This window comes from Saccoglossus kowalevskii, chromosome 1, assembly GCF_978046115.1.
Source record: "Saccoglossus kowalevskii chromosome 1, keSacKowa6.1, whole genome shotgun sequence".
Taxonomy (NCBI): Eukaryota; Metazoa; Hemichordata; class Enteropneusta; family Harrimaniidae; genus Saccoglossus; species Saccoglossus kowalevskii.
Genome location: NC_140641.1, coordinates 14,989,596 through 15,051,277, shown reverse-complemented (window position 1 = coordinate 15,051,277; position 61,682 = coordinate 14,989,596). Strand labels below are relative to the sequence as shown.

Here is a 61,682-nt window from a genome sequence, read left to right as displayed (position 1 = left end):
GTTTACAGTGCAATTGCCTGGACCTCACTACATTTAACTGCCATTGCCATATTGTTCCGAACACCAAAACATCAATATTGCATAGATTAGAACAGTTTAGTTCAAATGACTTTTAGGAGGGTGTGCCATTCGACTAAATGCATTCATTTACACGCATCAGACACCATCGACTGTGTCCTGACATTTCATACTATGTCAGTACATACATTTTGTTTGCCATTTATTATATAGAAATGTATATGACTGAATGAAATAAACTAAAATGGCATTGTAATCTTTTATTTATATTCAACGTGTCAAAGTCCCCCACTATTAGTTTGATCCAACTTGTTCTAATCAGGTAACGATCTCAAAGCACTTAGCAAACCTGTCAGCAACTTAGCTGGAAATCTTGTCGTTTTGGTGTTAGGAACAATGACGGTGATAATAACAGCCGTTATTTTTTTAATATTCGCTATATGATAATTATTCTTTTCAGCTTTAGATTTGTAAGTACATCAACCTGAAATGATGTTTGTGTAAAAAGTCGTTACAAATTTACACTTTTTTTTCTTAGAAATATATAACACTAAAACTGGCATAATAATATTTGCTTTGATAATGTGACAGGTTTTATAAGATATTTAATACGAAATAATATTCACAACATCAAATAACTATTAAATGACGTCACTAAGCATCATGTGATTAATTATACATATGCTGTGGTGTAGAAATAATTTAGCATTGAATTTGGTTCATGCAATAAATTACTTCTAATTCAGAAAGAAACCACTGAAAAGCCACAGTGAGGTAACACAGTTGCGATTGTTAATAATGTCTGTATTGCCAATACACTTAGTGATGTTGTTGTGAAGGTTCATTTACATGTAGGTAATATCCAGAAAATGCAAAAATAAATAAAAATAAATAATAAAAAACATACAACTGAAGACATGAATGGATTATTAGATTCCCAATGCTCAATCATTTGATTCAGACTTCACTGCATTAGTCAGCACAGAAAAGATGTCTGCATGAAAACCATAATGTCCTTGTCAGCTTCTCTAGTAACAAAGCAATATACATGTATACTGTAAAATACTTTATTTTTGCTGGAATTATTTTTCGCTGAAAAGACTTTTTTGGGCGTTTTGTATGGAATTTATTTTCACTGATTTTTGATGAGCTGAATGGAAAATATAGGGAAAAAGGTATATTCGCTGGGTTTTATTTTTACTGAATCATTCTTTTCAGCAAAAATAGCGAAAATAAAGTATTTTACAGTATAGGAAAAAAAGTATATTCCCTAGGTTTTATTTCGCTGAATCGTTCCTTCAGCGAAAATTAATTCCAAGCGAAAATACAGTATTACAATTCAATTCAACATACAGGTGAATACTTTTGTATAATAATACACAGGTGACTGAAATTCAATGTGGAAAAGTGCTCTAAGAATTTGTTGATGTACCGGTACTAGTCAATCACATTTCCTTAATGCCATTGTGTTGGAATAAAAACCCCTGATCGAATCATAGTTTTGACATTGTTAAATGTATTCATAAATGTATGGAACTGTCGGCTTGCATACTGGATTCATTTTTCAATCACTTTTTGAAGTCTTCTCGACAAGTTTTACATGAAACCGGTGGTTTTGCAGATTTGAGTATGAAAGAAATCATTCAAATAAAATGAACGCACTGTACTATTTAAATCGGTGTTTGAAATGCATTTCAACACAGTCCCTCCACACAGTCCCCACAAGAGGAGAATGGACCGATTTCAAATCCATCTAAATGAACTTGATAATTTTGACAAAGCCACTATTATCAAAGTGTGGTTCTGATGTATTGGAATGATATTTCTAACCTATTTTTCTCAGTAGATGGTTAATAGGTGGCATTTAAGGTAGCAAGAAGGGTTTGATGACGTTTTTGAATAAAGCATTCCCTGTCTGTTGTTTCATTCAGAAGCGTAATTTAGTGTATATGATTCAAAAGCCTAAGTAGGGAGGGACAAATTCGCACAAATTGGACAGTCATTGTTTACATAATTATCATGTGACAACCAAATTGGTAAATAATGAACACTGATAAAAGTATTTGAAATATGTTTAAAACACATTTAAGAAAGATTAAGGGTGTTTTTGGGGGGGGGTAATTTGGTATGGGGAGCAATTGACCACATTTTTGGGACTTTCTTTTTGAACACACAATTTTGGTTCTTTAATACTCTAACAGAATTTAAAAAAAAAATTATACTGGGTATAAATTTCCCTGCATTTGAAAAAAATGATGTTTTGCCACTTTTCACTCCCATAGTGAAAATAGATACTATTAACCACTTAATTTCACGGACAACAGATTTTGAATCAGAGAAATTGCAAAACTTTGTAGCAGTAAAAATTTCTCTTAGGTTCAACGACACCAGTCAGTGACTTTCACACAATTTTGTCTTCACTAATGTCAAAAAATCATCTAATTATAAAAATTCCCAGCAACAAAAATTGAACGGCCCACAATCGTGGGCTAGTCAAAGTATTACAATTATCAATGTTTTACTTTTAACAATACTGTAAAATACTTTAATTTCGCTTGGAATTTATTTTTGTTATTTTTGCAGTGAAAATAAAATCCAGCGAATATACTGTTTTTCCTATATTTCACATGCAACTTATCAAAAATCAATGAAAATAAATTCCATACAAAACACCCAAACGACATTTTCAGCAAAAATAAATTCCAGCTAAAATAAAGTATTTTACAGTATTCAAAGACCTGTACAATTTTCTGTTTGTCTGGAAAGTTGATGGGGACATTGCGGTTCTCATGCATTGTTTATTTTGCTGCTAAAATTCAATAGTTACATCTCTAATTATCAAAGGTTTTCAGCGGCATATGCCAGGAAGTCTTCCATGGCTACTTTACTCACATGAAAACCAGGAATTTCATGTAGATTGAAGCATCCATGAAAGCCATGCTCGTAATATCGCAGATCTACAGGTACACCTGCATTTTCAAGCCTCTGTGCATACAATACCCCTTCGTCTCGGAGTACGTCAAATTTCACCGTCATGATGTATGCATTAGGTAAGCCTTTCAAGTCGTGCTTCAATAGCGGGGAAAACGTACTATTTAACATAACGTCTTTAACCTCATTCCACAAAGTCTGGTTAACTGTAACAGGTTGGTGACGCTTATAGTCATCTGGTTTGAACTTGTCTGGCAGTGAATCTGGATCGACGTAGCTTAAATAAATTTCAGTTTCCTCGTCATGTGGCACCAGTCCGCCAACCTCAATAGCTTCCATTAAATGTTCGTCTGCGTAGCCTTTCAGGTAGAAACTGACAAACAGCGCCATTACAATTTTGGCAGCGGGCATGGCAGCTGTGTTGAGTTCATAAGACGGTAAACTCAGATCAATTGCTTGTAAATTAGGGTACATTAATGCCTGAAACTTCAAATGAGGAACAAATTTCTCATCTGTTAATATCTGACTTATTGCGGCAGCCATGTTGCCACCAGCACTGTCTCCCATGACAGCCACTCTGCTGGTGTCTATACCAGCGAGGGCGCCTTTCTGAAGAACCCATTTTGTAACAGTAAGACAGTCTACTAATGGTGCTGGAAATATATTCTCAGGAGCAAGCCGATACCTGATAAAGAAAAAAATGTTTTGATAAGTTGAAGAAATTTTTTTTTCACTATTTCTGTCATCTGGATTTAGCATTATTGGGAAGGGGGGCTTATTGTATATTTGACAACTCGAACAGTTTATGCAATTTGAGGTAATTCTTCACATACATCATTGGTTACAGGTCTTAGATCAGTGTTCAAATACTGTAAAATACTTTATTTTAGCTGGAATTAATTTTTGCTGTTTTGTATGGAATTTAAATCTCACTGATTTTTGACAAATTGAATGTAAAATATATAAAAAATGTATATTCGCTGGATTTTTATTTTCCCTGAATCATTCCTTCAGCAAAAATAGTGAAAATTAATTCCAAGTGAAAATAAAGTATTCCACAGTACATTTAAATAGCTACTAAAAAGATAAGCAAACAGTCAATCCTAGTAGGTTGGGGGGATCTGGAAACAATTGGGGTTTAACCCACTCAAACTAGACACATTAATAGTATTGCTACTGTTATAAGTATATGTTGATGTTGTAGCAGATACTTACTCTACAGAAATTACAATAATTCCCAATCTAGACGACACAGTCTTTGTTATATCATGGTGCATTTCTGTGGAGAAAACAAAACAGCAATGTATTATACCATGTTCACATGTGTGCCACAGAACTGGCTTGACTAACTTCATAAACGCAGTGGTTTTAACTGGTCCTGTGTTCATACATTCATAAAGACTAAACTAGCTCGGCATTGTTATCCGTTGTCATGTTTCTTTAAAATATTTAGTAAGATACAGAGTAAAGCTGACATTGGGGGCATGATTTTAAGGTGGTATTATTGCACACATGTGCTAAGACGGTTTCTGTAAGTACGGGGTGCTGGTTGAGACTCGCCATTTTAGGACATCTGAAACTAAATCGGCATGGCGCCGACTTATCTTGTTCATAAGTGTTTCAATGCCGGCTTAACAATAAAGCTATAGTTGCCAAATCGGCTTTTTGGTACATGTATGAACACAGTATTAGAGATATAAATTAATGTTGTGTCTGCACAGTGCAAACAAAATCAAAACTGAATTGAAGATATCATCACGAAATGAACAAATCTAAGAGAGGCAATCAGACTACCGTATTTCCAATTTTGATCAAAATGTTAGCGTCAATATAGAGAAAAAAGTATGAGGATTTATTTTGTGAAAGATGACAAAAATTTACTTTGAAGGGTTGAATATTTTAATGGCAAGATACAATTTTGGACGAAAATTTTTTGCATTGTTTTTGTTTATGTGGGAATTGCACGTACATACAGAGAATTTTGCTATAGAAACCATGACACATGATGTGTACGGCAAAGCTGTGCACATGTCGACCATCAACGGAAAGCGACATACGGGTAACCATTTTCCAATCATATACATGTACCAAGGACAGTCAAACAAAGCACTGCTGACCCATTACCAAATGTTCCACTAAAATTTCATTTCATGAATAAACAGACATATTCTTATTAGTTTAAATAAGTACACACACTGCATATAGGGTCTAAAAAAAATATTTTTTTATGAAAGTGTGGGTTGATCATTTTATTTCAACACTGCACAACACCCTCTGTTGATAAATTGATTAAACTTAAAAATTAAATAAAATATGTGTCTGGTCACTAAACATTTTAACCACAAACTAATGAAAAATGAAAGAAAAAGGTTTAACATTCACTCCACTATTTATCTAGACTACTAATAATTGTAGTTACTCACTGACTCCACCGATGGTCCATCCTCCCCCGTGAAGAAAGACAATAGCAGGCAGAGGTTCTGTTCCCATGGCAATAGGAGCATAAATTCGGATGGGTACATCACTGACACTGGTGTCCTTCATAGTAATATTTGAATCGCTTGGTAAATAATCCAACATAACGATATCAAATAAACGTCTGGCTAGTTTAACAGAGTCTCCCATACCAAGTGATTCCCCTAGCACCGCCTGTATGTGTTGAAAATAAAATTAGCAATTAATTTTCTCATTCATAGGAATACATAAAACATTCAGTTTGGAGTTGAAATATAGACAACAACAACAACATACTCTAGCCTAAAATTCATTTTCAATATTTGTTCGCCCAAATTTGTCACACAACATGTACAGGCAATCCTGTGTTAGTGACCACTTATATACCTACATGTATAAAGACCACCTGCCTATAGTGACCACTTTTAGGCAAAATGAATCCCAAGGAATAACCTATGAGCAATCTGTGTTTAAAGATCATGCAATAATAATTCTGTTTTTTTTTTCAATTTACTCATGTCAAACATATTTGATTTCGAGAAATTCAAATAAATGTGTTTTGTAGCAACAGTACTATCGTATTATTTTCTGGACATATACCGTAATATGTCAAATGTATGAGTTGGCAATCCATGAAAAACTTCTTTCCCCTTCCCTTCTGGCCTAAATATTTAGGTTCATTTTCAATCCAACTATACTAATACATAATTGGTATTCAATTGGTATTCAGCATGGGGTATGTAAACTTGCATACGAATACATTAGAAGATTCAGACAATGGGCTTTCACTAGATTGAAAAGGAAAGCAAAAAAAGTGAACATTTTTCATCTTTAAATATTTAGTAATTTATCTTCAGAATTTTAGTGAACTTTGGGAAAAAAACAACATCTAAAATCACTACATTTACTCACAGTTACTAGTAACCGTGGTTTACTAGTGACAAACACAGCCTCCCCCCCCCCACTCCCTATATTTAGGGAGGGCCTATGCTTGTTCCCTATTTTTTTTACCCCCCCCCCCTATCTAGGGAAAATAAGAAAATTTAACCACCCCCCCTTTCACGGGCTTTTCCTATGAATTTCACCCCCTATCTAGGGAACTTTTCAGTCTAGAACTCCTTTTAAACCCCCCTTTTTTGTATATCTCGGGAAGTGTTTTGAAATACACCCCCTATTTTGAGAATCTCGGGAAAACAAGCAAAAAATACCCCCTTTTCTACGATTTTCTCGGGAAAATGTTCCCGAGACAGGTCGTCAAAAAGTACCCTCTTTCCCGAGAAAATGGGAACGCGCATGCGGCCCCTATGGATCCTGAGTGGGGGGGGGGGGCACAGCCTATAACATATCTAGCTAAAAAGCTCCATTGTTAAACATCCATGATAAACGAAGCATTGCGTAAAACGTTAATTGGAATCACACTCACCAAATGTCTGATGGTTCTCCCTGTGGTTTCCACGAGTCGCAGTTTCCACGGTTCCTCAAACTCTTCGGGTACCGGCACGTAGACATACCAGGCCGTAAGAATGCTGGTGATAAGCAGAATAAAGGTTGTGTACCGACGTCGGGTCTCTGAGAACATAGTATAGACCATTTCGAAAAGCCAAAAATATATATTTTGAATGAAATATTACTACAATGTCATCTTATTGGGGTTACTGTCCAGTTGATTACAGAACTAAACGCTGGCAACGATAGCGAGTAATATCACGCACTGATCACTCTTACTGCGACCCGACACCGACTAACCAACAAGTCTCGATAATTATTCCGTTCGATTGTTTTCCGCTAGTCCATGTCACCATAGAAACGCCACAAGAAGATGCTCGTACATGTACTAGTATACAGCCAAGAACAAAGGCATCCTGCTATTGATCAGACCATGTTTGGAGCTAAAACAAGAGCCCCATGGACCATCGAGGTTGCATTTTGCTGAAAAGTCGCGGCTCATTCAGCATAGCTGGTCAAAATTGAAATACGTGGCGCGTTACAATGTAATCAATGCCTCGCAATTGACCCGATATCCTTTTGAATATCAAACTCGGTGAATACCGCACGAGTTGATGTTTACTAGTGGCCAAAGCCTAACCATGAGTACTGTGAACTGTCAAGTCACTGTGTATTAAAATCAGCTGATCGACGCCTGCCTTTTGTCACGTGATCGACGATTCCCATGGTGCACCGCGATTGACCGCAACACTATATACCACGCATTCTTGAAACCACCAATAAGATTTCCATACAAACAACAATATAAGTGTCATGGCATATTTCTAAAAAAAAGGGTGGGTTCAAACATAAATAAACTCAAAATTTCTGAACCACATGTGTTTAATCAAAAAATACACACACAGAATTACACATGTTGTTCAACTCAATCCAAATTAAAGGCAGGCAGTCGTCGCGCCGCGTCCCGATCGATATGGGACTCATAGCGACGTATACAACGTGTGTAAAATACATTGTTTATTTACATGAAATTTGAACACGCGCTGCGCGACGACCACCGCGCTTTAATATCATGGTACCACAAAATGTTACCAGATTAGTCACCGTTACGTAAAGCGACTTTATCCCTCATGGGAAGGTTGCTCAAACTCCCAATAAATATAAACTAAAAAGATACTGATTTCTACCGTTCACTACAATAAACGACTTCAATTTAAAGCGGACAAACGTTAAATAAATAAAATACAAACACCGAGTGAAAAAATACTTTTTCCGAACCGTATTGACACTCCATAATATTTTTTAATTTGTAAGTAAGTTAGTAAAGTAAGTAAATAACTTTATTGATTTTGTATCCTTATTGGGATATTGAAAATAATACAATAAAGAATGTTGTTTAAATAAACAACAGCTAGCTAACCCCGTCAAATACCCATCAAAAGTCGATCAATTCTGCACGCTGCAGTATCTCTCATATTTTACGTTATTGAAGAATACAACCAAATTATCGGTATAGAGGCCTGGCTTGTACTCGTTACTCTGAAACAGAGTTCACTCACCGTGCAGTAAAGCCGGGTAAGTGTTTCTCTACTTTCTGAATTCTCGGCATCCACGTTCAACATCACTCGTAGTCGTTTGTAACAACAACAAAAACAAGACTTTTATCAAGTTAAGGCACTACTGTTGGTTCCAAATGTACACAAGGCTAGCTGGTAGACACTAAATTACAGAAATGCGTGTTTATTTGGATTTTTTGCATACAAAACGCAATGTATTTAATTCCACAACGACCAGTAGTGCAATTGACACATGGTGACAATTAACTGTCTTCTAAAAATAAATATGTTTTACAATTTAAAGCGGGGAGGTCGTCACCGGCGCACACGCGGGAATTGAGTCCCAAGCGATGATAACAACACACGCTAAAAACGCAAAGGCTAGACGCTTGTTTGTAAACAACGACACTCTAAGGCCATCTGACGCATGCGCAGGTGACGACTCCCCCCCCCCCGCCCGCTTTAAACGTTCGGTACCAAAAGTGGTGTGCTGATCATGCTATATATGACATTTGAAATCCATACACCGTAAAGTCTTCTGCTGCTCAGAAAGTAATTTATAACTACTCCCAGTCTTCCGTAGTAAATGTTTTTTTTAAACGTGCACGGGTTTCTGAAATACAGTGTAATTGCCTGAATTTAATCACCAACTGACCAACGGTCTTACCGATATTGTCGTTACATACGACTATGGCGGCATAGTAAGCCCTCAAACATAACTCCGCATTGATTTCGCATTCCCTCGAAAACCGTTAATATTTATTTTTACTTCTGGGTCCCATGCAATCTATGTAAATATATCTTTTGTACACACGAACATCAATTTTCCCAAATGAAAGCAAAAACAGTACAACATAAAAAAAAAGACAAAAAATGTAAAATAATATCATGTATATATTGCATGTACAAGATTAATTTTAAAATGGCTCAATTTACACATAATGAATTAACTGCAATGTACATTCTTTATTAATTGTTAAGTTTATCATTTGTTATAACAATTACATATAGTATGAAATGTACAAAAAACTGCCACACGCTCAGTGTCCAATTTGATTAATTTAGAAAAATACACATACACATAAAACAAATATACTCAGATTATTAATACTCTCTAAGTTCAATAAAAAGATGCGTATATTAATTTTGAGGCAGGTACCCATAGTCTAATATTAAAATATATTATATAATAATTTATTGCCCACGAAGTTACATTTATGTTGCTTTTAAGTTTGTTATTAATTATTATCATGCTAATACATATTACAATTTTACCCTGTTTTGTCACCGATACGTTTACTGACACAAATATTGTCATTGCTACAATATAAGCATGTGATCAAATTCGCGAGTAACATTCTATCTTAAACTGACATTCCTAAGATTTAATTACTATATTATAATAATTTACAAAACAATGAATTTCCTGGTCCCAGTTAATTGAAAAATATCAACATTCTATTATATTATTTGGTAAGCTGGCCATGATTGGTTTAAATTTACATACACATTCGTTAATGAACTTAATTTAAATATAATGAGTAATATCTCAGGCTTTGTGCAACAATTACATTTGTGCTGAATGTGTATAATTTCTATTCAATAACTGCTTATTTTTTGAAAACGATGAGACCCTTAATTGCAACTATTTGCTTGTCGTCTGAATACCAGCTATGTCCACTTTTATCTCACAATCATTGGTAGTCTAGTGACTTCTCTCCCATCCCTTCATGCTCAGAAGAACTGGACGCTCAACACTTTTTTCATAAAAAAAAAAACATTGTTAGATTACTGTTAGTATAACATATTACGATTCAAATTCATCTTCCAAAAGACCGTTTTTTTCCAAAGTTAGTTCAACGTCATTCCCTCTAGTTGTGTACGTGTTGTTTCCATGGCGACATTTATAATACATCGACATAGCCGCATACACGACGTTGATGAAGACAATAATTAAAGCAACGTGCCAAGTAAAAATCATAGTTATGAAAGTAGAATTCAACATATTGTCTTCGTCCCATGGTTCTGCGCCTGGTCGCGGATCGAACAAAACAAACGATATCTGATAAAACCATGTTCCTTGTAACAATGTGAATGCAACGCGAAAAAATGACAGAAACGTCTCCCCGGGGAACCACATTTCGATGAATGTTGACACCGCTGCTCCGAATATAGCGAGGACCAATAAAAAATGTAGCATGACATCGAGGGGATGTCTACCGTGCCCATGCAGATAAAATAGGAATCCCTCAACGGCGAATGCCAAGGATAGATACAGCTTGTTTCTACCGGGCACCGTTTTCACGCAGGTTTCGCTCAAAATATCGACCACTCCGCTCAATGCAAAGAATATGTACATCGTAACATGGTGCCAGTCGTTCTGTCCATGTAGTTCGCCGTGTTCGTCCCGTAGCTTCCACTCTGCCGAGGTTCCTTCTACAACTACACCGATGGCACAGGCCAGTACCTTTATTGTTCCTTCTAATAACAACGCTTTTCGGCAAAACACCATATTGGCACAGCGACCACACCTTGACGATGAACGACGATCATTGTCATGTTTATCCCGCTTCAATATGTGTGATCTACAGGCGTGGAACAACCACCATAGTGAATAAATGATGAAAAATGTACCAGGTAGTACATGACCTCCGAATGTGCCTGTAGTCGCCATTTTTGTAGATAAATGTCGTTAATCTTTAATCAATTTCAGTTATTAATTGTGTACAGCTTTAGTGGGATATCTAGTGAACATCGTATTGTAACACCGATTTTAAAAAAAAAAGTTTGAAAAGTGAGACAACCATGTGTAAGAATGTACAACCTGAGAATTGGTAGTTTTATGTATAAATGTAAAAATATTTGTTTCTCTACTGTATTCAATGGTATATTTATATTCCCATACATTCCTAGTATCACAGACAAACTCAACAAAACTATATCCCAAAATAGCATATAATTTTCTGTCCCAAAACTATGGAACGGAATCAGTCAACCAATCAAAATAAATCAAACAAAGTGTCTATGGTCACAACGCCTTCTTGTTGAATAAGTGCATTTTTTTTATGTTTGTTTATATTCTGTTGTTTTCAACTTTTTCTTTGGGAAGATCAATGTGGACACTCTACAGTTGTATGAAATGGAACAATCTAAACACATGCGACTTGATATCATTGTTTTAATATAAGAGTAAAAATAAATTTGAATTGCAGAGCAACATACTGCCCACGGGCGAATAAAGCAAAGTCATTTGGGGGAGAAATATTGTTTTAATACGAGTCCCATTTTCAAAGTATATATGAAAATGATACATTAAATAGATACCTAATGCGAAATGAAATGCACATCGTGAGTCGCATTATTAGTAACAGGCCGAGATATATCTATAGCTATAAGTGTTTTATTGGTCATGTACGCGCAGTGTTAAATATCGTATCACTGCAAAATGAACAATGCTTGCATGGTACAATCCCGTGCTTAACATTTCAGTCTTTCAAAGGTTTTAAAATGAGATTACCCATGTGTAAGATCTGGTTCCAGAGATTTCAAATTGCCCGATTGTAGTGTATTAAAAAACATAGTGGTGTTTGGAGCGATCTTTCATTGAATGACAAACTGACTGTATGTTTATATTTCTAATGCCATGGTACTCATGCAGGTACGAAGGTTATTATGTACGGAAGTGCATTCTTCACAAGAAAGAAAATCACCAAAACGTTAAAAAATTAACCTTGCATGTTCAATCGTCATACAAAATATGTGGACAATTATTCATTGCAAGTTAATACAAGTGACCGTGGTCATTATCTTACGCTAGGGAGTAAGAGCACACGCAGTTTATATCAACAGAATCAGCTCAGGCAAAAGCAATATCCCGTGCACATTATAACAATTATCCTTATTTCATTATCATCGTGTCTCAACAAATTCAACAAAGTACTTTATTAGTGTTCAATTACAGTATTTAATCATACATGTTTCAGATATTGCTAAAAGTGTTTACGAATATAGATTTTAGTTAATTTGCAAACTCTTTCAAGATTACCTGTAATTGGATGAATAACCCCTTATTCTGGATATGCAAGAAACAAAATGGCCTCCAGTCTATCACGATGTGCATCGGTAACGGCCGCCAGTCGGTCATTTTGACTAACAGAACGTGCATCACCAACTCGGCATATTGAGAGCTGTAGCACAACATCCAACGAGGGCAAGCAGTTCCAACGTGTAGATAGACCCCAGAAAAAAAAAACATTCCAGTGTATTGTTGAGGTACGATTGGCGATTGAATTTCTGATAGAAAAACTGGAAACATCTGTTTTTTATGAATATTTTTATGTTGGTTCATAATAAACGTATCTTCGCCACGCTCGTCTACTAGATTTCAGTGTCATCCGGGTTTAATGGCACCACTACATGTGAATGTCAATAGTTAGCCTCGATATAATTTTGTCCCGTGGATTTCAAGTATATATTTCTGAGTTTGTCATTTAGGGTTTGTCTATTATTATTAAAAAAATATCTTGCTCTATTATTTTCTTCACCAGTCTGTATCTTCACCGCTGCCATCTATGTAATGTTTTAACCCTGCTAATGTTGTTATGTATCGTGTCTTTCTTGTAACCGGGTAGGGATTGTTTGAGTGAATATAACTAAGCATAGTTTCCGCACATGTCATGTGATACTCGTTGCATGCTAACATGAATGACGCCCCCCCCCCCCCCGCTTTAATTTGTGGTCAGTTTACTGCGTTTCAAGTCGTAGATTGCATGTCTTTTGGAAGGCTGATTTTGTTTTGTAATTACCGACACGACATCGATTTGCGTAGTAATCAACGGCATATATTTGCGTAGTAGCTGAGATGATAAACATATTATTTGGTAGCAACAAGAAGTGGGTCAATATTCCTGAAGTCACCGTGACGGACATAAAATACCTAACACTCTATTACTGATTTCACACTGTTATATTTCGTAAGACCCATCAATTTAGTTGATTGTCATCTTCAGGTGTTGAATTCATGTCTATACAGTCGTCAAACAACAACTTGTTTACAAAAATGAGTGTTGCACGCGAATCATATCATTTGGGGTAAATTCAGCCAATATGATGAATAATGGTAAACTGAGTAATAGAGTCACGTGGTTTACACTATGAACTTAAACACAAAGTATATTAGTCGACGTATTGTGTATGTACAAAATATAAACCTAGTCAGATATGAAATATTACGCGTGACCAAAGATAGTTCATGCACGGCACATGTGTATTAATGCCGCCCTCAACGGCAAGTGTTTGAAACATTTACAATAACCCATTTTTTTTTCATTTTGGGGCTGACTTTTATGAACTTTTCAGTGTATTAGCATAGAAAATTTGTTGTTTAATTATAGTGTAAGATTCCATATTTTTGTTAAATATCAAAATTTTTAGCTAAAAAAATCTGCTGATAATGGTGTTATATTTAAAAAATGCACGCGCGATACAGGGGGAATGTTAATGTGTTAATACGAATTTGTATTACTGATGGCTGATGAATACATTCCGGGCGGGTGCAGAATGTTCAGTTAGAGATGGCGTACATTTACAATGACGTTGAGGCCGTATTGCATTATGGGGACGCGCTCGCCCCTCTAAATCGTGATTAACATTACATAGTGATATGTCATGTACCAATAAATCAAAATTTAATTTAGTTCTCAACCAAATGTGATATTTAATTTATTTCAGTATCAAAGGCCACAGGCCAATGTGTACAAAACATGAACAATGTACAAATCAGATCACTCAAGTTTAACCTGTGGACATTACACATATCGGCGATAGTTATTGCGCCCTCGCCGACAAATTCACTCAAGGCGCAATCATCGGTCGGTGAGGGCGCAATAACTATAGCCGACACCGTTTTAGACAATGAAAAATGAAGCACAATAAATGTGTTCAAATAAATCTAACATTCAAGCAAAAAGTTCGTCTTCAATAAGGTTCAACCACGGAGTTAAAAAAAAGACATTTTTACCTCACAGGTCATATATTCTATTTATTCCAGTCATGGAGGTATAAACATATATTATTTTATGTTTATACAGTACCTCCATGTTCAGGAATAGTTATCTATATGCCACCTTCCACGTTTACGGCATGCGTTGAAAATCTTACACAGGGCTTACCTGAATATTGGTTGTTATTCTGCAACCCATTTTATAAGGCCTTCAATAATATAACGAGGAAAAGACAATCGAGGCAATCATTCAAAATTTTATAGTCCATTCCTGGTCATGACCTCGGGCCGAGCGTGTGTGTTTTCCCTGTCACGTGTTCCGATGTATAATTTGTTTGCGATAAACACACACTGATCATAGTAAGTGTTAAATCACGCCAGGGCGATTACAACGACCTTCTCACGAGACTTTGCGATAAAACCTCGCCTATCCGCGATAAACTGACTTCATTACCTTTACTCCCATGCCAGTGGCGGATCCAGAGGGGGGGGGGGCAGGGGGCCATGCCACCCCTAAACGCATGACGATTCATATCATCTGGATTACGCATACTAGTAGCTTCTCTGCGATTTTCGTTCCGTAATGTTAAGCGAAGCTTCCCCCCCCCCCACCCAATCCCCCACCCAATACATTTTACTGTCCCATGCTGACATCAACAGAGCGTGAACATCGTAACTGTCCAGTGATTCTATTTAAGCCAAGAAGAGTCTGATGTTTACAATCGTAAAGCCCGGGGCAATGAATACAAAATTCAATTCAATTGGACATTTAGGAAGATTTATGCATTCTCCCCATAATGGTTTTGCCCTGTACTAATAGTTCCACATTATCTAAATTCTACCCAAGTACTCAGGTACAAAGTACGAATTGACCAGACGTTCGCAGTACGAACGTAGGTTTGGTGGCGTATTTATGGTACGAAGATTTAATATATAGATTGACACAAGCACTTTTAAAATCTATTAATACAACACTTGTTATTTAAAACACCCATGCAACTGTCCTTTATAATGAGAATTTCAGGCAACCCCTCAAATGCTTGTAGATTACCTATATATAAATATATGGGCAATGTTATCTATAGAGGGATTGTGGTAAAACGTATTCTATAGGAGAAAACTGTAAGAAATTGTTGTAGCACTAGACAATAACACTTCCACAGATGGTCAACTCGGCTGTCATAATCTTTAAAATAAACGATGGTAGCATCTTTGTTGATGTTAAACTTGCAGAAGCCCCTCCTACACAACAACGCTATACAATGGCCCACGGTGCCGATGTTGTGCCCTTTAACCGGAAGTGTACCTGCCTGATTCCTAATAATATACATGTATATCTTCTTTTCTGATAGTTGAGTACCACTATCGACAATCAACAGAATGTTTTAGGGCCGAGGTCTGCTGGAGTCCGAGGCACACAAGGTCGAGAATAATGGACCAATGATCTTTAGATATCAAAATCATAGTGAACTACCATTTGCAATTCACCACAAAATGTCATTTAGTATTCTTCACTTAGATCATGTGACAACAAACTTACTACTTAATAGTAAGTACGGGCAACGAAACAGTTCTTTCCTAGTACAATGTAAACGGGCGTTGTTTAGAATAAAGAAACTAGCGAAAACTGATAAAGGATGCTTGACCAAAACTGTCTACGGTCGAAACTAAACACCAAACTTAGAACGATCGGCAAGGCGCAGGTTCGCCACAACTCTTATAACAACCACGTGACAGTCCTACGCCAATCGCTAATCTTACACAATCTTCAAGTTCGTATTAGCGACACGTGTTGTGAAAAGCTTTTGATACTCAACAAAGGTCATAACAAAATTTGCATATTTAGTAAAGGGAGATAGTGGCAATTACGTAATCTGGTGCTTGTTCATACTTTAGTTATGCAGGCCCAATTTTGGGATTAAAATTAGGGCCTTCCCTGGCACCACTTCCCGGGCGTGAGTTATTCAGGCCGTTCTAAATATTTAGGTTCGTGTTCACAGACGAAATTCAGTCAAGCCTTAAAATTGGACAACCTTGTGAAACCACTTTTTATATTTGACCACCTAGGTGTGTGTTTATGTGAGACACGTGATGCGTTCCCAAGAACAAATAGATTTGATGGTCAACCTAGGGGGACATTTGGCATTTAAAAACAAAATTTATCAGTACAGGAGGACAGTAACCAGGACAGTAACGACCATAGACATCCCGTAACAGTTCAGTGCCACAATCTTGTTTGGAAGCCAGGGAAGAAAATATGGCATCGAAACCAAAGCTAGATATCGTCGTGGTCAGTGACGTTGTATGACCCTTCTGTTGGCTCGGGAAGAAAAAACTCGAGTCCGCAATGCGTAAATCGGAGGGTGAGTACTGTCTGAGTATTGGCATTGCCATTGGGGCGGTTTGCTTGACCGTTGTGTACCCTTGCCCCATTATAATACAGGGCAAATAGACTACCGTCACGAGACTTTGCGATAATAATTCCTACTTCATCAGTTACACTTGCGAATTTGAACACGTGTAATGTTAACTCTTTATCATTGGTCACGTGATCATTGGTCAATACAATACAAGCGTTTTCACGCGAAACATGTATTTTTAGTATTTGTGTATATTATATAGGTGAAAATATTATAACTATATAAAATGTATTTTAAACACAGTCGTCAATATTGAAAAAAATATTCGGTACTTAATAGTCATTCTTTATCAATATGCATTTTGCTTAACTTAAAGGTCGTTTTGTAAGACTGCACATCCACTCTCAAAAACACACGAGTTAGGATTATCCTGCGATCAAACTTGCCATGTAACTGTGCTGGGTTTCCTTGTCTCGTCCTAGTTGTGCGCTGGTTTATTGCATTTTTTCGTTTTTTTTGTTTTGATTTTTTTAATCTTTGATTCGCCACGAAATCTGGATAGTGCCACGTGGTTCAGAAACCAACACACCGGCAATGTAAGAATACAATGTCATTTCCATCAACATCCGAACGTCATGCCGACGATAGATAGTTCAGTTCATTGCTCTGCTTGTTTGCTCATCTACGTAACAAGTACTAGTATCCTTGGGAAAACAGTAAAGTAGTTCGGAAATTGGATGAAACTACAAATAATTTAGTAGTTATTACGTAAGACGGCACATCTGTTGTATTATGTATGCTTGCATTTTTTAATTTGTAATTTAATTTTAGTCACTGTGGGCGAAATATTTATCCTTTATTGTTTTTCTTTCTAACATATAATTATTTTGTATGTATCTGGTTTTCAGACAAATATGACTTCTGTGTTCGCTGGGATCCGTTTTTTCTTTCGCCCGACACGCCAGCTGGTGGCATCCCCATGCCAGATGACTTTTCGTCGGCCATTGCGAGGTAATACTGATCTCGTGTCGCATTTCAATCATCTTCCTCATTTGAGTCATGTGGTGAAATGTACCACGTAACACAAATAACTGTTGCGTGTGACGTAACCTGGCGCATACCGGTTTTATTATTCTAAGGATGCAACCCAGGTTCTAGATCACTTGTTTATTAAATTGTAATTCACAATGAATAGTAAATGCATGGAGGTAAAAAGAGATGCAACTAAATACAATACAACACAACACAATACAATATTATATATATTTTTGTTTAGCCCTAATTGTAAATTTTACGTTTTTTATTTTTTCAATCAAAATGGAAATAGTTTTAAACTTTCCAGTCTATCATGTGTGTGCGTTTTTTTGGCAAGGATGAATTCAGAATTGATGAATAATAAATTAGAAACTTCAAAGGTATAAAATCGACACTTTGCATAAACGTTACTTCTGACCTTGCTCATAATATAATATGAAATCTGACAAATACTATATGGCCTAAAATGAGGTATCGTTCTTAAAATCGAGTAAGTACGTTTATTTGTGCCGCAGTTACGTAATCAATCACGTTCTAATACTGAGTGCATAGTCCTAGTTTATATCGCTTGCCTTATTTAGTCGCTCGAATAATTACTGTGAATACACTGGAACAACAGTCTGATTGTTGCGGGAAATTCGAAGACATAAAACAGTTGCATGCATAGTCTATCATCTGTATCTGTGGTTTATTCTAGCTTAAAGGAAAATGGTAAAGCCGTCGGCATTGATTTCACGTGTAAAACTGAATTACTACCAAACACCACTTTGGTTCATACACTGGTGGAGTACTCTAAGCAGGCCGGTGGTAGCACGCAGAACGATCTTGTAGAAGTCTTGTTTAAGGTAATTAAAGCGCGGTGGTCGTCGCGCTGAGCATCTGCGACATTTGTTTTTATAAACATTGATTTTCCCACAGTCCAATGTGCTCTTCTAATGGAAATCGCAAGTATGAAGGTTGACCTAGGCACGACTTGCACTGAATGCCGCCATTGACTCTTTTGATACCTTCCAATCACCTAAAACTTACCTAATTTAAGCTTGGAAACGTCTCAGTTTGTACTCCTTCATCTGCACGAAAGTTAAAGTTGCTATCTTTGTTTATATGAGACCCATATATCTCGCGCATGCGTGGCGTGACGACCATCGTACTTTTTCCGGTCATCATTTTGCAAATTTGTGTATTTTCAATATATTTTTTACATAAAACAAAATTGGCAGGTGGGAATGTACTTATTATTCAATATGTTTTTAATATTCATTAACGCAGTTTGGTAGTACCTTTGCTTTACAAACTTATCTTGTCCACTCAAGTTGAAAATTCACCTTTAGTCACCATTTTAGGATTTGAGTCGCCGGATTACATGCGTGTACTTTATCTTGTCGTTTTTGTATTTTACAGGCGCACTTCACTGATGCTGAAGGGCAGACTTTGGACAACCTTCTAAAGTATGCCAAGTCTGTCGGTCTGGATGTAGATGCTACGAAATCTCACATAACCAACCCTGATAACCAGAAAGTTATTACCAGTAAAGCTAAGGAATGGAGTGACAAAGGCGTTACTGGTAATGTTTGTCTTAGTTATTTGTCATTACAAAGGCGACGACGATAATTACCCTCCGTAATCGCACTTTTTTGAAACGGTCACGTGTAAAGATCAGGCCCACAAAATCACGTGCACTAACTAGATCACGCTTTCGAGACCACACGTGACATGTGCAAGATTGATTAGACCATGGAGGTTTACCTCCACAAGTGGACGGAGTTGCCATATAAAGCATGCCCGTGGACGTACGAAAAAACACGCGCGCACAAAACACCTGGGTGAAATTTATAAGCTGGTATATGAAATCGAACAATGACGAATACCAACTAAAAAATTTGGTAAAAAAAATAAAGATTCCTTTATTAATGTGAATACGTGACCTTTTAAAGGTTGATTCGATTTGAGATTGATACTTTAACCGTTTTAAGTGAAACTGCGATACTTTCATCCATGTTTACTGAAAAGAAGTCGATTTAAATGTCCAATATATATATATATATATAAGTAGTCGCACAAAAACGCCGGGACTTGCGAATTGAAAGTTCAGGTACATTAACATAGATAAGAGATGACGTATACAGCTGCACTTTGATTCGTTGTCAATGCTCGTCAACATTTTTTAATTAGCGTAATCACCGGCGTGATTCCGCTCCGATTTTCACTCCATCCCAAGGGGTCGCCTGCAGATGCGTTCAGTCGAGATTTCTTTCGCAGTCACGCTAGTTTTCGCGATCACGTTAAAAAGGCTAAATTGACAGTTATTTATTTGTAAACCAAAAAAAAAAGTCCCAACTTTGCCACTCTGGAGGCTTGATCTCTTATGAACAAACGGCATTATGGAAATGAAATGTGGTACACTTACTTAGTCGGTATTTAAATTTATAACTCTTTTTCGAGGCCAAAACTGTTTAGAATGCTTGTCAATGAATCAAAAACAAAGTAATAATTCGAGAATGAAATTGATAAATGTTATGATGAATGATAAAAATGTAACTGGTTTTCCAATATTGACTCTCTTTAAATACAACGCATTTGACTCGAATTTCGCCGCTCGTCGCCGAGTTGTTGTACGCAAAGGTAGCCCGCACGCCATGTTTTGAACACTTACCGTTGAGGGCAGCATACGCAACCGAAATACTGAGCAGGTGGCAAAGGTAGTCGGGAAATGCCCAGGAAATCTAGTCTAAATTGCAAAGTTTTGCCCGCTTTGAATATGTTTCTTTGAACGTAATCAGGGCATGAAATCAGGCAGGATGTATCTCTCCGTCTTTACTTGCTAATTATTTAGATTTCTGTTTAAATCGTCCAATAATGTGCATGTCATTGTTTTTCTTATTCAGAAGTTCCATATTTCGTCATTAACGGTGAGGCAGTCTTCCATGGAGACAAAGACGAAGCATCGTTTCTGAAGGAATTTGAGCGCCTGGCGAAACGTTAACACAAGATTGGACGACACAACGTGGGAGTTCGTGAGATCTCGCCACACAGATCGGTTCACTGGCTGTAATGCAGTTGATGACGGTCCTGGGGTAAATAAAATAACCCCTAGTCCTGAGAGAAATACTGTATGCCCAGAAGAAAATATCGGTGTGAGCCAGACCTCCCCGGTACTCGGGAGTGATAAATAGCACATATTCTCGTTTGTAGAATGATTTAATGGCGTAATTACCAGTACTATGTGATTATGCATTCAGACTAGACATACAATGAATATGGCGGTCATTTTTCAGGATTAATAAATATTTTTGTTTATATTTTATGTTACTTTGTGCATGCTATATCCCCCATCTGACTACCACCCCCAATGTCAAACGTATACGATGTATGTCTACACACGTAGAACTTCATGCTACAACCCCCCCCCCCCCCAATAACTTGCTGAACCAACCAACACCGTTCTGTCGACGTGCACTTACATTTAGAGATGCTGAATTGTTAGAGTTTTGTTTAGGATTGTACATTTCTCGGAGTTCGGTTAATTGACCTTAGAGTTACAATTTGGGCGTGATTTTTGGGATGGTGTCGCAAGAATGGGTGTGGTTTCAAGAATATAGTCGTAGTGTAACTCTGTGGTGTTCGCAACAGCATCTCGTCCAGACTTTGGGTCTCCATTTATTGGAGTGGCATAATGAAGTAGTACGACTTTTATGTGTTTACCTCTAGATAGTATTCAGTGCCGAGTGAGAGTGGACAGCAGCATACGGAGGGGGGGGGGTTACTGCATCCAAATCGATTGACAAGTAAATAGATCGGCCACACCAACGTCATCACCCCGTAGTCTTTATATTTGCCAAGTTTTGAACCGGACGTTAGAAATAAATCAGTCGCATAAAGGATACTTTATCTCCTCAGTGAATCCACCCTTGCTTGCAACTAATCCCGCTTGTACCTCTAGCCGATCTCGTGCATATTGTTTAATCATTTTGAGTTCCCCCTAAACTCGGGCGGGGTGGGACTGAATAAAACCATGTACTCGGACGGTAATAGCGTTGTATATGGGTAGATGACCTGCATATTACAACCGCGGTGATGTTGTGGTGCCTGCCGTAAAACTAAGTCGTATGTCCCGACACTTCCAGTGGCACGCCTCCGACATGGACAGATAACACTGCCATATTAATATGCATTCGTACCAATCACGTGCGTGTCGCCATATCACATGATCAATGGTCGGAGTCCAATTTGCTGAAATGTTTATTGACCTGAATCCAGGGCTTCGTGCGAAGCGGGGCACATGTCTGGACACGTGTGCCCGAATGATGAACTAGAGTACTCCTTACTGGGAGGTGTGGGGGCGTTGCTGGATTGGATTTGCAATGCTAGTGCCGCATTCACCGTACTGTATATTGGCTTTAGTTTATGTATCCCGCCATCAACGTTACCAGTTTGTAACTCGTTCATTTCATGAGAATTGATAAACATGTTGATAGTATAGGGAAATGAGTGTATAATCAGATAAAGTTGTTAAACTACTTAATAAACAGACTATTATCTAATAATAAATTTTAAGGATATAGTTATTGTATCCAGAAGAAGTGAAGTGAAATAATTACATTAACACCAATCAAACTGTTGTTTTTATAAGCACTTATCGGATAATATTGTGTACCGAACAGAAATGAATCGAACAGGCATATTCCAGCCATTACTTATAAATAATGTAGCATACAGGTGTATTTATTGATGTTTACACACTTGGTTATGGCAAATTCCTGGGCGAGGACTTTTATGCAAGGTGTTGTGGTAAAGAACGCCACCAAGAGGTGTTTATCATAAAACACTGCGAATATTGTTCCACACTAGGAATAGAGGGCGCCGCATTGTTCGTATTACCTACATATGTTTAGAATAAACCATTGGGGATTCCATTCCAATTAAAAAAAGTATTGTACTTGTTTGATAATTGATTGCAGAGCCATTAAATAAAAAGATATCTGGAAATCAGATATGCAGATAATTAATGGGTCACATGACCAGCTATCACTTTATTCAAGTATAATCATCCCTGTGCATAATCAGTAGTAAATGTGTATCTAAAATGTATTTTTGTGAATTAAATATGTGAATAATTAATTACCATGACCAGGTAATACTTAATTCAAATATTTCCATCATTTTGCGTAAAACCCAATAAGAAGTCTGCATCTAAAATAGATTTCTGTTGATTATATATGTGCATAATTAATAAGGTAACACTACCAACTAATACTTCATTCGAATATCTTTCTCCATATGCATAATATCCTGTTAATAATAAATGTGTATCTAAAATATATTTTGTAAATTAGATATGTGAATAATTAATACATTATTAAGATGGAACAACAATAGGATTCAATTCGATTATATTTTGATGGTAGTTCGTGGAATCAAAATATTAAACACAACTGACATTACAATTTCGAAAGATATTACTTTTTTGAGGAAGTAGTGTTTAATACTGGAAACAAATACTAGACCTTAAATGAGAATGGCAGCTGAGATGCTAGATAGTTTATTCTCTCTTCAAATCAAGTTCAACACTCTCGTCATCATTTCTATTGTTCTGAATACCATACTTAGGTAAGGAGAACATAATTTGCATTTGGTGAAAACACTTAATACATTGATTTGGATAAGAAATGACAAACTGTGATTCTAATGTTTATAAATTATCACGACTGAACTGCAATAATTCATCCATAGACTGTTTACAGACTGCACACGTCAATGGGCCTGTGAAGAGCGTGAGCATTCCATGCCATCCACTTTTGTAGTGTTTCCATGTTACTGGCACATTGGCATCTTCCAGTTTCTTTGCGTAGAAAATACCATCATCTCGCAATACATCAAATTCTGCTGTAACGATATATGCCGGTGGCAATCCTTCCACAGTAGATGCCATCAGTGGGGCAAAGGATGGATTCAGAATATAGCTCTCCAGGTGTGCTGAGATTTCCACATCCCCAAAGTCTGAATCGTTCGGTGGAGTATAATCTCGCTGTTTGAATTCTGTGGGTATGACATCATGGTGCATTATATGCCGCTGATCTTTCTTAACGGGAGGTGAAGTATGATTGTTGACTTTCATAGCGGCAACGTACGTTAGAGAACCAGTTAGATACAATGACCAAAATTCAGCCATCATATGCTGATTTAGGATGAAAAAGTTTTTATTTTGTTGATAGGAGGGAGTGAGAAAGTTTAGACTCTGTAGACATGGATAAATCAGACCCTGGAATTTCACTTTAGGTAGACTCATTTGTTTGTATTCTTCTTGCAAAGTCAACAAATTTGCCGTTGCTGCAGCCAGATTTCCCCCAGCGCTAACACCAACCAGAGCAATTCTGTGTGGGTCAACATTGTAGTCTTTGGCATGCTGGAGAAACCATACAGTAGCTTTGACCACATCTTGTAATGGGACCGGGAATGGATGTTCTGGTGCACATCGATAGCTGAAAATTAAAAAAAACCCACATAAATGTGAGACCAAATGCGTTGACCAGTTTTATTCAAATAATCTCACGTAATCTCGCATTCGAAAAAAAATGTGCGCATCATTTTATATTTTATAAAGGTATAATAGATATATAGATATGATGAGAGATGCATACAAAATGAAGTGACTTATATTTGAATGACTAAATTTGCGATGTATTCTCTCCCTGAAGTCGATATTCAAGGCCAGACATCAAGATAATGCTGACCATAGCTAACAATTTTGTGTTAATATTTGTGACATTAATACGTATCGAAAATGATTAATTAGGTCAATTAGGGAGAACGTATAGTACTCACTCAATAGATACCAGTACAATGCCTAGTCTTGCCGCCATGTAGTTGGTCTGGTGATGATATGAATCTGCAGGTAGGAAAGGTGACACACAATATGTGGGGATCATTCACACCCTCAAAGTGTACATATTTGCGTTCTATATTAAAAGTACAACATAATATCCATTTTAAAGCGGGACGATCGTCACCTGCGCACGCGCAGAAATTGAGTCCCAAGCGACGATAACAACACATGCTAAAAAAAAAAAAAACGCAAAGGCTCATGGACAGACGCTTGTCTGTAAACAAAGACACGCTATGACCATCTGACGCATGCGCAGGTGACGACTCCGCGCTGTAATTGAATATTACTTGATTCGCGTTTTGCTTTCATCGTGTGGGCAACGAATACCTACCTACACTGCCAAACACCCAGCCACCACCATGAATGTACACCATACCAGCAATGGGCTCGTTAGATTTCTCTACCGGTTGATAGACATGCACTCGAACACCATCAAATATTTCATCATGGAATGTTACACTTGGTTCATCACTACTGAACAATCGTCCTTGAAAGCTTAGTGCCAATCTTGTGAAATTGATTCTGTCTGTGAAACCAAATAGCACTGGGCCAATACCCTAGAACATAAATACACGAAAACGATTACAACGTGTTCTTACTCCATCTACTTGAAATTAACTCAATTATAAAGACACATTCAGTCAAACGCTGTCCCACTTACATGCTGTTATTTCTTGCGTGCCGATTTATTTGTTTATTCGTATGAGCCGAATCTCTACAGAAATTAGTTAAAACATTTAGCAAGAAGCACATCTTCAAGTATGGTTTTGGGAGACTGCGGACGACTTCCATTATTTTGCTATTACTCAACACGCTGCATTAACTGGCTTAGGATTACCAGATTAGGGAACGAGCGTCTGCCAAATAAAGCTTATAAAATGCTTTTAGATATACACAATCAAGGCAAACGCACATGGGCTACTGAAATAATGCTCCTATTAGACAATTTAGGTTTTGGCACAGTATGGGAAAATCAAGGCGTTGAAAACAGTGAAAATTTTCTACTTGAGTTCAAAAGCCGTGCGCAAAATGAAGGTAAAAGAATTTGGTACTCGGATATATGTACGGCAGAGAAAACAGATCATTATCGACAATTTAAATTTAACTTTGGCAGAGAAATGTACTTAAAGCTTTCAGTCAACACAAAACTTCGTAGAGCATATGGTGTTCAGATCAACCCCTAGCTATAGAAGTCGGTAAACACAGAGGAATCGTCAGAGAGTATAGAATTTGCGATTTATGTTTGTCTGAAATTGAAGACGAGTTGAAAACTCAACACATTCAGGCAAACATTTCTCCCCCAGTCTCTCCAGGACCATACAGCAAACACCTTGCAGGATTTTCACAAGATAATTGCATCAGACAACCCGACTGATATTGACAGTGTTGCTCTATTTTGTTTTCATGTATTTAAAATTAAAGAGAAATTGTAATTTAAGTCTTTTATACTTTATTTTCAAACCTATGACAGAAATGTAATGATTTATTATTATTTAGAAAGAAGGCAATGCCTTTAATATCACATACAGTTATACCCTAAATTTAGTGATTATATTTCAATTATATGTACACATTTTATTGTAATGGTCGGTTTCTACCAATTTACTGAATAACTGTCATGAAATAGTTTTCGCGTATCTGTTGACCGACTTATTTAGCTGATTACTAGTGAATGACTACGTAATACCTGTCATCATTTAGGCTCATGCGAGGTCCTGGACGGAACTTGGCTCAGTGATTTGGAACTAATTACGATATAACCATCGCCATCCGGACCGCTATTTCTGACAGTTGGTATTTGCAGTTATTAATGTAGTGAACGATTAATCAAAAGATATGACGTGTCCAGTACTTAGTGTGATTGGCTATGTGTAAATTGAATGTGTGAAGGTTACGCCTTGTGTCTTTAAACTTCTTTGTAATTGGTTAAGTTTTGATACGTAATAAACGGTCTAAGTCCTTGGTACCAGAGAGAGCTCCACGAGGCGAGAGAGTCTTGGTCAGTCCTGGGCAGAGACCCCGACGAGGCAGTTTGCCTTGAGGCGTTCTCGATGTGGTTAAAGACTAGCTATTGACACATATTTCGTTGTGTGTGTCTTATTTGACTGTAAAGCTTAAGTGACTTTATATGCCAAAATATGTATGGCAAGTGAACGATTAATCAAAAGATATGACGTGTCCAGTACTTAGTGTGATTGGCTATGTGCAAATTGAATGTGTGAGGGTTACGCCTTGTTTCTTTAAACTTCTTTGTAATTGGTTAAGTTTTGATACGTAATAAACGGTCTAAGTCCTTGGTACCAGAGAGAGCTCCACGAGGCGAGAGAGTCTTGGTCAGTCCTGGGCAGAGACCCCGACGAGGCAGTTTGCCTTGAGGCGTTCTCGATGTGGTTAAATACTAGCTATTGAAACATATTTCGTTGTGTGTGTCTTATTTGACTGTAAAGCTTAAGTGACTTTCCCGGTCCGGTATCTCAAGCAGACGTGACATAGAGACAGACGAGAATTTCCCCCTGACATAACAAGCAGGTGATTGCAGATGAATGTAACTTTTCTGATGTAAACCCCAAGTTTCGTACAGAAACCATCTGATTATATGTCAAAATATGTATGGCAAGTTGCCATAATTGGATTGGTAGGCACTTTGTCATATTTTGTGCAAGATACACTAACAGTTAACAATGTATTAAGTATTATGAACAAAGTTTTTTTTACTCACCACCAGTTTTGCAATTTGTCTGGTAGCAAATACTACTCTCAATGTCATTGGCTCTGCGATCCCATCAGGCAACGGACAGTACATAAAATATGCAAATAAGACACCAAACGCCATGAACCAATAAAGCCTCATTCTGGATCAATTCTGTAGATGCAATATACAAGGCAAGACCTGAAGAGCTGAAATGAACACCCGATAGGACGCAAAATGTGTTTTTGGTTGGTGCCGTTGTGTGTTTAACCCATAGCCTTTCACAATAAATGTAATACGATGAAAATGACATCATTGATGCAAATACAACTATTTTTCAATATTGTGTGTTGTCAAGCACATGAAAAAATTCATATATAATCATATATCCGTCAAAATATCATTATCGTGATGCACTATGACCAGGATGGCTGAACACAAACGTACCATGTAGACGTAAATCAATTTACGCCTAACGTCACTCTGGTTATGCTCCCAAGTGTTGGGCACGAATACTTAATATTCATTGATATACCTAATCCATTTCACTCATCACCGATTACGTGTGTTGTTGAAATAGGTCCACCAATGATGCTAAATTTGCCTCAGTTCAACTAAGAGTTAAATATGGCCACTGGCAGTTGGACTTTGACCATGATTCACAAAGCTATTTACGTACAATCATGGTTGGGTCGATATTTACTGTTCAATTACTACAGATGTGTTTACAAAAGATAAATTGTTGGTATGCTTACATACATACCTCGTGAATTTAATAAACTGTATGTAAATGTTATCGTCATTCAACCGACATCTACTCGGTCCATCCGATCACAATCTCAGTCATTTGTGGTGGATCGAGATGACCTTTATACCGCCAATTTGCTTATATTAATCTCTGAATGGTTTTAAACATAAATTATGGTATGTAGGATGCATTTGTTTTTGTTTAACATCCCCGTATTCAAGTAGCACACAGAATATTGCCACGACGTTCATTTAAATCCCTTTATAATATGAAATTATATTTGAGTAACTTCGTTCTAGATTTGACCCTTTGCAGTCAAATGAGTTTCAAAAAGAAGTGAGTACTTATATTGTTAGGACTCAGAGATAGAGGTAGCCTGACAAGTTGGCGTAGGTGGCGCCCTGGACTGCTAAGATAGTGGTAGCCTGACAAGTTGGCGTAGGTGGCGCCCTGGACTGCTAAGATAGTGGTAACCTGACAAGTTGGCGTAGGTGGCGCCCTGGACTGCTAAGATAGTGGTAGCTGTCCCTATTTCCATGCTCTCTAAACTATTTCCTTCCAAAAAGTAGTAGATCACAAAATGGTCGCAATCTTTATAGAAATAAATCTAGCTACTTATTCTTCAAAAGTGAACCCTAATTGAACTTTTGATGCAAATATCCGCCGAGATCTCGTCCAGATCAAGCAAGATATGAGACTTGTCTGTTTCTCTCAGGCAGTGTTCCAATCGCTTTAATTTTTCCTTTCATTGTTCCAAATCGGCACTACAATGTTGACACCATCAGAATCGCAATATGACATCTTTGTTGACTTTCCAGGAACAATACAATCAGCTGATTAAAGTGTTTGATTTATTCATGCCTTCAGAATTTGTTATCTAACTGGTTAAGAAAATGATGATGATGATTCCTGATGGAATACAGGGAATACACGCACATGGACAGACACATTCTAAATCAATCTTTTGTCCCACTGATGGGGTCTGCGGTAGAAAGAAATTGTATGTTTTTACGACACGATCGTATTTTCTAAGAAACTAGAAGATGCCAATGTAGAAATGTACCAGTATACCAATGGCATGAATGCAATATGGATTTTTACGCATTTGAAGTTAGTAACCAGTCAATGAAAGGTTCCTTGCAATTTAGTAGTGACAACCTTGTCCTGAAAGGAAGGAATTATTGCGAACTTTACGTCAAAGTTACAAGAGAGGATGATAGTCGGCCTAAAAAATGCATTCGATTTACAAAACTAAATACAACGAGCACTATTGGTATTAATATTCGCCACTGAGAGAGGTTTAACGTGAACAGCGCCACCTACCCGTATATAAAAATGACTAATTTTTCATCTGCAAATATACTGACAAGATTAGCTGTTTTCTTATGTAAGTTATTTTGTTTACATTCATTGCGGGGTTTTCCATGTTTGTTTTTTTTCATTTTGAGCTGCTTCCCCGGATTATCTAAATTTCTACTAGTCAAGTATTGTTGTAATAATTATTCTATGTATATATTCATGTGTAGTGTAGAACTTAATGGCAAAAATCCGCGAATAAACTCTCAGTGTACAGTGAAAAGTTGGTGTAGTAATGTGTGTGTTATACACATTTACTATTGTAAGAGATATTTTTGAATATTATAAGTTTAAAACAAGATATGCAGGGAATGAGGTTAATAAACAAATATTATATATGACATACATACATAAAGTAAAGTGAACTTTTGATGTGGCATAATTTTGCACATTTGAAAACATTAACCCTTAAACAAAACGCGAATCACAAATTTAGTTTGAATTCAACAAATTTAACAATCACTTAATACTGAAGACTTTTAACAACAGATTCAATATATCTGCCAAATCTTTGGGTATTAAGTCGTTAAGATTTTTAAGCAAATATCATTATCGTAATGCACTATGACCAAGATGGCTGAACACAAACCACGTAGACATCAACAATTTACGCATAACGTCACTTAGTTTATGCTCAAACCTAATTATTCAGTCATAAACTTTCTCCCCTTCACGCTTTATATTGATTACATGTGTTGTTGAAATAAGTCCATCGATGACGCTTATTTTGTCTCGGTTCAATCAACTAAGAGTCAAACATGGCCACTATGGTTAAAAGGTAAAAACGATGCCTTTCTAAAAACTCGTACTAGAGACTCTAGTAAAGCATATGAGCGGGTAAAAGTATACTCCAGAGAAGTCGATTTTTAAGAATAATAATAATAAGGTTCACTGAAACAAAAACTAGCATTTGAAAGAAACAAACTTTGATACTGATCTAGATAATACCCCCCCCCCCCATGGTTTAGGTTTCACTCCACAATTAGATTTTTCTGTTAAGACGCAGGCCACGCAGGAACCCAACAACAACAACAACAACTTTTTCAAGTGATTGCTTGTAATTATTTTAATATATCAGAATAAACAAACCTTGGATTTGTGATCAGAATGATCATCAAAAACCAATTGGTTCTAAAATGGCGGATTGACACATTTGGAATGAACAGTCAGCTGGGTCAAGTTTTTCTACTTAATCCGACTACTTATTGTTACATCAACTGAATAATCCATTTACGCGATTTCGTAAACAAATGTTTGAAGACGTTTTGTCCAAAGATCACTATAGGTGGATGAGATTTGAGAGATTCTCCGGTTTGTCACCTCGAACACAATGAGCCTGTGGTGGTTAAATGTTACGCGCATTGAACCCTGGGAACGGGTCAAATATGAATCGTATAAAAGTAGTTGCGGAACCATGGATAGACGCGACTGGAGAATACTAAGGTATGTAACAAATCAGTATGTGGCCCCCGATTATAATTCATAATGTATGCTCTTTTTACATATTTTGCTTCGTTTAAAACAAAATAAAAACTATAGCTTCGATGTATCTTCGATTCTTGAGTTATTAAACGTATATTATTTGGCATTATTACGAGATTATCAATATAATATAAATTATCATAACAATGACGTAACGTCAGTGTGTTTTCAACACGAGACATTCAACATATCAATATCGTACTTGAGCATTGATGTCTATATTATATTTAAAAAAAGACATACAAGATGGTGTGTGGTAGAAATACTGCATGTATTTGTGTCTGCTGAACAGTACAATCATGCGACTACACGTGCTGAACATCATTATTACAAATGTTTCAACTTACGTTCAAATAAAACAACTGCTCCTGGTCGGATTGCGTTCTTTCTTTTTTGGGGAGGGAGGGTGGTAATTGTTTGAAGAGATACATCGTGGCACAATAGTTCACTGTGTCTACATGTACCATCACATATTGCTTGTTTTAATGCATTCCTCAAATATCCGAATGTACTGGATATGCAAATGAAATTTAATCCACATTCTGACAACATTCTGTGGTCTGGAACCTAGCAATTCACACTACCTGGCACTAAACGTAATGTATGGGGTTTCATGACCCAGCGAGTGTGACAGTGTGATCGTGGTAACTTGTGTAGCGGTCTATATTCGTTTCAGACTTTTCTGTGTAATTGTATAATTATAAACAAATGTTTAGTAGTTATAAATTACTTGAGTAATTTGGGTTGTATATAATAAACCACGTATGTGTGCCTGACAATACATATTATGTAGTCATTTATGTGGGTTATTTTGCATATTATTGCTGTCTGATTTGCATACCGACTCCTACACAACTGGTACTAATAATGGATTGCATATTTCATGCTCATTTTGTTCTGGATATTTTTGTTGTTTCTTTGAGTACAAAATAATCCCATGGTTGAACAAGCGGATTAATTTATTTTTTAGTTTAATATACACCCCTTTAAAAAACAAAACAAAAAAGGTCTTTGAGTTAATAAAAAAAAATCCAAAGCAAACGTTATTCTTAAAAAAAACTAATAATATTAATAATATTAATAATATTGAGAAAGATCATCAATGAGATAATGGTCGGTTAATTATGGTGCAAGACTGCAAGTTGATATTAACGGGAACAATTACTTGATCATGAAAACGTGATGGAATTTAAGATAATTATTTTCTTAATGCATTGATTACTAAAATATGCTTGACAATGCTCCGAATAATAGGGGCGGGTGGCCATAATCATGCTTTCGAAATGTCTCTGCGTCCTAAAGGGGCAATCCTACTGTATGGCGTAGATCATCGAATACGTACAAACAGATGTTAGAAAAAAAGTTGGGTCTGCCTGACATTTTTCTCATTCAACATCAAAATTTGCATAGTTCCACATGGAGTCGTCCCAATCCAGTACAGACTTGATTCCTTCATAAAATGTGAAAGTGATCTATTTCCACGTCTTCTATTTTCGAACGTAAATGGCCGCCGACATCTCACAGAGACAATCACGCGACTTGTTATAAGTATCTAATGCATGGTGTTTGAAAGAATGGACGCGATGGTGTGAGCGACTGGGTCACCACTAAAGGGGTACAGACAAGTTGCATGGTTATAGATAAAGATAAAATAGTTTAGAAAGGGACACATTAAGGATGACTACCTCTATCACTGATTCTCACCAATTTAAGTATTCGCATGTTTAGCGCATATAAACTATGAAAGGAACAACCACTTTTATTTGAAAGTGTTTACTTATGTTAAAGACCCTCCCCCCCCGATATTTCAAATAACCGACCTTTTAATCAAAGTTCGTCAATTTATAATTTCACATTGTTGAATGTGATCCTTTTTTGTGTGTTAGTTGAATATTAAGCTGTTAAACAGAAACAATGGAATCCTACATATAGCCAACATCATGTACGTATTATTCCGACCAACTAAGTGCGACGACTGAGATTGTGACTAAATGGACTTAGTAGCAGATGTTTGATTGAAGCTAAGGGTAATATTGGAAATTAACATTCACGTAAAGTTTATAGACTTTGAGCATACGTGGGCGTGAACACTTGTGTTCAACCGTGTTTTGCGATTATGATAGATATTTGATTGGTCACGTGGTCGAAAACATACATTATGCAAATAAGTCGTGTGATCATAATTTCTAATGTACTCAATTATTCAACTATTTTTTATATGACTGGCTTCAATACGAAAATTACCAAATTATGTAAATTTCACCATGTTATTATTGCATTCAATACACAAAGGTACCAGGAACGCATTTTGTCTTTCTCAATATGTTCAATATGTCATGAGGTTTTGTCTTGTACGTTGCATCTACAGAAGTGATCCAGAATGAGGCTCTACTGGTGTATGGCGTTTAGTGCCTTATTAGCATATTATATGTACTGTCCATTGCCTGAAGGGATCGCATGGCAAATGGACTTGAGAGTACTATGTGCTGCGAGACAAATCGCAAAACTTGTGGTGAGTAAATAACTTCAGTAGACTAACATAACCAATTGCTTTATCCCATTCTATAATGTAAACTTTTTAAGACAAACTCCGCTTGTGTGTGGATGAAATAAGAACATCAGTTACTACTGACACTACCTTAACATCCCCGTACTCTATTTTCAGGGGTATTGGTCGTGTTTTGTTTGGTTTTACTGACAGAGTAAATTTCACAAGATTTGAAGTAGATTTTCGAGGAGGATTTTTTAGTAGTGATGAACAAGTGTAACATTCCATGATGAAATATTTGACGGTGTTCGAGCGCGTGTATATCGACCTGTCGAGAAATCTAACGAGCGGAACCCATTACTGGTATGGTGTACATTCATGGTGGTGGCTAGATACACGGTAGTGTATTTAAGTTTGCATTATCCATAGAATATATTTAAAAATATTCAGCGGACTGTTGTTGTTTTTAAATATAATCTACTCATAAGTAAATAAAATACAAGTAGAAGTGATATAAATAACAGCCATATTAAGAACATATAAAAACTCATGACAACATAGTTAACGAAAACGATTCACTTCTGTACATCCATGCCGTCAACATTGAAACACACGGGCATATGCGATTTTCATGAATGTCATTTTTTACGGATTTGATTCTCCACCCACACCACTAAAGGCAGCTCACAATTTATATCATACGAATTTCAATACGACAATCTGACTCAATGTCCATTTGCTTGTTCGATGCATGTTTAAAACACAATCACATAATTTGGGAACACAAATTCATATTTGATTTTTTATATATTGCTGACGTAGTGGATATTACATGCACTAGGTTACTTTTAATATACAACGCAACAATGCACATGAATGCCACCTCTTCTCCATGCAGATTCATATCAGATCAATTACATGGCGGCAAGACTTGGCATTGTACTAGTATCTGTTGAGTAAGTATTACAAGTTCTCCAAACAGACCGATCAGTGTTGATACTTATAAACGCCACAAACATGGTGATCAGAGCTATCTTGTTGTATTCGATGTGTGTCGTCCATCAGCTGCTGACTGATACAATAATTTCGCAGCGACTACTGGACCTACTGCTTTTTGGTGACTTTTTTCACGAGTCAGAATTCCACATTCCACATTTAATAGTCCAAATATAGGCCATTTCAGATTTATCACTAGTAGGTAGAGTGCCAATACATCATCCAGTATGGTGTGCGAATTAAAATAAACTTTCAGTTGGTCTTATACTTGTTCAGAATGCTAGATTATATGTATGCATGTTTTGATTCAAGTTAGAATCACATTGGCCGTTGCGTTCAGCTGACATTTAACCATCTTTTTTTAACATTCAGCTACCGACGTGCACCAGAACATCCATTCCCCATCCCATTACAAGATGTGGTCAAAGCTACTCTATGGTTTCTTCAGCATAGTAAAAACTATAACGTTGATCCTCACCGAATTGTTGTGGTTGGTGACAGCGCCGGAGGGAATATGGCTGCAGCAACGGCATCTCTGTTGACATTTAACGAAGAATACAAACAACTAAGTCTACCTGAATTGAAATTCCAGGGTCTTATTTATCCATGCCTGCAAAGTATTGATTTTCTCACTCCTTCCTATCAACAAAATAAAAAATATTTTCGTTCTAAATCAACATACGATGGTTGAATATTGGTCGTGGTATCTAACTGGTTCTCTAACATACGTTGGGGCGATGTAAGCCAACAATCACTCTTCACCTCGCGTTAATAAAGATCAGCGGCATATAACGCACCATGATGTCATACCCACAGAATTCAAACAGCGAGCTTATACTCCACCGAACGATTCAGACTTTGGTGATTTGGAAATCTCAGCACACCTGGAGAGCTATATTCTGAATCCATTCTTTGCCCCACTGATGGCATCTACTGTGAAAGGATTGCCACTGGCATATATCGTTACAGCGGAATTTGATGTATTGCGAGATGATGGTATTTTCTACGCAAAGAAACTGGAAGATGGCAATGTGCCAGTAACATAGAAACACTACGAAAGTGGATATCATGCCATGTTCGGTCGTTTCCTGGGCCCATTTGCGTCTGAAGTCAGTAAACAGTCAATGGATGACTTCTTGCAATTCAGTCGTGATAATTTGTAAACATTAGAATTACATTTTGTCATAAATGGGCATTTTTACCAAATTATCCAATAGAACCGCCGAAATCTCATCCCATCTTATCCTTCACAAATGTTTGCCTCTCAATGTGTAATGTTTGGTGTCAGTTTTGCATAATTGTTTGTATGTGTTTAACTAGTTAGTGAATATTAACATGGCAATATACCTTTCCTCGAAATATTATGAGAATCCATACATAATTTTAATAAATTAAGCTATAAATGTAAAACCATATGTAGCATCTCTTAACCTAGTCTGTGATACAATTTGGTTGAACGCTTTGTGTACAAAAAGTCCCCTATACATATTATTACCCTCGTGCGTCTTCTGGAGAGCTATACGCAATGTCTTCCCACATTAATCTACTGGATACCGCTTCGAAAGTTAATTTGATGCAATGCGATGCGATGTGATGCGATGCGATGTGATGTGATGCGATGTGATGTGATGCGATGTGATGTGATGTGATGTGATGTGATGTGATGCGATGCGATGTGATGCGATGCGATGTGATGTGATGCGATGTGATGCGATGCGATGTGATGCGATGCGATGCGATGTCATGTCATGTGATGTGATGTGATGCGATGTGATGCGATGCAATGTGATGCGATGTGATGTGATGTGATATGATGTGAGGCAATGTGATGTGATGTGATGTGATATGATGCGATGCGATGTGATGCGATGCGATGTGATGTGATGTGATGCGATGCGATGCGATGCGATGCGATGCGATGCGATGCGATGTGATGTGATGTGATGCGATGCGATGCGATGTGATGCGATGCGATGTGATGCACAGAATGTCTCACAAGCCTCATGTCTATAATGACCGACTGCTAGGTGGAACTGAATGGAAAACATTGTACTACCGGTAACAGAATAAGTCTGGGTTGTATACCTCAGTGCTTTTTTGTGGATAACATGCATTTGAATATAGCTATCGTTAGCGGGTCACATTAGGATCGCCGGTATCTAAGCAAGTAATTAGATACAAGGTGAATCATATGTGACATTGTATGTACACAATGGTATGCTGAATTACTGAATAAATGCAGCCAGAATTTAGCCAGATGGGTGGTAGTCACTTTTTGATTGGTTGCAGATGCAAATGTTATGCAAATAGTTTCAGATTTGCCACTGTACTAGTTTTACCAGTAGTCCAGAACACGTTTTGACAGGAGGAAGACTTGGTTTATGTAATATGTGGCGTGTAAAAGGCATGCTACAGACTGATTTCTGAAGAGAGTCATCGATTGTAGGTGCGAGGTCGGAAACTGAGCTGATGTGTACCGCAGACTTGTGTCGGGGGGGGGGGTCCATGGCGGTACACCAGCATATATCGTTACTGTGGAATTTGATGTATCGCGAGACAGTGTTATTTTCTACGTATATAGATATCAGTATGCCAGTAACATGGAAACAATGCAAATGAGATGGATTCCACGCCATGATCACCCTCAACACAGACCCATTGTCATATGAAGTCGATGAAACGTCAATGAAACGTCAATGAACGATTCTATACAGCTCAGTAGCGACAATTTAAAAGCATTTGGAATAAATAACAGTTTAAGATTAACATTTATGGCACATTTGGGTATACCCAGTGACGAACACAGAGATTTCAACATACAATACGTTTGATCAACTCGAATCAAAGAGGTGTGTCAACACATGCGAGGAGCGACGACCACCGCCCTTTAACATAACTAGATCTAAAATGTCACTTACGCTTGAGTAAATACTATTTCACAATATTTAGTGCAATATTACATGACACACAGTAATAAAACGACAATATAATTTATTTTTAATGAGAGGTGATTGTTAACATCTGCTATAGTGCGAGAGCGAACAATAAGGGGCGGACCAGTTGATATCATGTGGGGTCCAGGAAGATTGAACTGAAGCCTACTTTTTTTTCCCCTATCTGATATGGAATTTTTTTAGCAGACCTTGTATCGATTTTTTTTTTTGCACTCAACAGTTTTTATATTTTTTCAGTATTTTAAAGCGGGAGGATCGTCACCTGCGCACGCGCGGGGATTGAGTCCCAAGCCACGATAACAACACACGCTAAAAACGCAAAGGCTCATGGGCAGGCGCTTGTTTGTAAACAATGACACGCTGTGGCCATCTGACGCATGCACAGGTGACGACTCTCCCGCTTTAAGTAAAGTAGATGACTTATAATAGCCCTCTTTAACATCATGAAAGGGTTTTGCTATCAGTCCACCTCGTGGATGTTTTCTCTCTTCCAAACCACGATCTTCCAAACTAGTACTTCTAAACAGCTTCGAAATAGTACACTTAACTACTTGACATTTATTTACCGACCCACCTGAAAATATTCCAGACCATTCTGGTAAAGAAGGAAGCGTTTGCAGATATCAAATGCCTGGCTGGAAAAGAACATCAGGCTCTGGCTGTTGAAAAACTAAGGCAATTCCTCAAACAATCGAAGAAAAGAGTGCTGGACCCCTGAAAGGACAGGAAACGCACTTCTAGCCTTAAATAACCAGTGCTTCGGCACACAAACCAAACGGCCTTTTTCAGGGTCAGCACATCCTCCAAAAAGGGAACTATCATTATTACTATGGACTCTGCCCATACAATCATAGACCTTAGAATGAGATACAATCAATAACACAAAACGCAATAGACACTTCTCATGTAAGAAACACATTGCAAGATGCAAACGAATAAAGAATTACAATGCAAAACTGGCTAAAAATAAACGGTTGGCTGATCAAGCTCAGTTGGTTTCAAATTATATTCAGAGGTCATTGCTCTTGGCAACGGACTCAAATTTATACCAACCCCACCTAAGTCAACCTATCACACTTTGCTCAGAGACATGTCTATGTTTTTTAGGAGAATGCGTATCAAATATCTAATGCGTAATAAACAATCTCAGCAACACCCTTTCAACATGTAATCAACATGGAACCTCAGACTAGTAATATATTGTATTACTAGTCTGAGATGGAACCCACCAGACTCGCATAACAGTAACCTCGAAAATTACATCGAGGCAACCAAAGTTGAGATATCCAAAATTACTACCAATAAACCCAAACAAAACATGAATTTTGCTGAAAGAGCAGCGATAAATGATACTAGTAACACAATTGTAATAAAACCATTCGAGAAAAGTCGTGGCATTGCAATCATGAATACAACTGACTATATATATATGAAAGCCTTCGTCAACTAAACAACGAGTAATACTATTATACTAAAATTAGTGGTAACGATACCATAGTCACAACGAATTTGATCCATGAGCTCGTTACATAAATGTACAATCTGGAATCGATTTGTATACTAAATTGTATAATGAAAGTAATAACGTCGAACATTCTGAAAGCTAAATAAATCGAACGATTCGGTCAAGTACTGTTCCGACTGATGAAGGGTTCTTTGAACCCGAAACAGCACTATCACACTATTGCATGATCGAATTACGGATAAATTTGAGTTCTGTATCGACATAGGCTTTCTTGCTATTCAGTTTCATATTCTAATATTGTTTCCGTGTTTACTTCTATCAGGATCACACCTGAACTATTTTAACACGGAATAATACGTCTGTTACGTATTTAGTTAGCTATTGCAATACTGCCCTCAGTCGGTGAGATGTTCGTCAATCCACCACCCCTATCGATAATAAATTAATTGTTAGAGACAGTTTATACAGAAATACAGCAGAAAGTCATTGTGAAAGAACTGTTAAATTGTTGAGGGAAAGGACCAATGAAAATCATTCTTTAAAAAATTTTTTTCACAAAATCTTCCCGCCCCCCAGGATATCAAATGGTCCTCTCCTAATACAAAATATGGAGACGTTGATTGAATCAGAGCACCCCCAACAAGTAGCAGTCAATGTATATATACATTGTCGATTGTGATTATGTTTTGAAGTTAAATAACTGCTGAGTTCACATCGGTTACTGGATGCGTATGATACGAAGGAATACCGGGGGGGGGGCTACTTCCACATTAAGTGGGTAAGGGTGTGAAGCCCACCTCTCGTAAACCATACTCACTTCTAAACCATTTTTTTGTATTTATATACCCACTTCTAAACACAAGTGTTTTCAGCGAAAAAAAAACCACCCAGCCCACAACTTTTGCAACCAGTGAGCGCACCCGGCAATGCATTTTATTCAGCCTTTTCCGGAATTTGGCTTTGAATATAAGAACCTGTGAAAAAGTAAATAAGTGCTACACACTTCGAAACCAAAACATTGATAAATGACTACCCACTTCTAAACAAAATAACGTGAAATGGCACCCCAGTCGGGCGGCACATACCCGTATTGCACTTCTATGCAAGTAGCCACCCCCCCCCCCCCGGAAGGAATAATGCCAGGTGCGACGAATCGTTGCATTTCGGAAATATTATACACCTTTACCTGTTCTTAACTCGCGCCCTCTAACGGCAAAACATATATGAGGAATGAAGACCGTTCAAAACGTTATTATCGATTTGATCTGTAGTTGTCAGTGAAAATTGAGTTTCTGAGATTTTTTTCTATTTCATACAAGACGGATGACTGCACAATTAAATACAGTTGACGGTTTGGAGGGGTGAAGTCTGCCAAGTAGCGACCACCATCCCTTGATACACAGTCCCTCAACACGGGACTGTGCTCGATACTTGTAGTCTGGTCCCCTGCCCCAATTCAACCGCCCTCAGCGTTGAAATTGGGGCAGGGGACCAGACTATGATACTTGTAGGCAAATTTCAACTGTGATTCAACTCAACATGGTTAGTCTGTGAATTAATAACAAACATTGTCGTATTTCTACGGAGTTTAAACTGAAATGGCATTCAATCTGTTGAGAACTATATGCGAATTTCGCAATCGACCACGTTGTCCAAGTTCGGACCGATCATAGGGGTCATGCCTAGTTCATTGACCCTGCTTGTCACTCACTAAGCGCGGCGGCGAGAGGAAGGTGTAGACACCATTTGGTCTGGCATTTACGGAGACTTTAAAATTTCACGAGGTACGTAAACAAATTCTTGAACGATCCGTGCTCTTTTTACATGATTTTTTATTGACCAAAAAGGAAATAACGATCGGAACTTTGTTCATGGCCTAACCCGGACTTTAAGGTCGAGTTGAACCATCCCTGGGAATGATTGACCTTGCACACTTAACCCAACAGTATTTACTCACCAGGTGCTAACAGTGTAATAGATGAACCATGTGTCCAAAACAAGTTGATTAACAGGTTATTTGCGAACAGAAAATCTGTGTTTTTTGACACAAATACAATGTACGTAAATGTGAAGTACTAATACTATGGCAACGTACTTGACTTTCAGTTTGTACATAATGTACTTTCAGGGAAATATTTGCCTAGAATTTAAGTGTATCGTGGTCAGTAAACTTCTGTACAATTTGGTCATGCCAGAACAGGGGATGGGGAAGAGTTACATGACAAGATTGGTTGAAATGTTTGTCTCATTTGCATAAATTAATATTCATGAGTAATGATAAACTTGTCTTTTCAGTAAAATTGTGCCAAAATACTTTCCGATGCCTAAAATGGTGGTTCGAAATTGACTGATTCTATCATTATGATCTGGAAAAATAATCAAAAACTGATGTAAAAGTGTTTTTGATCAGTCAAGCAAACTGTTGAAAGTAAACGTAGGTTTATTCATAGGCGATCATGACAAGTTACGAAAGTCATGGGAAATGCAGCCTGAGAGGCACGTTGATATTGTACTACCGTATTGTTCAAAATTGTGCACGTATTCAATAATCTATCTAGATCGGGCGGCGTCCTCTTGTGCCAACCCCACTTGAGGGTGAACAATGTTCTATGTTCCACGCTTTACGCTTTGAATCATGGGTAAAAATCTGTCGTAGATATTACATACCGTAAAGAATTTATAAGACGAGGGTATGCAAGAATGGGGTTGATCTTGTGCTAATTTAAGAAGTCGTGCGAATTGTGAAATCACAGAATAAAAAGATATAACTACATTATAGGAATACTACCAGTAATGCAAATAAGCCTTCTGTGAAATAACTAGTTATCGTTCTTCAGTTTTTGTTTGTGTCCTAGCTTATATGAATTTACTACATACATTTTCTGTTTACGCAATCACCAAGCATACACTACGTTTGGAGATGCCAATTTGTCTGAAATAAATTTAATTGACAATTGATTGTATGAAACCCGGATAAGATCTCGTTTCACTATTTATAGATATCAAAGTTCCTTTACCTTTATCTTCAATGAACATTTCGCTTATTTTACAAGTTTTTTTGTGTACGAGGGGCATGTGAATCAACACAATATATATTCTAAACACACATAAATTAAATATATAACAAATCCATTAATGTTGCATAACACATTGTCTCGTTACAGCCATTCTGAGTATTATTTGGACAGTCAGTTACCACTATGGTTTGCAACTTAAAACACTTTGGCAGTTGCTTTGCATTTACTTGACGGCGCCTCTTGACAGATGGTGTGTGTGATTCATAGGGTTGTTAACATTATGATTTTCAAACTTAGTGTTCTTATTTAATAACTACTGTCAAATACTTTATTTTAGCTGGAATTAATTTTTACTGAAAAGACGTTTTGGGTGTTTTGTATGGAATTTATTTTCACTGATTTCTGACTAGTTGAACGTAAAATATATGAAAAAAGGTATATTCGCTGGATTTTATTTTCACTGAATCAACCCTTCAGTGAAAATAGCGAAAATTAATTCAAAGCGAACATAAAGTACTCTACAGTATTTCTGCTTTATATTGTATGCAAGTCAAGAAATATTAAAACACTTAAAATAACCTGTTTGTATATTCTAATGAGCGCTTTTCATTTTGAAAAAAAAGGCACTTTACCCGCATCTAGTTAGTATGATAATGGAATGATCTAAACTGTGCATGCGTAAATGCGTAACGGCACGTCAAGTCTAGATTAGACAAAAAACGATGTGTTCTGCAAAGTTGCAAAACAGAATACTAAGTAGTTGTAAGGCATACACAGACATACCAAAAACAGTGTGTGTGTGTGGGGGGGGGGGGGGTCGACAGGCAATGTGCATTATTCTTTATAAAACTATACCTGTATGATGGCTTGACGTTCTAAGTGTCCTTCCCATCGAAATGTTGATAGGACATTTTATTTGGCACATACACAACACTGGGCCAATATGATTTGAAATCTGATGTATGGCGAGTAATTTATTTTTGAAATTTTATATATTTCATTTTACTCTGCGCCTTTAAGAGTTACCAAAAAGATGTTTTTTTATTTTTTAATCAGATTGATTACAGAGCCATTATTATTCCAACTCACAAAAATAAAAAAAACAGTGAAGTATTATGAAATATTTCTCACTGAAATTAATCACTGTTTAATTTCAGAGCACAGAATTTCTGAAAAATATAAATAAATGTCTCTGTTCATATCCAAAGTTATTAGAGTAAATTGACCATTTGTGTTTGCCTCCATGGGTTTCACCAGGCTTTGCTGTTTAAATAAAATAGCTGCATGAAGTGTGATGTAAGTCAACATTTCAACTGTCAATTTCAACTGTCAAGGTGACTGTTTTTATTGTCAATTTCTTTACTTAGATGAGTGATGTCATGATTTTATTTGAAATTGATGTCAGTACACAGGGTTGTTACATTAGGATCTTGCATTCAATATCATCAGAAAAAAATATTGTTCTTGAGTATTACCTTGTATATCCCATCAACAGAACCGATCCAGAATGAAGCTCTACTGGTGTTTGGCGTTTGGTGTCTTGTTTGCGTATTATACTTACTGCCCAATGCCTGATGGGCTTGCAGAACCAATGAAATTGAGAATAGTATTTGCTTCCAGACAAATTATAAAGCTGGTGGTGAGTGAATAATGTACTTTACTCAGTCCTCCACTGAAGGGTCAGACTACACTGCAAACACTGGCGGCGCCCTCACTTACGTTCCTCTCGTTCAGGTTTTCACCACTGCCACACTGTAATTTGCATATGTTCTGTAATTTGCATAAAAAATGTGGTGAATCACCACATTTTTTTCAAACAAAGATTTTATGCGTATAACCTTCATGACTTTTTACGAAATAAATATGCCGATGTTTATAAATAAGAAAGCATCCAACAGAGAGTGTCTTTAGGTGTATACGTGTCACTTTTGTACGAGACCTATTTTTCAAAGTGGAAGTACATTCATGTTTACATGTGTGATGTTTGGCTAAAGGAAACCTACTTTCACAAGTCAAAGTTTGTCTTACTTTATCAAAACTACTTACACTAGTCTTGCAAAATCGCGAGATTTAAATGAAAAGGAAAATGCGTGTGATACCAAATATTCAAAGTTCATATACATAAGCGAAAACAAAAATATTTTAAAATTACTGCGCGACACGAAGAGAATTCAAACGTCTTTGATAACATTCTATAGAACATATACAAATTACGGTGTGGCAGTGGTGAAAACCCGAATGAGAGGAACGGAAGTGAGGGCGTCACCAGTGTTTGGAGTGTGGAGTCAGACGTTTATTAGTGAAACTGGATTGCAAGTCGCTTGTAACTAGTGTTGTATATCTAAATTGTCGTCTTGCGTTCGTAACTTAACTTCTCAGCTGGCTTTGCATTTTCGCATGTAATTTTTAAAGAAAGTATCATTGCCATTGATAATTTCAACTTATTCTTTGTAGTATTTACCCATGTTACTAAATCTAGTGCCATCTAGTGACAGAGTGCTTCTAGCTAAATGTTAAGTTACACTGTGCAATACCAGCCTTGATAATGATATAAGGTATATTTCTTTTCCTAAAAGGGTATTGGTGCAGTGCTGTCTGGTTACACCGACAGAATCAGTTTTTCAAGATCAGTAATAGAATTTGAGCAAGGACTTCTCAGTTTGAGTTGTAGCGATGAACCAAACATTACATTCCAAGATGAAATATTTGATGGTGTTCGGGTGCGTGTTTATCAACCTGTTGAGAAATCAGACAAACCCATTGCTGGGATGGTGTATGTACATGGTGGTGGCTGGGTAGTTGGTAGTGTAGGTAAGTGTTATTGTTATAAAGGGAATGATGATTCTCTGCAAAACGGCAATCATTAAAACTTATTGCCAGATTTCCTGGAATTTTGAATCCAGATAAAAAGGTATTCAGTAGTTGTGAAACTACTTTTTGAAAAAAAGTATTTTTATTATTGTTGCATACAGCCATACAGCTGCCTGGGCCAACGAGCTTAAGTCAACACAAAAATTTAGAATTCATACATATTAAAGATCATAAATAAAATCATGTACACAACACATAAAAATAAACATTTTTAAAAAAAAAGGTGATTTTCACCATTGATCAGGCCTGTAGATTTCGACCATTTTTGTCGCCAGGGCGATTAAAACAAATTGGCATTCTAAGCATAATCTGACAGATGACCAACTCTCTGTAACATAGAACAAATTAAACAGCTTGTCAACTTTTGGTGGTGCACCTCTACCCACAATTCAACACTTTGTGCATACGTATTTCATTATCTGTCATATTTAATTATCACATCTCACTGCTGTTACGCATGCTATGATTGGTTGAGACTCAGTCACATGACATGGAATAAAAATGGATATTACATGGTATATTGCCCGCCAAGTGGATTTTACATGGGTATATCACATGGATGACGTCACTGAAACTACTGCGCAACGATACTGCGCATAACAAATTGTCGTTCGCTGCACTGGTGCTGCTCTGGCCGCTGTTGCTTCTGGGGTTGCTTTCAGGGTTTTGAAGGAACTTTAGCCATTCGAAATAGACAGTGAACGTGCCAGAATGGATATTAAGTGAGATACTCTGTTTTGATGTATAGGGTATTTTTTATATGGAGCGAAAATTTAAGACAAAGCCGCCACTGAAACGTCGCAGCCGGGGTGGCTGCAGCGCGTTTTGCTGTAAGCATTTCTACGCGTTCCATGCCGATGCTAACCGAAAACACTCTAAAGCTGTGTTAGTTTGTGAATAGGTGTGGTACGTTCGTGAGAAGGTAATTTCAGTCATTTCCATGGCGCTCTGACATTTTTATTTGTATAGTGATCAAATAACTTGCGTTTAAGAATTTCTCAATTCATTTCAAAAATTTTATTCTTGATAATTTGAGTGATCCACACTGCTGAAACACGGTTCAAATAAAAAGACTATCCATGGCTGAAAATAACATTTACTGAGTGTATTTAGTTGTTTTTCAGCAAACAATGTATGTATGTTATTGAGTAATGTGAAACTTGTTATAATAGATAAAATAAAATATTGCATACTTCAAATATAAGTGTTGTTATTTTGTGGGAGAGCGGGTGTGAGTGATGTATGGTAGCTGTGATTGTCATGGTGGATGTCTGTTCGATGTGATAAAATAAATAACACATGGTTATTCGGGCAATAGCACGATTTGTTGTCTGCCCTCGGGCTGTTGGTCATGACCATAATCCCTTAGGCAGGCAACACATTGTGATATTACTCTCACAAGCATGTGTTATTATTTAAATATTGTGATGAAAAGTTTTCAGAATAATGTGTTTGAAAATGTCAGTGAATCAGTTTTGACCAATGATGACACAAGGGGCATCGCATCTGAAATATTTAAATTTCATTTCTGAACATTTTTGGTGTTTCTGTGTTTTTTAATGTACCGATATTCAATTGTAAAACATAATTAATTCTGGCAACCTACAATTTTGTACTTGTCTATTAAATTTTTGATTTGGCCACCAACAATTTGAACTTGGTTGCCAATGCCGTCTAGAGAAATAAATTGAAGACTGTTATCTCGAGATTTGGTTTGGACACATGTGGTGAAAAAATCGTTCGTAACGGTATTTAGATTTCCTGAAAATAAATGCATGTGATAAGTGCCTGTATAAAATATTTGTCTGTCTTTTATTTTTGCAGATTCATATCATTATCAGACCAATTACATAGCGGCAAGGCTTGGTATTGTACTCGTATCTGTTGAGTAAGTTATTGTATATATTTTTGTTTAAAATGACAAGCTTGGGGTTTTTGACGCTTTTATTATTACAAAAAGACATTTTTCGCAAATTTTTTATGCCCAACCCTGAAGTGCCCCAACTTTAACTAAGCAGTCTATGTTAGTTTGGTATGATATATATTAGTTTGACTCGCATGCAAGATTATTTGAATCAAATTGGTCAATGCATTTGATCTCACATTTATGCATTAATTTTTAACTTTCAGCTACCGACTCGCTCCAGAGCATCCATTCCCGGTCCCATTGCAAGATGTGGTCAAGGCAACTATATGGTTTCTCCAGAATGCCAAAGACTACAACGTTGATCCTGAACGAATTGCTGTGGTTGGCGACAGCGCCGGAGGGAATCTGGCCGCAGCAACGGCATCGCTGTTAACTTTCCAGGAAAAATACAAACAAATGAATTTGCCAAAACTGAAATTCCAGGGTCTGATTTATCCATGCCTACAGAGTCTAGACTTTCTCACTCCTTCCTATCAACAAAATAAAAACCTTTTCATCTTGAATCAGCATTTGATGGTTGAATTTTGGTCGTGGTATCTAACTGGTCATTTAAAGTACGTTGCGGCAATGAAAGTCAACAACCACACTTCACCGCAAGTTAAGGATAATGAGCGCAAGATCATGGGACACGACCAAATACCGACAGAACTCAAAAAACGTGATTATATACCTCCAACTGATTTTAACTTTGGTAATATTGGTATCTTCACTTCAATTCAAAATCATCTTTTAAATCCGTCCTTTGCACCGCTCATGAGATCCATAGTTACCGGATTGCCATCGGCATATATCGTTACAGCGGAATTTGATGTATTACGAGATGATGGTATTTTTTATGTCAAGAAACTAGAAGATGCTAACGTGCCAGTAACATGGAAGCACTACGAACATGGATATCATGGAATATTTAGTGTCTTCAAAGGACCAATTGCGTCTGAAGTCGGTAGACAATCAATGGATGACTTTTTACGGTTCTGTCGTGAAAATTTGTAATAATAATGTAATTTAGAAACTCTTATTCAAATCAATGTTTTGTGCATTTTCACCAAATCTTTCAAATGATACTTGAATAATTTGTTTTTACGACTTACATATCATCCCAAATTTGAAGATTGAAATGTTTTGCTGTATATTTTGAGTTCTGCGTCTGTACCTATACAATCAAAGCAATTATGCATTTGACATTCCCATTATTTTGCAAGGGTATTTTTCGATTTGATCACAATATGGTCAAGTTAGCAGTCAGAACACATGACAATAACTTTGTGTTTGAAACTATGGTAACAAGTTGTAAAATACAGCCATGGTTAAATTAACAATTTTAGATTCAAAAGACGAAAATTCTTCCAAAAGAAAGCAGGTTCTTGCCCACTCTGAATAATTTAGGTAAAGGTGTGTTACTACACTACAGCATGGCTCATTGACTGAAAATTGAAGAGTGTTGTGATTTATATACAATATAAATCTTGACTTTAATTGGATTATGTTAAATTTTCTATTCGGCCAATAGTGAAATTACCTCCACAATATTATGATATGCAATATACAACAGTAGTTTCATACATGTAAATAGTGGAAACATCTGTATGGTAAAAGTATTACACAAAGCTGCATTGTGTATGTCTGTTTTGTTTCAAATAACACTCGAGAAGAACTTGACCAATCACTAATCCTGAATGGATGAATACAGATCACGTTGATTTCCATAAAACAAGTGTGGCTTTGACACATCCAGTTTCCTGCTACTTGAATATTAAATTTGTTTACAATTTAAAATATTTCCGATCAGGCACAAGATATAATACGCTGCTTTGTAAAGTTTATTAAAATTTACTGTATTTGAGAGTTTGGGTTGAGAGAGGTGGCATTTAGTTCTCACCTGTAAATGGTTGCACTGTTTATACAGATGACCAAGCAATTCCAGAGTATGGTTTTCTTTGTGTGGTTTAAATTGCTGATCCTGTTCTGTATCAAAAGTAGGGTTTCGGGGGGGGGGGGGTAATCACACAAAAAATTAAGCACAAGACATGGGTTTATGTCAAAGATTGCAATTTTGATTATTGCCTCGATCAACATGTACCGACAGAAAAAAAGACATTGCCAAGTTCACATGTAACTGAGTTATTCCCGACTTGATTGGAACCTATCAAAGGACTCTACGGAGTCAAAGTTGGTATTTAGTTGTGGAAAATTACAGTTTATCAACACAAATCTTGCACATCTCAACATTGACAGTTTAATTTTGAAGTTTTGATTGAATATGATTCAAGTTGAAGAAATGACTTGTGGGTAATGGGCATTTATTTAGCCAATGAAAAGTGATTTGAATGTAAACGCAAACTTCCTGGGTAAATGTTTTATAAATTTTCATCAAAACTGTTGATAGCTTTCTGAAATATGCAGTGTAATTCATACACCAAGGAATCCTGAGCTTTATGATATGTACATTGATTTTATTAAAAATTGCTAAAATTCCCTGTATTCTATTAGATTTTCTTTATGCAAATTTAACTATTGTTAATTGTTAAAAAATTCATGATTTGCATCATTCCAGAATTATTTGTTTTGTGCAATTTATTGAAGTTAAAAAAAATAAAAAATGTTTATGATAGTTAATCCAAGCAGTCCTGTAATAGTAATGTTGGTATCCTCGCCCTGTTACCCACACTCACACATGCTTGCCCGCAATATTGCATTAAAACAGTGCAAACACATCTTGAGATGACTGGACAAATGTTGTCGTCTATAAATGTATATTTCATTAGGTGTAAACATAAACCTTTTCTTTTGGAATTTAATTTATTATGAATTTGGGTCATATACCCTTATTTCTGTAAACTCATTCTTGTCTCGGCGTTTGTGCTGACTATAAATAAAGTGAGAATGGGATAATTGGCCACTTTCATGACCTCTGAAGGTCACACATCCTGGTACTTTCGTTGGTATGAGTTTATTGTCTTGATATTTTAGCAAAATTTCCTTGACTACTTGTTTCAGCTGCGTGAATAAAATGTTTGTTAGGAACACAAATTTTCATTAAATAGCCTGAATTGTGCATGTTTGTGATGTCATACCAACAAAAGTACCAGGATGTGTGACCTTTAGGGATCATGAAAATGTAAACTGTTCATTGTAACAGTCTGTTGAAATGCATACACAGAATGTTGCTAAAGAAATTCCAAAATTATGAAAATTAATGTGAATATGAATGATTTTATTGGTTATAGCCACTTGTATATTTCAATTTATTGGCATAAGATTCTACTTAGAACCTATGAACATTTAAAAATAAGATATAAAATAATTAGTACCTTCAGAACAATTTCAAAACTACCTATATGGACCTGATTTGGGCATACATGTATACGCAAAGTTGTCTTTACTTCAAAACCATTTTTCTGATCATAGTCCAAAATAACTTAAAATTATGATTCGAACATACTGTAGGGGATGGACTTCATGAATCAAAGTGTGAAAATATAATAATGTGAGTAAATGACAAGCAATCTGGAAACTGATATCTCTACACTTTTTGTCTATTTTAAGTATATACTTTTCATTTTAATACCGGTAGTACAATGTGGGACATTGTAAATACCTTATGACTCTCTGTTTACCACATCTTCAAAATAACTTACTGCTACACCAAAACTATTAGAGGTTTAAGAAGCATACTTAGCAAAAGTCATTTCACTGGAATATATAATAAACATAATTTTTTTTATTTTATCATTAGATTTCAATTTTACCAGTCCAGGCTTTTATAAGTATAATGCATCTGCCATTTTGATAGTTTGATATTTATAGGCAAGATATTTTTATGCATTGTCTAACGTATGTACACCAAAAATCACATTTATATGTTATATAACTTTTTAAGATAGAAGGAAGTGTTTAAAAAAATACCAGATTTGGTGAAATATGGCCAACATTTCGTATTCCCTCAATTTTCCTAAACCATAGGGTAAATATTTACCTGAATACGCAGTTATTTACATAAAGTTGATAAGTTGTGTGTTGTATGCTAATGGTTGTAAATAAACACGTACAAAACATTTAGAAAGGAATGAGTTAGTTAATGCCTATACTGAATGATGAATTTTAATATGTGCATGCACAGTCCCTGGTGCATGTAATACGTGGTTTCTACGAAGTCACTGTGCGCAAGGGCACGTGAGTTGAGTCGGTTGTGGGTAGAAACCCGGAGAGAGATCGAGAAGACAAGTTCACCGTGCGGTAACAATAACTCAACTGTTTATTCACTTCACTCGATTACATGTAAGTTACAATGAAACAACAAACAAACTACTAATAATAACACCGGGATGTGATTGGTTGAAATAACTGTGGGTGTGGCAACAGCAGTGGGTGTCTAATTAGGTCAGACTAACAGTCTCCACATTACTCCCGGCGGCAGAAATAAATACTACATGTACATGCATTGTAGTAACGAACAAATCACTAGAAAATCGAATAAAACATAAAAAATATAAGCGAATAATAGAATAACAACGTTGATGTTCACAAAAAGAATACGAACTAAACAATTTAAAATTAAACGGTAACTAGCACAAATCAAGTCATCAAAATGTTCGATTTAAGAAGTAGGACCTGACCAGTCATTAATCCAATCCCTAATTCTTTGTCGGGCTCTGATGTTCGCCTCACGCCGTGGAGGCCGATTAGAAATAACATTAGCAGTACGTGTGTCATTAGAATCGTTAATATGTCTATTGTTATCAGTGTCCAAGATTTGTATATTATCCGTAGAGACTTCAATAGGATATAGTTTCACAATAGGACGATTTGTTTTACCGTTACGCGTTCTGATATTTGCAGCGCGAGTTATACCGTCGTTTCCTGTTATAAGAGACTCGACCACGGCTAAATCCCATAACGTACGTTTCTTGTTGTCTGAATGTACAAGTACAACGTCTCCAGACTTTATCGCGTTTGTTAATTTCCCGGTTTTTTGTCGTTCATGTCGTTCTCGGAGTGCTGATAAATATTCTAACTCCCATTTTTTCCAAAGTCGATCCATAGTTTCACTGAGCTTCGTGGCACGTTTATGGAGAGTTTCCTTTGTTTCGTACGTCGGATCGATGAGTTCCTCCATGTCGATAGTTACATGTGGCAATGTGTTCAACGTACGGCCATGGAGTAAGTGAGCTGGGGTGAGGGGAGTCGCCTCTGCGTCGTCACCATAAACATAAGTTATCGGACGGTTGTTTATTGTTGTTTCTATTTCGCACAATATAGTATTCATTTCATCCATTGTGACGAATGCGCGACGAAGTACTTTCTTTAACGTGTTCTTTGTCATACCAATCATGCGTTCATAGAAACCTCCCCACCAAGGAGCGCGTTTTGGAATGAATGTCCACTGAATGTGATGGTTTGCAAGGAAGGCTTTTACTTGCGGGTCGTTGAACAGATCGTTGATTTCCTTAGCGGCGGATAAGTAGGTCGTGGCGTTGTCGGAAACGATTCGTGTAGGCAGAGATCTGCGCGCCGCAAAACGTCGAAAAGCGCGGAGAAAACTATCGGTTGATAAATCTTGAACCAATTCCAAGTGTATTGCTCTGGTATTAGCACACGTGAAGAGACATATGTAACATTTTCTCTCGCCGCCATTTTCCCGTTTAACGTAAAGTTCACCAGTGAAATCAATGCCACAAACCTGAAAGGGTTCAGATTTCTGGGTGCGATAGTTAGGCAGAGGGGCGGTGATTGGTTTCATGTAAGAACGTCCGGTAACACGTTTGCATATTACACATTTCCGTAGTAACGCCTTGACGGTAGCTCTAATCCTTGTAATCCAGTATGTTTGACGTAATAACGTGACAGTACTTTGTAGTCCGGAATGTAGTGATCTTTCATGGGCATCACGAACTAGTAAATTCGTAAACTGGTGATCAGGAGGTATTAAAATTGGAAACTTAGCATTGTCTCCAATGGGCGCATTGTGTAGACGACCACCACAGCGGATGACGTGTTGTTTATCAATAAATAAACGAAGTTGTCGAATTAAAGGCGAGGCTTTGTTATTTTCAACTTGTAGGAATTCACGTTCTTTTTGATAACGCGTCTTCTGTACATATACTACCCATTTTGATTGTGCCTGCGTGATTTCGTTCGCTGCTAACTCATTCAGATTTCGAGATTGTGCAGGTTTTTTGATGTTATCGACGAACCTTAAAACAAGCGCGGTAATACGATTTAACTTTTGTAAAGAGTTGTATCGATTTATATCAACAATTTGACCAATGCCGGTAGTACTGACAGTGTCCAAACCAGCATTGGTTTGACCGATGATGTCAGTGTTGACTTTGTCAGCGTTTTCAGTAGAATCGTGAAGCTCGATCTGTTCATCAGTTGTACATGTTGGGGTTTTCTTATTCAGAACGTTGTTATGTACGCATTTCGGGCCATGCCACCAAAGTTTAGAATTGTTGAGCTGCTCTGTAGTTATTCCTCTTGTCAAAAGATCGGCGGGGTTTTGAGTTGTTGGAATGTATCGATAGTCCCTGAATGAAAACGATTTAATTTCCTCGATGCGATGTCTGACGAATGCCGGTAATTTAGCTTTGCTGTTAATCCAGCTTAATACAATTTGACTGTCCGAGAAGAGAATTTTCTCCTCAATATGAAGGCGTGCAGATAGTTTGTTTTCAACGAATTTTGTAAGTCTTGTTCCTAACACAGCTGCCATAAGTTCCAGTCGTGGTAGGGTGATGTCTTTCACTGGTGCAACTCGGGATTTGGCCATGACTAGATTTGCCGATGTGTTTGATACAAGATAGACAGATGCACCATACGCTTTAGTGCTGCTGTCCACAAAGCATACGAGTTTATAAGAGTTCGTTTCCTCGGCGTTAGTGTACAGGCGTGGAACGGTGATATTGGATGCATTTCGTAAGTCCGTTTCAATTTTCGACCAAGTGTTCGTTAAATGTGTCGACAGTTCTTTATCCCATTCAAGATTCTCCTTCCATAATGCCTGTATAAATATTTTGGCTTTTACATGAACCGGATTTAATAGTCCGAGTGGATCAAACAAACAATTCGTACGTCTAACAATTTCTCGTTTAGTTATCTTCTCGGTAGGTTGGTGTTCGTACGATTTGTAGCCGATAGTATCTGTATTTGTATTCCACTTCATACCAAGTAATGATGGGTTATTGTCATCGAGTAAAACTCCGTCCTTCCTAGCGATGTCTTGCAATAGAGAACTGTTTGTTGACCACGAACGGAGATTGAACCCAGCGGAAGTAGTCAAATCGTTGGCGTCGTTGTAGTACGAAATAGCATCGACGTCATTCTTTGCACCACTTAGAACGTTGTCGACATATATATTTTCGCGTAGATCCCTGGCGGTGTTAGTGTCAAACATTTGTAGGTGTTTTCGAATAACAGCATTTAAAATGGCGGGGCTGGCGACTGATCCAAAAAGAACAGATGAGAAACGGAAGACAATAAAGTCACTTTCTGTGTCGGTCGGATCCGAAAGCCATAGAAACTTTGTAAATTCTCTGTCCTCTTCATGAAGAGCCACGTGTAAAAATGCTTTCTCCAAATCACTGACCAAGGCTATCGGATGCGTACGGAATCTTAGCAATATACCTGCTAAATCATTAAGTAACATGGGACCCTTATCGAGACAGTCGTTAAGACTCGGAGTTTGACAAGTATTGCAGCTGCAATCATAGACAATCCTAATTGGTGTAGTGGGGGAGTCCTTTTTGACGGCATGGTGAGGAAGGTAGTGCCCTTGATTCGGATTATCGGAGTCCAGTCGTTCAATAAACCCACGGTGTTCTTGCTCCTTTATAATACGGTCGTAAACAGGAAGTAAATCGGATGGAAGCTTACGTACCATATGACGTGTTCGTTTTTCGACGATCCGCCTATTTGTTGGTAATACCGGGTGATTTTCTTTCCAGGGAAGTCGGGCAAAGTATTGTTTGTCGCGTTGTTCGATATTCTGTTCGCAAAACGTTTCGAATTCGTCTGCCTTGTCATCAGTAGAGTCCGTGTTGGCAGGTTCACGAATGCCAATGGTGTCAAAATCCCAGAGTTTAGTTACGGGATCGTCAGTTGGTGAATATGCGTTCACGTGAAAGCTGGTGACGTCAGTTGGGAATGACGCATCACGTGACGTTGGTCCAGAGAGTAGGTAACCCAAACGAGATGAAACAGCGGTCGGCCCGTTGCCTTTGATGGTTTTGTCGCCCACGAATGACCAATAATGATCGGCACCAATCAAAAGAGATATGTTCAAATATTTATGGTTTACAGCAGGATGCGCTAGCTGGAGTCCTTTGATGTGCGGTAAATTCAGTACAGCTGGACAAATATGATTGTTAATTGGATTGCAGATTTCAGGAACAATTAACGTAGATATTGATATATCGGGCCCCCATGTTGTTTTTACCGTCAACGTTACGTAATTGAGCCTTTTCGGCGCAGATTTCTTATTGCCAAAGGTGGAGATTTGGACCGATGTTTGTCCGTCTGGCGTCAGGTGTAAATGTTCGGCTAATTTCTCAGAGATAAACGATCTTGTAGCTCCTTCGTCAAATAGGATTGTTGCGTCGGCCGATGCTTTATCCGAGTAGACTTGAGTAATCGCCGTTTTGAGAAGTACGTTGCCGCTAGTTGATTGAAGGTCGGTTGACACAGAATTAGCGTGGATTTTCTGGCTGTTGGTATTGCTTGAAGTGTCTGGTTTCGATAGTTTTGGCGATTGTTTGAACGCATGATGAATCGTAGTGTGGTGTTTGCTGTCGCATTTCCGACATTTAAAGACAGATTGACAAGATCGCGAAGAGTGTCCTTTGCTTAAACAATTAAAACATAGTCCTTTCGTTTTGATGATCTCGAAGCGTTGCATATGGTCGGTTACGTTCGTGCAATCGAAGGGACGATGTGAATTACTGCAGAAAACACAATCTGGTTTGCGAGTTTTTGTGTTGGTGTGAAGTGCTTGAGCAGAGAACTGTACATTACGCATAGGCGATTCGTTGTAGGCGAAAGACGATACGGAATTGTTAGAGATTTCGCCAGCCTCCATTGCTTCGATCTCCTTACACACAGATTCACGTAGATTTTTAAATGACCAATCGTCGGTTCCATGGTCGCGAGTGATGATTCGACGGAAATTTCCTGGAAGTTTTTCTAGGATGATAGGTATGAGGAAATCTCCGTACGAGTCTTCGCTCTTCCCAAGTGCTTCTAAGCCTCTTCTGTAACTCTCCATGTTGTCGTAGAAAAACTTTAGTGAGGATAAGTCATTAGACGGTTTTGGCAATTCCCAAAGTGCTTTCATATATGCATTTCGTATTTTATGTTTCAGTCCGTAACGTCGTTTTAGTAATTCTAAGGCGTGTTTGTAGTTCTCGTTTGTCAGTTGTAATCCCTCGATTACTTTAGCCGCTTCTCCCTTTACATGTGCTCGTAGGTATTGAAATTTATTTACCTCATCCAACATGTCGTCCTTGTCTATAGCTGCTTCAAACGTGTCGATAAAACTTTGCCAAGAAAGAATATCACCTGAAAATTCTTCGAGATCTAGTTTAGGTAGATTTACAGTTCGTCTTCTGGACGCTGAGTTGTTACTTGTGAACGACGTGCTTGACATTTCAGATGATGTCTGTGTTGTTGGCGTTGTTGGTGTATCGGCGCGTTGGATGAAGTTCCTTATCTCCACGATTCTTTCTTTGATATCAATGACGTAGTTGTCTGCATCAAGAAATAGATTGTCGAACTCTGTTTCGTCGGCTCTTTTGAGAATTTCTTCATCCAATGCTCTGATCTGCTCCAATCTTGATGTAATATCTTCATGCGTTGCGATGAGAACGTCTTTTTCATGTTGCGTCAATGGGTCATCTTTGGACATGATGTCAGTGGCTTTTTGTAACTGTCTCGTCATTTGAGCACGGTGTCCTCTTCTACTTGCAGAATGTTTAACTCGTTCTGCCATGTTTCTATGCGTTGTAGAATTTCCTCCAAAGTACGTTGATCCTGGTCTCGGTACCAAATGTGCGCAAGGGCACGTGAGTTGAGTCGGTTGTGGGTAGAAACCCGGAGAGAGATCGAGAAGACAAGTTCACCGTGCGGTAACAATAACTCAACTGTTTATTCACTTCACTCGATTACATGTAAGTTACAATGAAACAACAAACAAACTACTAATAATAACACCGGGATGTGATTGGTTGAAATAACTGTGGGTGTGGCAACAGCAGTGGGTGTCTAATTAGGTCAGACTAACAGTCTCCACAGTCACGATGACAATATTACAACAGCAGTGAAGAACTATTGAACTTTGACCTCAACACTTGATCACCTGACTAATTCACGCTATAAAAACGATTCGCCTAGGGAACCTCGTCATTGAACGTTTCGATACTGACCGAGCGGCAGGGTTGTATTTTGACTTCAAGGTTTAACATTTTAACAGATAGTCTGAAATGACGTCAAAGCCGAAGATATCAATACAGGTGGTTAGCGATATAATATGACCCTGGTGTTGGGTTGGGAAGAGAAAGATGGAGTCGGCAATTGAAAAGGCACAGGGTAAGTGTGAGATAAAAACCCGGATCAAAACAATCGTTGTTTATATCATGACACCGGCGTTAGGCGACCAAGTCACCGTGACTTGCATATTCAGAGTTGCATGCCGGTGACATTACGGGGTTCTGACATACGGTGTTTTGTACTGGATTATGCGATCATGACTTTGATTTGTGTTTTGGTTAGGGTCTAATATATAAGTCGCTGTATAAACCTGCATTGCCCCTTTTAGCGGGAGAATATGTGGGGTCATTTCAAGTAGGAGTGGGCGGGGCTAAAACGTAATCCATCCCCATTAGCCCTCCACAGGGTTCTAAATGGCCCATTCCTAAAAAATATCGTTGCATCCCCTAAATTAGCGAATTCTCAACTACATGTAACCGACAGTGGAAAAGTAAAATTTAGCTTCATAGTTATGAGAAAATTGGCTCGTGTGATTAAGTTCTACATTGCGTTTACCTCGTGATTGCAGAGGTCATATTATGTGACCATAACTTGAACTCTGGTAACACACCTCCACCCTTGAAAATAACGGTGGCTAACAATTGCCAAACTGACAATAAAACTTTATTTTCAAAGTTCAAAATCTAAAATCTAAAACGAATTATGATAGCAATGAAGTTGAATTAACCATTGAGTACCAAAAATTAACCCAAATAATTTTTCCATATTTAAAAAAAAAAAATGATCAAGGTCTGTAACCAATATGGCCAAGATAATATAGAAAAATACAAAAAAAAATAAGCAAAATGTAGCAGAGAAATTTTGGTGAAAAAAACTCGGTGAGTGCCTAAATAAACTTCCGTCAACATTCACAAAATAAGTCATCGTTTATTTTACAAACTTTGATCAACTATTGCAGCCAATAACAAATTATGTCGATTAGATTCAAATTATCAATACATGTAAAAAAAATTTTTTTAAAAAGTACGAAAAATTGTTGGCGGCTAAAATTATGGTGTTTAAAGGTTAATAACATGCTGAACTCTTCTGTGTTGTCAACTGTAGCTGTCGATCATGGCTTTGATGTCCATTCTGCTGAGTCAGCATGATTGTGCGTAAACACCAGTGTATCATCATGAATCGGCAAAACACAAAACTGATAATAATCATTGTCTGTCTACAGTCTTTATTGCGTTTGAAAACAAACATGTTCACATTATACTACTACCTTAGTACTGTGCTATTTTAGCTTGGATTAATTTTGGCTGTTTTGCATGGAGTTTGTTTACACTGATTTTTGATGTGTTGAATGTAAAATATAGGAACAAAAAAGAATTTTCACTGACTCATCCCTTCAACGAAAATTGCAAAAATAAACTCCAAGTGAAAATGAAGTAGTTTACAGTGTGATTTAATTTTACGTATAGCAAAAAGATTCTGTATTGATCAAGTTGTAATTCTTGTCCGTTTGTACTTACAGATCAGTATGAGATCAGTGTTTCATGGGAGCCATTCTTTCTCCGACCCAACACACCTGTAGAGGGCGTGGCTAAACCACCTGCCACTGCTGGCAATCCAAGGTAATATATATATATTGGTAATTATGTATTTATATACACAGGTTTCATATTCTCTGTTTTATTCTTAATACAGCACAAATTTTGTAGAAAATACCTCTCCTTCTTATATGGTTCGCTCGTAAATGTGTGACAAATCAGTGAAATATTTCACTTATGTCAACACAAATTGTGAAGATGGTTACTTGTGAAATTTTAATGAATCAGTGTACAACAAATTGGATTTTTGTGCTACTGCTACATGTGCTACTATGGGAGTTGCGCTTCTAATAGAGCAAATACGGTATTGCTAAAATATTTGGTCAGCATGTATATACATGTATTAAAGTTATATTGGGACTGTCCAAAGGTGGTCACTTATAATGAGTATGGTAGTTGATGTCTTTGTATAAAGTTTATCTTGATGATAACCTTTTATTATAACTGTAATAAAAAAAAAACTATACTGTAATTGGAAGATGTGTCAACTTTTAATTATGTTTTCCAGAGTTGGAGAACGTTTGAAAACTGCTGGATCAGCTGTCGGCATTGATTTTACTGGAAAGTGTGATGTGCTACCAAATACTGCACTGGCCCATGTTTTAATGGAGTATACCAAACAGGTTTCTAGTCTCGCTAAGCACAATCAGATGGCCGAGATCTTGTTCAAAGTAAGTAATAATTATTATTTTTCATATGTTAATGTGAATGTTGCAGTTTTAGAGACACCAATTCACTACAAAACTTGTTTTCTAACTTTATCCTACCAACAGCATTTCTGACATTGACATTCACTTTTTTCTCACTCCTGACTTCTTTATGTATAAACTAATGATACATACAGTATATACTGGTAGTGTATTTTGTCCCAGAAACCATATTCTGTGTTCGAGACTACATGACAGACCTGATTGGTTATTGAAGTTTGCGACAGTTAAATGAGATCTCCTTCTGGCTTTTGCAAGGAAGGGAAACAATTGAAGAAAAAAATAATAAAATCACACACCAAAAAAAAAAAAGACTAAAATGAAAAAAAAATAACAAAAAATATATAAATTTTTTTAATTGAATTGCTGCAGACCTCATCAATTTTTAAGGTTGAATAATGAATGAATCTCGGCCAGATTTTGTTCAAACTTGGTTTATACATTTATAAAACCTTAATGCATGTGACTTCATTTGTCAGATTGGACTCAAAATGGCTGACTGGTGGCCATGTTGTTTCAATTAATGCAGCTTTAAGCCATGATTCTTTGATTGTTCATGTTCAAACTTTGTATATTTCTTAAACCTGAAAACTCACAGGACTATGCAATGCAATTACTTGTTTTACAGGGGTATTTCACTGATGGCGACCCTCCCTTTTTAGATAAATTACTAGAATATGCAGAGTCAATTGGTTTGGATCGAGATGCCACCAAGACGTACCTAATGAATCCAGAAAATAGGAAATCTGTTTATGACAAGGCAACGGCATGGAGTGTTAAAGGTGTTTCAGGTAATATACTGTTTTGATTAATTGGGATACCGGTATTTAGATTGAAGCTGATGTTTTTCATTATCATAGATTTCCTTACAGTTATGTTCTGGTCATCCAACTAGTGAAAATGAATGAACAAAATAATTTTTGTGGGTAGAACATGGTTAATTTAGTTGGAAATAAATACAAATTTGCACAGTTTTACCAAAAATATGGGTAGGTAGAGTTATCGGAAACACACTTATTTTTATTTTCTCGCTTTTGGTTTTGTAAGCATTACTTAAAGTGCCTGTGAAATGGCTGCTATTTTCACGCCTAAAATTATCAATTGATACTTAAATATTAATTTTTATGTTTCTAATCATGAATTATTTTTTTTAAGTGATAAAATGTGTTTTAAACTCAGTCTAGGGCAACTTTATTTTTGTGTATTTTAAAACGAGGCTCCTCATTAGCTTCTCATTTGCAGAAATTCCCTTTGTGCCGTCAGAAGGGGAAGTCGCATGGCAGCTTGCATAGCCGATACGTGTAAATAAGGCAAATTTCTTGTGCAGTTTTCTCGTCTTTGACTATATTGTCACTTATGTACTTGTTTTTCGAGGAAGAATGGACCATAATGAACACATAGTATAAATTTTTGTTGCATGGGATTGAGTTAGATGTGAAATATGTCCGTTCTGGTGTAGCTGGTCACCGTGATCGTCACTGACACCGGCGCACATTTGTACACTGTTGCTGGACAAAATAGAATTTGACGTCGGAATTATCTCGAAATTTAGCAGGTTACTAGGCACGTCACTACACTGTTTTATTTCATCCATCGTCTGAGTAAAACATATTTTGACATTCTAAACATTAGACTATAGTGATCACTATAAAATAATTAAAAAAAACAACAAATCACAGTTACTAAATAAATGACAGCCGCGTGGAAATAAATTGACATTTTGTTGAAATAGGTGAACGCGTCGGGTCACGGCGAGGGCAAGTGCGTTAAAAGCGGCCTTTAATTGGATAACAAAAATAATCGAGATCGACACACATACAGATAAATTCAGAGTGGATTCGAGTTAGCTTGATCCATGGCGTGATTGTCATAATTATAACATTGTATTAAAACTTTATTTGCTGGAAACACATTGACCAAGCCCGGTTTCTTATTTCATAAATTATTACGCAGATCAAGCTGCAAGCATGGAGGTAAAAAAGAACAGAGGTGTGAATTCGACATTCAACACCAATCACCAAACAATTCAAAAACTTTTAGCCTTCGAAAATGAAAACAGTTAGCAGTGTGTAAGGGCTGTGTAATTTCCTGTTTGTCCGACGCTTCATTTTCGTGTTACTGTCAAAATTATTACTACCTTTTACTTAACAGGGACTAAATGGTCTCTATAAAACGATAATCAGGATCGCAAAAAAAGTCAACTGATTTGAAACACTTGCCGGAC

At 37.1% G+C, this 61,682-nt stretch overlaps 7 protein-coding genes and 1 pseudogene across 7 annotated transcripts in view; 4 read left to right on the top strand and 4 right to left on the bottom strand.

Annotated features, from left to right (window-relative positions):
- Positions 1 to 2,051: 2,051 nt before the first annotated feature.
- On the bottom strand, positions 2,052 to 7,317 carry LOC144351937 (arylacetamide deacetylase-like). The gene is made up of 4 exons (XM_085499432.1): positions 6,827 to 7,317; positions 5,373 to 5,598; positions 4,165 to 4,228; positions 2,052 to 3,634 (listed from the first exon to the last, which is right to left on the bottom strand). Exons 1-4 carry the CDS (start codon positions 6,992 to 6,994, stop codon positions 2,857 to 2,859), a joined length of 1,236 nt encoding a protein of 411 aa, XP_085355558.1. The 5' UTR covers positions 6,995 to 7,317; the 3' UTR covers positions 2,052 to 2,856.
- A 2,895-nt stretch (positions 7,318 to 10,212) lies between these two features.
- On the bottom strand, positions 10,213 to 11,079 carry LOC102809520 (transmembrane protein 45B-like). The gene has a single exon (XM_006816407.1). The coding sequence runs from the start codon at positions 11,077 to 11,079 to the stop codon at positions 10,213 to 10,215; it is 867 nt and encodes a 288-aa protein (XP_006816470.1).
- Positions 11,080 to 16,561: 5,482 nt separating this feature from the next.
- LOC100375474 (uncharacterized) lies at positions 16,562 to 21,105 on the top strand. Its single transcript, XM_002734673.3, has 5 exons — positions 16,562 to 16,769; positions 17,675 to 17,777; positions 18,499 to 18,646; positions 19,203 to 19,365; positions 20,687 to 21,105. Exons 1-5 carry the CDS (start codon positions 16,754 to 16,756, stop codon positions 20,782 to 20,784), a joined length of 528 nt encoding a protein of 175 aa, XP_002734719.1. The 5' UTR covers positions 16,562 to 16,753; the 3' UTR covers positions 20,785 to 21,105.
- A 2,152-nt stretch (positions 21,106 to 23,257) lies between these two features.
- Positions 23,258 to 27,535, bottom strand: LOC100376518 (neutral cholesterol ester hydrolase 1-like). Its single transcript, XM_002734680.2, has 4 exons — positions 27,404 to 27,535; positions 25,016 to 25,241; positions 24,624 to 24,687; positions 23,258 to 24,280 (listed from the first exon to the last, which is right to left on the bottom strand). The coding sequence occupies exons 1-4, from the start codon at positions 27,533 to 27,535 to the stop codon at positions 23,491 to 23,493; spliced, it is 1,212 nt and encodes a 403-aa protein (XP_002734726.1). The 3' UTR covers positions 23,258 to 23,490.
- Positions 27,536 to 34,365: 6,830 nt separating this feature from the next.
- On the top strand, positions 34,366 to 35,606 carry LOC100376670 (neutral cholesterol ester hydrolase 1-like; annotated as a pseudogene).
- Positions 35,607 to 44,117: 8,511 nt separating this feature from the next.
- LOC100376819 (neutral cholesterol ester hydrolase 1-like) lies at positions 44,118 to 47,737 on the top strand. The gene is made up of 4 exons (XM_085496481.1): positions 44,118 to 44,132; positions 44,456 to 44,690; positions 46,575 to 46,638; positions 46,881 to 47,737. The coding sequence occupies exons 1-4, from the start codon at positions 44,118 to 44,120 to the stop codon at positions 47,668 to 47,670; spliced, it is 1,104 nt and encodes a 367-aa protein (XP_085352607.1). The 3' UTR covers positions 47,671 to 47,737.
- A 3,537-nt stretch (positions 47,738 to 51,274) lies between these two features.
- On the bottom strand, positions 51,275 to 56,659 carry LOC146750380 (uncharacterized). Its single transcript, XM_085496480.1, has one exon. The coding sequence runs from the start codon at positions 56,657 to 56,659 to the stop codon at positions 51,275 to 51,277; it is 5,385 nt and encodes a 1,794-aa protein (XP_085352606.1).
- A 297-nt stretch (positions 56,660 to 56,956) lies between these two features.
- LOC100375622 (uncharacterized) overlaps positions 56,957 to 61,682 on the top strand; it is a 6,371-nt gene continuing 1,645 nt past the window's right edge. The window contains exons 1-4 of the mRNA XM_002734674.4: positions 56,957 to 57,255; positions 58,676 to 58,775; positions 59,260 to 59,422; positions 60,087 to 60,249. Coding sequence (XP_002734720.2) covers positions 57,150 to 57,255; positions 58,676 to 58,775; positions 59,260 to 59,422; positions 60,087 to 60,249 — 532 coding nt within the window. The 5' untranslated portion in view covers positions 56,957 to 57,149. The remainder of the gene's footprint in view (positions 57,256 to 58,675; positions 58,776 to 59,259; positions 59,423 to 60,086; positions 60,250 to 61,682) is intronic.

Excerpts from the sequence above, each read along its gene's own strand:
- LOC144351937 (XM_085499432.1), bottom strand. The coding sequence starts at position 6,994 with ATGGTCTATACTATGTTCTCAGAGACCCGACGTCGGTACACAACCTTT. Across the intron at positions 4,229-5,372 it reads ATGGACCATCGGTGGAGTCA|AAATGCACCATGATATAACA; the intron begins GTGAGTAACTAC and ends TTTTCTCCACAG. Across the intron at positions 3,635-4,164 it reads ATTATTGTAATTTCTGTAGA|GTATCGGCTTGCTCCTGAGA; the intron begins GTAAGTATCTGC and ends TTTCTTTATCAG.
- LOC102809520 (XM_006816407.1), bottom strand. The coding sequence starts at position 11,079 with ATGGCGACTACAGGCACATTCGGAGGTCATGTACTACCTGGTACATTT.
- LOC100375474 (XM_002734673.3), top strand. Across the intron at positions 18,647-19,202 it reads TTGTAGAAGTCTTGTTTAAG|GCGCACTTCACTGATGCTGA; the intron begins GTAATTAAAGCG and ends TGTATTTTACAG. Across the intron at positions 19,366-20,686 it reads GAGTGACAAAGGCGTTACTG|AAGTTCCATATTTCGTCATT; the intron begins GTAATGTTTGTC and ends TTTCTTATTCAG.
- LOC100376518 (XM_002734680.2), bottom strand. The coding sequence starts at position 27,535 with ATGAGGCTTTATTGGTTCATGGCGTTTGGTGTCTTATTTGCATATTTT. Across the intron at positions 25,242-27,403 it reads GACAAATTGCAAAACTGGTG|GGTATTGGCCCAGTGCTATT; the intron begins GTGAGTAAAAAA and ends TTTATGTTCTAG. Across the intron at positions 24,688-25,015 it reads CTGGGTGTTTGGCAGTGTAG|ATTCATATCATCACCAGACC; the intron begins GTAGGTATTCGT and ends TCCTACCTGCAG.
- LOC100376819 (XM_085496481.1), top strand. Across the intron at positions 44,691-46,574 it reads CTGGGTAGTTGGTAGTGTAG|ATTCATATCATTATCAGACC; the intron begins GTAAGTGTTATT and ends TTATTTTTGCAG. Across the intron at positions 46,639-46,880 it reads ATTGTACTCGTATCTGTTGA|CTACCGACTCGCTCCAGAGC; the intron begins GTAAGTTATTGT and ends TTTAACTTTCAG.
- LOC146750380 (XM_085496480.1), bottom strand. The coding sequence starts at position 56,659 with ATGGCAGAACGAGTTAAACATTCTGCAAGTAGAAGAGGACACCGTGCT.